Source organism: Chiloscyllium plagiosum, chromosome 20 (assembly GCF_004010195.1).
Source record: "Chiloscyllium plagiosum isolate BGI_BamShark_2017 chromosome 20, ASM401019v2, whole genome shotgun sequence".
In the NCBI taxonomy this organism is placed as follows: domain Eukaryota; kingdom Metazoa; phylum Chordata; class Chondrichthyes; order Orectolobiformes; family Hemiscylliidae; genus Chiloscyllium; species Chiloscyllium plagiosum.
The window spans coordinates 19679280-19751368 of NC_057729.1; the positions used below are offsets into that span (position 1 = coordinate 19679280).

At 38.9% G+C, this 72089-nt stretch overlaps 1 protein-coding gene across 5 annotated transcripts; it reads left to right on the forward strand.

Moving 5' to 3' along the window:
• Positions 1 to 31069: 31069 nt before the first annotated feature.
• On the forward strand, positions 31070 to 48990 carry kcng1 (potassium voltage-gated channel, subfamily G, member 1). 5 transcript variants are annotated; one of them, XM_043710251.1, is made up of 3 exons: positions 31070 to 31448; positions 33308 to 34143; positions 46553 to 48990. In XM_043710251.1, exons 2-3 carry the CDS (start codon positions 33385 to 33387, stop codon positions 47315 to 47317), a joined length of 1524 nt encoding a protein of 507 aa, XP_043566186.1. In that variant the 5' UTR covers positions 31070 to 31448; positions 33308 to 33384; the 3' UTR covers positions 47318 to 48990. The 5 variants fall into 5 exon arrangements, with proteins under 5 accessions (XP_043566186.1, XP_043566184.1, XP_043566187.1 ...); XM_043710249.1 differs by having other exon boundaries at positions 33329 to 34143; XM_043710252.1 differs by lacking the exon at positions 31070 to 31448 and adding an exon at positions 31456 to 31753 and having other exon boundaries at positions 33329 to 34143.
• Positions 48991 to 72089: the final 23099 nt, after the last annotated feature.

Here is a 72089-nt window from a genome sequence, read left to right on the forward strand (position 1 = left end):
TTTCCAAACGTTTCGTCACCCCACTAGGTAACATCTTCAGTGGGCTCCGGGTGAAGCACTGTTGATAATTCCTACTTTCTATTTATATCTTTGTGTTTTTTTGGGTTGGTGATGTCATTTCCCATGGTGACCTTATTTCCTGTGGTGATGTCATTTCCGGTTCTTTTTCTCAGGAGGTGGTAGATGGGGTCTAACTCGATGTGTTTGTTGATAGAGTTCCGGTTAGAAAGCCATGCTTCTAGGAATTCTCGTGCTTGTCTCTGTTTGGCTTGCCCTAGGATGGATGTGTTGTCCCATTCCTAGATGTCACAGTTGTGCGAACAGCCAATGGGGAACTTCAAACCAGCGTCTACAGGAAAACAACAGATATCGTCCAAATAATGAACTACAGAAGCAATCACCCACAAACAAAGCTACATCTGAACATTATTCAAACAAGGCACCACACACTGCAGCACAGAAGAACTACACAGAGCAGAGAAAAATCACCAATACCGTGTATTCAAAAAGATCAAGCACCCAATGAACACAGTCCGCAGATTTCTCAGCAACAAATCCAAACAAGCAGACAAAACACATACACTCTCCCCTACATCAAAGACATCTTGGAAATGACTGCCAGACTACTCAGACCCCTTGACATCATGATAGTCCACAAACCCACCAGCACACTAAAACTGCAGATAATGAACTTGAATGACCCTATACAGACAATAAACAAAACTAATGTTATTCACAAAGTACTATGCAAGAGTGTAACAAACACTACATTGAACTAACAGGCAGAAAATTAGCGACCAGGATACATGAACATCAACTAGCCACAAAACGAATTAACCCTCTCTCACTAGTATCCTTACATACAGAGGAGGAAGGATACCTCTTCGACTGGGACAACACATCCTTTCTAGAACAAGCCAAACAGAGAAACGCACGAGAATTCCTCGAACATGGCATTCTAACCAGAACTCTATCAACAAACACATCGAGTTAGACCCCACCTACCATCCCCTGAGAAAAAGAACAGGAAATGACATCCCCATGGGAAATGACATCCCCACAGGAAACTTAAAGAAACCCAAACATATAAATAGAAAGCAAGAATTATCAACAGTGCTTCGTCTGGAAGCCCACTGAAGATGTTACCTAGTAGGTAGACGAAACGTCTGGAAATGAACCTTCCAGCTCAGTGAGTAAACTTACATCCAGAACCTCCATCTGAGCTACAAATCTTTTCAAAACTCGCTAAAGTTTATCATTGTTGTCACATTGCATCAGGAGGAGCAGGAGATGATGATCCTTGAAATTAGACCTTTTCCTTAGAAAGACAAACGGTATGTGGGCCTTTACGGTAATGGGCTGGAGAATGAAAGTGGTGAAGCCTTGCTATAACTGTATAGGCATTGGTGTGAATGTGCCAAGAATATTGTATACAATTTTGCTCACCTTAACTAAGGTGGGATAAATTTGCATTGAAAACGATTCAGAGAAGGAGCACTGGGCAAATTCCTGGAATGAAGAATTTATTTAATGAGGAAAGGTTAAGCAGGTTGACCTGTATTCAGTGTAATTTAGAGGAAAGTGAGGTGGTCTTATTGAAACATAAGGTTTTGAGGAGACTTGACAGAGTAGATACTGACAGAATATTTCCTCCCAAAGAAGAATCTAAAAGCTGCAGTTTCAAAATAAGGGGAAATGCATTTTGGAGTGAGATGCTGAGAAATTTATTCTCTTGAAATTCTCTTCCCAATGAGCAGTGGAATAATATTCAATGTTGAGTTGGACAAATGTTTGATTGATAAGAGAGCCAAAGGTTATAAAGGGTAGATAGAAAGGGTGAATTAAGTACATAATCAGATCAGCCATGATCTAATTTTTTTTTAATCATTCATGGGATGAGGATGTCGTTTGGCTAAACCAGCATTTATTACCCAGCCCTAATTGCACAGAGCACAGTTAAGAGTCAACGACATTGTGGGTCTCAAATCACATGTACTTCATACCAGGTAAGGGTGGCAGTTTTCTTGTCTAAAGGATATTAGTGAACTGGATGGGTTTTTCCAACAATGGACAATGGCTTCATGGTCATCATTAGACACTTAATTCCAGATTTCATTTATAGCGTTTAAATTCCATTAGATGTGGTGGAATTTAAACCCAGGTCCCTAGAACATTATTTGGGTCTCTGGATAATACCACTCGGCTATCACCTCCCTAACTGATAGACGAAGCAGGCTAAGTGGAGGAATGAAGAAGGGCTCCTGCCCGAAACGTCGATTCTCCTGCTCCTTGGATGCTGCCTGACCTGCTGCGCTTTTCCAGAAACACATTTTCAGCTCTGATCTCCAGCATCTGCAGCCCTCACTTTCTCCTAAGTGGAGGAATGGCCCCTGCCTGCTCACATTTTTATTCTCTTATGTAAATTTGAGTCTGTACATGACTCGAACATGAGCAATCATTTAATTCGACCACAATGACTGATTTAAAATCAGTCACCCAGAGACGTAATTCTTTCCCTAAAAATAAACAAACCAGAATTATAATTTTTATTTGCTAGAACAAATTCAAATAATCAGTCTGGAGAAGTCCTTCTAAATCTGATAAAAGGTAATGCATTTTTTCATTAAATGTAAAATTATATTAACTCGCTTTTATCTCTGGAATAGAGGAGTTGTATTAATAATAGCCTGATGCATAAACTGGACACTGATGGAATTACCTTAAATATTTTTTGGCTCTTTGATAATATTGTTTTTCTAAAAAATTTAAACTTTATTTATTGCCTTAAGATGTTCAACTCTGTTCCCTTTGAGGCAGCTTCTTTAGCAGTTCAAACGTTACAGTGATCCTGTTAGAATGCAGAGGCAGAGCAAGTTAAGCTGCCATGCTGTCTTGCAACTCCACAAAGAATTCAAAACTTCATCTTCCAATTTAACCAAAAGTTCAAACATTCAGGAGCCACTAGATAACACTTCTGAGCACAATATCTGATGGATTTTCATCCTCTTTCTCAATTGTCACATATCATCCTGGCAAAGATCATATCTGGAAGATTCAGATACCACAGGGTAAATTAGTTGAACGATTAAGTATGCAACCTGAACAACTACCATTAATACCATTCCCCAACCAAAAGGCATCAATTTCAGTTTTGTGATTTTCAATCAACCTACTCTTCACACTCTTTACAGAAGAAAGTTTCTATTTTCTTTTTTCTATGATGAAGTAATTTTCTGATATTATGTGCAAACAATTTCGATTTAAATTTTTAGGTTACATTCCCTTGTCCTACATTCATCCCACCTAAGGAAACAGTTTTTCTGTATCTACCCGCTCGATTCCTTCAATTATTTTAAAAACCTCAATTAGAATATTAATGTATTATATTAGAAAGATACAAGGCTGGACTCTAGAACTTACCTTATTATTAAATCCTTGTAGACTCAGTGTCAGTCTGGTGAATATGTGCTTCATCATCTCCAAAGGCAATATACATTATTCTTGTGTTGTAGTGTCCAGAACTAAATGCATTACTCCAGATGAGATCAAACCAGAGCTCTATCAACCTATTACATAAATTTCACGCCACTATATTTGCCTTGTAACCCCTATATAAAAGGCTATTCATTTTGATTGTCTTTTGTATATGTCATTCACTTGCACAGAATTTTTAATTTGGACTCCTAAAACTTTTCATTCATTCACTTCTTGCCATTCAGAAAATATCCAATGTGCCATTTCAACTTCCTGCACCCATATGGTGTACTTATTGTAGCACTTAGACATATAGCTCAATATTACTTTGTCAAATAATTTCTGGAGAATGTGAAAAGCTGACTAGTATACTATAGTTAGAGCACACCAGTAATCATACCCTGGCAATTTGAGTACATGCTTATTATCACCACTTTCTGCCTTCTACATTCTAACCAATGCCCTTTCTAGGACAATAAGTTGCCTCCCATTCCTTTCTCTCTTTTTTATAAAGAGTACCTTATGTGGAACCATGTTGAATGCTTTCTGCAGTTTGATGTGCAAAACATAACTTTCAATACTTTTAATAGTTGGGCAAAAGGAATAAAGCTGCATTTGCAGAGATAGGGGGCCGCCTTGATCGGTATTGGGAGAGAAATGGTGTCCTTTGGAATAGATTGAGGACATATTAGCCAAGATTAAGTGTTGTTATAATAACTACCCAATGCGATTGATGAATATGCATAAAAATTGGATTAACTTATTGGAGCTAATACACTGTCCAGATATTTGAATCTCAAAGTACTTTACTTTTAGAAAAAACAGCCTGCTGTGATTGCTTCCAATTTGGACAGATGTTTATCCATATAACTCTGAGGATTATCATTACAGGATTAGAGTTGCATGACAGCTTCCTCAGTCTTTCATTTTGACAGTGGGAGGTCTGTAAATTCCTCAGTTTGATTGACCATAACATCTTTGATGTGGGACTGTGGATATAATTGATTGCTTTCATAATCGATTAAGTTCTGTAAGATTTTTCGTTTTAAGTTATCATTGAGAATGTTTATTTAAAAATAGTGAAGTCATCAATAGACACAAAAAGATTTATTTTATTTCATCTCCACGTGGCTTCTGAGGTTTGCCAATGATGGATTAAAGCAGAAAATGCATGGCAGTGGAAGTGCAAAGGATGGTGGGTGAAGGGAGGTGGGGTTTATGGATTGGAATGAGTTGGCACTAAATTGGGAGAGGGCTCCAAGATTTTGACCCAGTGACACTGAAGTTTCAGCAATATATTTTAAATAAACACTCAATCGTGATGATCAAAATCTTGAGACACCCTCATCATCATCATTGGTAATCAAGTGTGATTGCAATCAAGTATGACCTAGGAAATTCTGTGTCAGATCCTATGAACTGCATCTCCAACCACACATTGGACAGGTGGTTCTGGGAGATGGAAGTGATTCCTGGCCTTGAGATTTTGGGCATTCCTTTCACCGGTTCTTTTTCTATACTTCCTCTTGCCGTCGGTTGTTCTCAAATAATTATGTCTCTTCATGCAGGAGTTTCCTCGAAGTCAGTTTCTTCTGAATGAGAATCTCCAATGCATTGACATCTATGGTGAACTTCTTGAGGTGAAAATGTGTTGCTGGAAAAGCGCAGCAGGTCAGGCAGCATCCAAGGACCAGGAGAATCGACGTTTCGGGCATAAGCCGAAATGCATCTCCTGTCATTCATGTGCTTTCCTTGAGCTGGGCAAAGATGATTTGCTTTGGAAGTTGGAACTCAGGAATCCTAAGCATGTGGCCGCCCACCGGAGTTGGTTTCAGACGATCATGACCTTGATGCTGGTGCTGTTGGCTGCTTCAAGGATGCACATGTTAATACATCTGCCCTCCCAGCTGATGCAGAGAATCCATCGCAAAAAACATTGATGGTAGTTCTCAAGAGTTTTCAGTTGACATCTATATGTAGTCCAGGTTTCGGAGTCTCATGCAAGAATTGGAAGGATGACCGCCTTATAAAGAAAGATCTTAGTATCAGCATGGTTTTTGAAGACTCTCATCCTTAAACATCTGAAGACAGGCTTAACAGGTCAGATGTGATATGGACAGCACGGTGGCTCAGTGGTTAACACTACTGCCTCACAGTGCCAGGGACCCAGGTTCGATTCCACTCTCTGTGTGGAATTTTGACATTCTTCCCATATCTGCGTGGGTTTCCTCTAGGTGCTCTGGTTTCTTCCTACAGTCTAAAGATTAGGTGGATTGGCCATGCCAAATTGCTCATAGTGTCCAGGGCGTGCAGGTTAGCTGGATTAGCCAGGGAAATGTCAAGTTACAGGGACTGGGTGGGATGCTCTTCGGAGGATTGGTGTGGATTCAATGGGCTGAATGACCTGCTTTCACATTGTAGGGAGTCTATTATATTGAATCTCTGCATTGATATCAGCCTTAGACAAGAGGTAGCTTCCCTGGTAGAGGATATGTTCATATGTTTGTGAGGATTTCTTCGTTGATCTTAATGGAAGGATGGACTAGAACTTGGCCTGGGAAAGGGTGGTAAAGGATTGGAGTCTTCTTGAGGTTGAGGCTGAGACCAATTCTTCAGTATGCTTCTGCCAAGGCATTATGTAAGGTTTGAAGATTCTGTTCCAAGAAAGCAGTGATGACATGTCAGCCAGATATTGAAGGTATCCACAGGTGAGGTCTGTGTTGTTTTCTTCTTGGATTTCAAATGGTTGAGATTGCAAGTTTTATCATCTATATGCATTGTCCACACCACTGTGAAGCTTGTTCTTGACAGGATGAAGAATGGTAGTGATGAAGATGGAGAAAAGAGTGGGGGTAATGACAGATCCCTGCTTTACTCCTCCCTTGACCTCAAACAATTCTGTCATATAACTGTTGGTCAAGAAGACCACTGACATCTTGTTATGGTAGAGATGGAGAATGTTGATAAATTTCACTGGAAGCCGGCCTTTGACAGGGTCTTCCATAGCATTTCCCCATTGACTGAGTCAAAATCCTTGGTCAGATGAAAGCTATGTAGAGTTATTGGTGTTCCCAACAATCCTCTTGGAGTTGTCAAGTAGTAAAAAACATGTCCATAGATCCACAGTTTGGTCAGAGGCCGCATTGGACTTCAGAAAGGATTCCTCAGAAGTTGGGAGAAGGCGCTTGGTGAGAATTCGGGCAATGATCTTCCCAGTGATGAAGAGTAGGGAGATTTCTCAGTAACCCCCACACAGTCTACTTTATCACTTTTTTTGAAAACAATAACAATGACAGCAACCCTGAGATCGGAAGAGATTTCTACACTGTTCCAGATTTTCAGGAACAGATGATGGAGATGACAGGTAAGCTCTGCTCCTCCAAGTTTGAATATCTTCACTGGAATCCCATCTATTCCTGCAGCTTTCCCATTCTTGTGTCTAATGATGGCTTCAACTTCTGGAACACTGGGTGGGAGTCTAAGATCATCACAGATGAGCAGTTTGGGCACTTACTCAAAACACCTTCATTGGTGATTGAATTGAAGTTTAAGAGTTCTTTGAAGTATTATTCTTCTATTGGAGGCTAATGTTTTGCCTGTCTCTCAAAAGTGTTCTACCCTCACTCTGCACTGGTTTGAGGCCAAGTATGTTGGATCCACATATTGCCTTAGAGGTACTGAAGAAACCCCAGATGGTGTGCTTGGTTGCAAGGAGTTGCAGCTCAGCTTTCTCAGTCCACTATTGATATTCCTAATTTCCTTTGTAACTCTGCCTTTGCTGTTTAATGAGTTCTAATCTTTGACTTGCTGGTGATGTCATTTTGCCAGGCACGCAGAGCTTTCTTTTTCTGATCGATGGAATGATGTGGTCATCCTTGTCGACATAGTCGTGTTGTTTCCCAGTCTTGTAGCCTATGGTTCTTCACAGCATGCGATGATGGCAGTCCTCAGCTCTTTCCAGATTTCCACCACTGAAGTGAACTCTTTAGGGATTTTGGTGAAGACATTGTTAAAAATTTGCTAGCTTGCTTGAGTCTTGAAACTTCTCAGCATTGAATTTTTTTCTGAATGGTTTCTTCATCTTCAGCTGCTTCTGGTGGCATTTGATGGACATTGAGGAGTGGATGAGCTGGTAGTTTGCATTGGTCTGCACTGGACATTGCTTTGCTAATGAGAACATCCTTTAGGTCTCGGGATCAAACAATAAAGTAGTCAATCATGTGCCAGTGCTTTAATCATGGATGCCTTCAAGAGGTCTTGAACTTCCCTTTTTGGCAGGACAGTGTATTGGTGATGTACAGTTGGTGTTCCACACATTTGGTGAGCAAGAGCATTTTGTTGAAGTTGCAAATCCAACTCCTTCATTTCGGAAGGTTCCTTTCTAGAGTTGAGCATCCTTTCCAACCCTGGCACTCAAGTCCCTAACGATGATAATTTTATTCCCTTCCTAATGGCATTCTAAATGTACCACCAAATGTTTGCAGCAGTTCAAGAAGGCAGCTCTCCATCACCTTCTCAAGGCAACTAGGGATGAGCAATAAATGCTGACACAGCAGTGACACCCACTTCCCATGAGTGAATAAAGGAAACAAAAAAGGACCTTTATGGTTGGGTGAGGGTAAAAGTTGGCATGAGGTGCATAGGAGTCATGGGAAATTGGTGAAATGTATGAACTAGCATGAGGTGGCATGGATTGGGCACAGGTGGTGTGAGAGGGCTAGAGAGCTGCTTTTTGCTTTTTTGTTAAGCTGTAAGAAAGCCCTGGACCACCTAGACAGATATTTCACACAGTCTGCCTCTGCACCCAGAACACTCAGTGGCTACGTCTTTCAGTTTTGCTGAAATGTTATTGTAAACATGTTATAAAACTTGATCTATTCGGGAGGGAAGAAGGGAAGACTAAGGCAGCAGATAGTAAACTAAAAAAAACCTTTGTAAGGACAGTGTCTTTTTAAAACTTGTGTAAGGAAATTAGAAAGAGCTGTTTTTAAAATCAGTGTTTGAAAGGTTGGTTGCCATTTTGAAAGGAAGTAACCTGACACTGATCCAGGTATCTTCAGTAATTGTTTGAATGGCATGGAAATGAAGTTGGGTTGCAGATAATTTGGCATTGAGAGGGGTAGGATTCAGTTTTTGCTGGCAATAAGAGGTCAATTAATCTATGGACGAGTGACAGTTATCAATGACAGAGACCTTTCTTGCCTACCATGTGATTAGTTCTCAGCAAAAGTTGGGAGGGAGGGGTGGTAGGAAGAAAGAGGGAGAGAGAGAAAGAGAGAGAGAATGTAAGAATTAGGAACAGAAGTAGCCCCTCGAGCCTGCTCTACCATTTAAAAATATCATGGCTGATCTCATTTTGGCCTCAACTCTATTTTTCTGCCTGGTCTCCATAATCCTTTAATACAAAACTAATTAAAATCTCTCTTCATAAGGCAAACCCCTCATCTCGGGAATCAATCTAGTGAATCTTCTCCGATTGCCTCCAATGCAACTTCATTCCCCCTCAAGAGGACCAAAGTTGTAACCAAAATTGTATGCAATACTCTAGATGCAGTCCCACCAATGCCTTCTAATAAAAAGCAACTTCTTTTTGTTCATTTGTGGGATAAGGGCATCGGTAGCTAGGCCAACATTTATTATCCAGTCCAGAGGATAGTTAAGAGTCATCCACTTTACTGTGGGTCTGGAGTCACCTGTAGTTCAGATCAGGTAAGGTTGACAGTTTCCTTTCCTAAAGAATATTAGGGAACCAGATTTTTTTTTCCGACAATCAATATTGGTTTCATTTTCTTACCTTCAGACTTTATTCCTTTAGTAATAAATGACAAAATTCCATTTGCCTTCCTTATTACCTGTGGTACCTGTGTATTAGTCTCCTATGATTCATGCATGAAGACATGCAGATCCCTCTGCACTGAAACATTCTGAAATTTCTCTCCATTTAGATATTCCTCTGCCCAAAATGGATAACCTCTTACTTATCCATGTTAAGTTTAATCTGCCAAGTTTTGGCCTATTCACCTTACTTATCCTTAACTGTTTATAATTTTTTTTTTTCTTCATTGCAACTGGCTTTCCTACCTATTTTAGTGTCATCTTCAAATTTGGTTTCGTAGAGAGAAGTGTTCAGTTCTTTCCCAGCTTGGAAGCTGTTAAAAAAAATGTAAATTTGAAGAAAACCAGTTTATTTTTCCTGTGCCAATTGCTATAACCTATGATTTTAACTGAACAGTGAGAGACTTTTTAGTGAGTGTACCAGCCACATTGTGTCGCTTACCAACATGTGGAAGCATCTGGAGAAAGACAATTTAAGCAGTGGGCCAGCAAAAGAGTCATTATCATCATCCCAACAACAAAGGAACAAAGACTGTTTTATCCGGCCTCAGCCCTCTGTCCGTAACTTATTTTACACTGTCTATTTGTCTGTGTGAATGCATGCATGTGTGTAAGGGGGAGTTAATAAAGGGATTAGAGCTTAGTTAATACGATTACAAGCCAATGAATTATAACTGTTTACCATTGCTAGAGTTTACTTACTATCAATAAATACCGATTCCTGTTCAATTCGGAGAGCAAGTCTGTGCTTCCAATCAATATGGGTCCAAAAGACAAATAAATTGGGGAACTTTGCACATTTAAAAAATCTTTACATCCATTGGTGTCAGGAGGTTTTTGATCTCGTTCTAGGAATAGACAACCAAAAAAAAGAGAGACACTGAGATGAACATGTAAGCAACTTGACCTTAGACAGTAGGATGTTCCACAAATAAACAGAAAGTAAAAACTGTGAGAAGAATGGGATATTAAATAGATGATTTTAAAAATCAGTGTTGTTAAGCAAGCTGTTCCACATGATGCTCATTAGTTTTACAGTATTAACAAGAACAAGTTGCACAATGGACACGAGTAAAACGTCTGTAATTATGTTCTGGATTTTCAACTTACTGAGAATAAAGCAGGTGATGATTCATATCAAGCCTTGCCCCACCCAAAAGTAACTGATCTGAATCTTTGATGAAGTACATGTACAGAAGACATGATTTTCTGCTCTGGATGACAAAGGATCTTGTTACATCTCTCTGGCTTCAATATTATAGAAGTCAGGACAGAGAAATGTAAATCAACTCCCTAGCTAAAAGTAAGATACTAAGAAGGCTTCGGGGAGTTACTGAGGCCACTGAGTCGGAGAACGTTCCTATGGCAGTTTCAAATTTGTAGCATTAGTATTTTTCTCAAGTCCCTACTTGGAAGATTTATCTGAATTTTAGTGGAGAAGCAAATCCTAAAAATGCTAATACAAATGTTTTGCTTATGCAAGCTTTGAGGCACCCGGAGATCTAAAGAATTAGAAGAAAGCATTATCACATTGATTTTCAGTGCATTGCTCAAACTGATAACGTAATGCAGCATGAAGGTCAGTTGAATATGTGCAAGTTCAGAATCCACACATTTTCAATCCGTTCTAATTCTAAATTATGAAGGACACAGCAAATCGCACCAGTATCCCAATTATTTCCCTCAGGCAAAATTATTAGAGATGTGTCATGTGGACTCTTACAGATAAGCAGAACAGAAAGTCATGTTGAATAGTCTACACTCTTCAAGGATTCAATTTCAACTCTGTTGGAGGTGGGAATGCTTTTGTATTGTGTAAGTGGCTATCAGAAATCAATCAACTGTACTCCACTTTGAAATAATAATACATGCATATAATTAACTGAATTAAAAATATAGAATTTAACTATCAAAATGCTTGTATTTTTAAAGAATGATCCTCTCACTTGTATGAAATTCAGAATTCTATTAATTTAAAAAATGTCATAATATGTATTCCACATTTATTCTTTCATAAGCCTTAAATAATTTACTGTATTTCTAGGAATTATATCATTAACTAGTTCAATGAGTATATTAAATATGTGCACTTACTTCTCAGAATTAAAAGAATTTCAATATTTTTTAATGGAAAATGTCTATGGAAATGGAAAATTCTATTCATTCTGAATCACACAAGAAAGAATTCATTTTAATTCCCAATTTAGCCATTCACGCAATTCTGACTTTAATGGCATAAGATTTACCTTTGACAATTATTTTCTGCTTTGCATTTTTTGCTGTTGCACAAAACTAAAGGAATTCATCAGAGAAGTCTAGAGAGCTCTGGAAACAATTCTTTACATATATATTAACTGATCCCACATCTGCATCTCAATCACAGCCTGAGGCGCAAACTAGAGTTTATATATGCAGACAGAAATTTACCAAAGATTTAATTTCAAACTTAGCTGTAGTAATAGAGAGACCAAAAGGCTCCTGGATCCACCCCTATTCTGGACATAGCAAGTTAATCTGATTGTTATGATATAGTGGCCCTCAATTCTACCATGCTAAGGGCAAGAAAGTAAGCTCTGATTGATAAGCAATAATCTCTACTGGAAAACAGCGTGACATTGGTGTAGACTGGATTGGACTTGTTTGTAATGCCTCGGTAATTAAATAACCTACAGCAATTATTAACTAGCCTTCCACATGAAAAATAGCCATGTCAGCAAGGGACTGGTGAGTACCTGTAGAGCATTTTCCAGAAGAGGTCAGCCTTCAGGTTGGATTCCAGCCCTGGATGACTGTTTGTGAGGAGTTTGTATATTCTCCCTGAGTTTGCATGGTTTCCTCCAGGTGCTTCGGTTTCCTCCCACAGTTCAAAAATGTGCTAAATTACCCACAGTGTCCAGGGATGTGTAGACTGGGTGGATTTCCCAAGGGGAATTGCAGGGTTACGCAATAGGGTAGGCATATGAGTCTGGGTGGAATGCTCTTTAGAGGTTCAGTGTGGCCTTGATGAGCCAAAGGGCCTGCTTCCATTGCTGTGGGGATTGTATGATTCCATGATTTAGGTCAGGTGAAAACTAGGAAAACATCTCACTGATGGTTGATCTTTTTTATAGAAATTATGGAACAATTTGAAATAATCTGATCCATATATTTATCCACTCATTCACAATGTTTCGTTCCCCCAAAATACAACACTTGATTCATTGTTATGCTATTTCATAAATAATTTTATCTGTAGCTATAGTGGCATAGCTTCAAAAAAGCATCCAGTACAAAATTATGTTTTTAAGAGTTTACATAAATCAGCTGATAGATTTGATAATTCTATGGCAAGTCAAATAATTGCTTAAACTGATCTCTGCTATTGCTGAATGAGCCTTTCTGAGAACTTAACAAATGAATATCGATCAGAATGCATTACATTTCAGGCTCCCTCTGTGGTCCTGAGAATTATGGTACTCATGCTCAAATAATTGACGAAAGCACATGAACATGAAATTTTGTTGTGTAATGTCCCATAATCAGTATACCTTTAAGAGACAGGTGTAGAATCAGGTAGAGGGCTAAATGACATGGGCTATGGCAAAACATGTGACAGAATTGCATGAGAAGTCAGACAAATCTTAATCATTACGTTGGGAGTGACTCACTGCATCTTTTAACTTGCAGGCATCACAGTGAATTTCTCACTAGACAATGGCGAGTTGCTTATTAAGATAGATTATTGCTAATTAAATGCCTGATGAACTGCACATCTTCCCTTTTTTAATATGTAGGTTCCTATCTTGCCAATTTGCAAAACAAACTAGGCATCAAGAATTTTTGACATAGAAATCAGAACAGGTACCTGGCAACTCCAACTCACTGCTGGCTGCAAAGAGCCTTCATGTTGCTCAGCATGAAACAGTTTCTCGGGATACAATCCATTGGCTTGGCAACTGATATTTGCCAACCTTTCACAATCCTAATTTCTTCTAATCTCCAGTGAGTGGCGATTGTTTAAAGTTGTTTGGTAAGCTTTGTACTGGCTTTTAAGTTTGGGAGACAGAGGGAGAGAAGAGTTTTCAGTAAATTGGATATTGTTAATCTATGTTATTTTCCTCTCTGTGCTGCCCAAACGCAAGCATGCTGAAATATGAGTTTTATATATTCCAAAGTCTAGCTCCATTGTCATTTTCAAACTGAATACTTCACAGGTGACTTTTCAGATCCTAATGTGAATTTGTCTTGCAAGAGTGATTAAAATGGTAATTCTAATGTAGCTGATTTGTATTCCAAGAGGGTTGCCTGGACTCATCAGATGATCATAGCATTCAATTTATGTCAGTAGTGTCCTTTTCCAAATCACCTTTCATCCATGAATATCTCAGGCATTAAAGTCAAATGATGAATGTTAAATATTGTTAGTCCATTTCACTATGATCATTACAACCCCAAAACAGAAACTAGATCACACACTGCACTCTACTGAAAATAAGATGATACCAGGTTCATGAAAAGAATGTACAGACTAGTCCAAGTTCCTCGCTCTGAAGAGACTGTTGGACACTGGAGACTCTGTACCTATGATTTAAGTAAGAAGTCATTAATTCATCATTGGTTTTGAAGTGGCTTGAGAGATCCTGAGGCACAAAATGGAATAAATAAACACAAATTATTTCACTTTTCCTCTTTTTGTCAGCTTCTGGTCCAATTTGAAGGAGAATTTTAGTTAGATTCAAATTACCTACAGCAGAATTTGGATGACTGACACAGACCAAAGTCTACCTCAAGGCAATGCCCCTTTAAAGCAGCAATTCAAAATGTCTGTATAGACTGTTAACCATTTAGTGTGGCAGGCAGCCAGTGATCTATCTCTTTGTTGAAAGAATGAAGCAATCAAAGTTATTACCCCAGACTGGGGCCTGCCCTTTGAACTGTGAGTAGACAAGACACCTCTCATAATTGAATTAAATCAGAACAGCTTTTCATGAATATGGAATGTAAATAATCTGTACCAATGGCCTAACATATTTTCATTCCAGTTGACTGGTTTCAGAATTCCTGCATTTCACAGTCCCACCAATTGACATAAATAAAGAACAATGATGCCAGCATATTGATATATTTAAACTGTTCAGACCACAACTCTTCCCCATTTCCTTCATTAGAAAGTTAATGGGTGACACAATTATAAAATTTAAAATGGCATCTCAATTAGTATATGAATAGGGAGGGATATGGGCCAAATGCTGGCAAATGGGAATAGATTAATTTAGGATATCTGATCGGCATGGACAAGTTGGACCGAAGGGTCTGTTTCCGTGTTATACTTCTCTATGAATCTATGTCATAATGGTAGATTTTAACTCAGGGTGGGTTTCTGGCAAGAAATCACTTTGATTGTTCAACTCCATGCCCAGAACGGTAACCAGACTTGAAGAGATAATTAGCCTACTCTTATTCTTATGTTCCAAAAGTTACCTATCAGGTACCAAGCAAGGGGAAAGGAGGATCTTGCAGAAGGGAAGTGAGTCCTGTGGCTTTGCTTGTGCTGCCTTAAGGGAAAATTAACGGGCTCTTGTGATACAGTGATACTTTAATATCCCTACTTCTGGGCCAAAAGGCCCGGATTCAAATCCATCCTGTTCCAGAGATGCGTAATAACATTTCTGAACAGGTTCATTAGGAAATCATTTTTATGACTCATCTTCATCCTTACAAATTTCCAATGATGATCTGCTTTGGCCTAACAGAGAAGTTGTGATGGTTTTGTCATTCAGGTCAGGCTAAAATATAATGGCATCCTAGTTGTGTTGTCTTTAAATAATAGACATAGTCCTACATTGTTTCAATAAATCAACAAGCTCATGGAAAGCAGTTTCAAGGGTTGTACAAATCTGTTGCTTTGCTGGACAACACACAAATGGGTTAGAGCCAAAAACAAAGGATTTGTCCTCTGATAATAACTCAAACATCACAAATGTTTGAGGCTAAGGAAATTTGGCATATCCATAAGGACTATCACCAACCTTTACAGATGCACCATAGAAAGCATTCTATCGGAGTGCATCATGGCTTAGTATAGCAACTGCTCCACCTAGGACTGCAAGTAACTACAGAACATTGTCTGCACAGCCCAGACAATCATGCAACCAAACTCCCATCCACTGACACCATTTACACTTCTTGCTGCTGCAGAAAGGCAGTCAACATCATCAAAGACCCCTCCCTCCCTAGTTCTAATATCTTCCAACCTCTTCAGTTAGGCAGGAGATACAAAAGTTTAAACACCTGTACCAACAGGTTCAAGAACAGTTTCATCCCAGCTGTTATTAGTCTGCTGAATTGACCTCACTAATTTCAAATCTAGTGTTGATCTTATTTTTGGACACCTTCTGTGCAGCCATAACTTTGTATTCCTCGCTCTGTCTAAATACCCTATGATCTATATGTTCTTTAATGTTATGATCTGCTTGTACTGCATACAAAACAAAACTTCACTGTACTGAGGTACATGTGACAATAATAAATTAAATGAAACCAATATAAAATCAAATGTATTACAAAAGGGGACCCTACATTGAATCTTTCCCCTTAGAAAACAATTATGGACTATCTAACAATTTCAGAGTGCAAAGAACAACTCAGAAATGTAACCAAATCAATTACACAATAGAAAATAGACAATAGGTGCAGGAGTAGGCCATTCGGCCCTTCAAGCCAGCACCACCATTCATTATGATCATGGCTGATCATCCACAATCAGTATCCTGTTCCTGCCTTATCACCATAACCCTTGATTCCATGATCTTTAAGAGCACTATCCATCTCTTTGTTGCAAGCCTCCAGAGACTTGGCCTCCACTGTCTTCTGGGGCAGAGCATTCCATATATCCACCGCTCTCTGGGTGAAGAAGTTTCTCCTCAACTCTGCTCTAAATGGCCTACACCTTATTTTTAAACTGTGTCCCCTGGTTCATAATCATAGGTAAACTATAAAAAAATCAAATAAGTTCTTAAAATGGACGCTGACACTATCTTCCAGATCTAAGATCAGTGATTGGTGTCAGATTACCTGATGTTATCGTTGGTGTTACTTATTTTGGAAAATGTGGTCAGGTCAGAAATTTGCTGAGGGCCAGTGTTACATGAAAGGCTTTAAACTCCTACCATCTGCTTGCAAGTCTCATCATTATAGATGAAATGAAATTAATTTCTGCATTAAGATCAATCTCTAAACTGCAGCACCCCACCATATTTGCAAATGAATCACTCCTCCAATTACACCAGCCAAACATGGTCAGCTGTATCAAATCATAATGATGTATTTCTTGAATCTTTATCGATCTCTCATATTATTGTCATTGCTTCATGCCAATATATGCATGTGTCTCTTCCTCTGTTGGACATCCAGGTCACAGAAGTGTCTAGCAATCAGGAGTTCTATCATCCTGGGATGATACATAAGTTTCCGTGTGAGTTGCTCCTACAACTTCACTCATGGTGAATTGGCAATCTAATCATGCTTGAAACTCTGAATGATTGGATTTATTGTATCTTGTGCTTAACAGTGTGATGAATTATTCTTTTTATAAAGTATTTTTTCTGCTAAAAGCCAGCATTCTGTGAAAATGGCAAAATTGTAACATTCAGGACTATAAAGTTGTTAGGTTGCAAAAGTGAAATCTGTCCGGTGATAGGGGTGGCACTTGTGCAAGTGTTTCAATTCATCATGTAGGACAGTTTGGGATCACTGAGAAGCAGTTCCAGAGTCTCAGATGGTTGGAGAAAGGGGTTGTTAGAATGTGCTGTTAGAATTCACTCAGGAAGAGGTGGAGAAATAGAAGGCAGCTAATGGTCACAGAGTATTAGAGCATGGAAACAGACTCTTTGGTCCAACCAGTCCATGTGACCATAATCCCAAACTAAACTAGTCCCAACTGCCTATTCCTGGCTCATATCCCTCCAAACCTTTCCCATTTGTGTACTTATCCAAAGTTTTAAAAAAACTTTCTAATTGTGCCCAAATCTACCACTTCCTCAGGAAGTTCATTCCATACATGAACCACCACCTGCATAAAAAATTTGTACCTCATGTCTTTTTGAATTTCTCTCCTCTTGCCTTAAAAATATGACCCATAGTCTTGAAATCCCCCATCCTAGAGGAAAGACCCCTACCATTAACTCTATCTACACCTCTCATTATTTTATAAACTTCTACAAGGTCACCTCTCAACCCCTTATGCTCCAGTGAAAAATGTCCAGCTTATCCAGCTTTCCTGGATTGAATCAAGATTCAGAAATCAGCCAGGGGATCTGGAACGTTTGCTAGCTATGTGACCAGGAAAGTCATGAGGGGCTCAGAAGAAACTTGCAAGAATGTGAGTTGAAAAGCCAAATACACTGTCTGCCTGATGCAGCCAAGAAAGATGAGAACTCAGGGAAAACCTGGAATGGGCAGGGGAGGGTGCAGTTTTTATCATGGTGGCCGACTAGCGGGATGAGTGAAAAGCTGGAATTGTGCCTGTGAAAACTGGACTGTAGTTTTCAAAGTCCAGAGGAGCATGAGTCCAGGAAAGGAGGGTGATAAAACAGAACCGGAACAGTTGATGAGGCAGTCCATGATGAAGCAATTCTTGAGAGGGAGTTTAAAGGTCAGATGACCAAAATTGAAAAATTGTAATCTTTTGTAAAGTTCAATGAGATTTGTTGACTTCTAATGTCATTATCATCTGGGGAAAATTATTGGGGATCCATGGAATCTGTATTGATTATATTTTATATTTTTCTGTATGTTATGGTGTGTTCAACCATATTATCTTGCCCATACTTACTACACGTTTATGTTTAAAAGTAAGTTGTATAAATAACATAGGTTGCGTTATTATTGTTGTAACTTATATAGTACAGTCTGGTTGTTTGTTCAAAACTATGGAATTTTGTGGCTTCTTTCTCTTGGTAAGCTCCCTAAAACTTACATTTTGTCAATTTTAAAACTAAAAGTCCCTAATACAATACATGTCCATAAGATAATTTGGTAATCTCATCTGCGATCACAACATAAAGTTGGTGGCCTGGTCTGGGATCATAAAAACAACCTCAATATTAAATCTCAGCTGGGTCATTGCACTGCAGTTGTGAGATGATAATATCACCTGCCTAAATCCCTATGTCTTGGCAAATACTGAAAAACCTGGGGATACAAATTGTTGATGGTTGTATGTTACCAAGATGTCTGCTTTCAAACATTCTTACATTTCTCTCAGAACATTGGGCATAGTACTATAAGTGAGGTGACATACTTCAATAAAGTTTTCACAATAGCCATACACAGTGAATTGGGTAAAGCAATTCAGCAACATTCAACCAAGGCCTAATCAGAATTTTTAATCACAATAATCCACATATCATCACACTTTTGTTTAGCAAAATCTCAACAATTTGTTAGCATACTGGACCAATTGATGCTGTGGTATTCTGAACAGGCCAGGCTGGGAAGCCTAGCTACAAGGCAGAGTGCCAAGGTTAGAGAAGGTCAGTGGAGGAGAATTAAAGGGGTACCTGCTCTCCAGTGGGCACAGGGGAGCTTCTAAAGAGGCACTTTGTTCTATACTTCTTGCTGGATGCTGGTCCATACTGTGCTGGAGGCAGAAAAGACCCTTTTAGCAGTCCAAAACTTAACAGGCCTAAAGGTGGGTGGAATGTCAGACTCCTTACCTGCCCACTACAATGTGGGAGATAGGTCGGGCTGGGTGGGAAGATAGTGCTTAGACCACTAGGTTTATTTTATTAGCTACTCCTGCCTTCTAATATACCAATTGGAGATTGTAAAACATAGCCCACAGTGATTAACTTCTTCTATCTCACATGCAAAATCACAGTCAAGGAGAATCAGTGCTGGTGGCAGTGTTGAATTGTGGAGTGGGTTCATGGGGCTTGTGGGGAGTACAAGAGGAATCCAAAGAAAGACAGAGGGTAGGTTTGGGGTCTTGGCGGAGTGATGTAGGTTGGATCTGGCTTCATGGATATATCATTGTTTTTACTTCATGGGTATGGTTGGAGATGGTGAGGACAATCAGATTGTACTTAATCAAGGTACAACATGAGGGCCCTAAAGGGGGTTATTGGTACTATTCAAATGTTGATTCATCTTAGGGTGTTTGCTGACAGAGTCCTTATTGAGCTTTGGGTACATTCATAACATTACACACATCCTGTTGCAATTGATGTCCTGCCTTAGAATGGTGAACGCAACATTGGATACTAACTTCAACATTCAATAGCAGTCATTCAAACAAGATTGTTTCTCCACATTAAAGGAAATGTGCCTAACTATGCTATATGCGTCAATCATTTTCTTTTTCTTTATTCATTCATGCGATGTATCAGCAAGGTCAATAAGTGTTGCCCATCCCTAATTGCCCTTGAACTGAACACTTAGAGGCATTTATGAATTAGCCACACTGTTGTGAGGATTCACAAGTTGGCCAGACCAGATTAGGTAAGAAAATCTGCCATCTTTAAGGGCACTACTGACTCAGATAGGTTTTTCCAACAATTGGTGATAGTTATCATTTCTATCATTAGTGCAACTAGTTTTATAATCCACTTTTTTCTTGTTTGAATTCAAATTTCACTTGCTGTCCAAGATTGCTAGTCAAGCAACATTTTCACCATGCCATTTTCTTTCTTGTGCCAACCATTTAGACTTAGATCCCCAACTAAGCTAGTCTCAACAAATAAAAATGATGCGGATATGAATAATATGAAACTAATATAGGATGAACTATTTACAAGTGAAATTCAAAATTGAATAAACACCTGTGCCACCTTTATACTCTCAGCAGGTCTTGTGCAAATAGCAATGGAGTTAGACAGGAACGTTTTAGTTGTGATGGAGTGTCTCCTTGATTGATCAGGAGGCTGTTGTAATGCATTGGGTTTCCTGCATACTCACACAATACCAAGACATCCAGCAAAATAGTAATTGTCAACTTAAATAAATTGCCACCTTCCTGCAACCGTGTATTGATATCATTTTAAATAGAGCAATGGATTGCTAGAAAGAGTTGCAATGGTTTAAGCATATAAAATAACAAATTAACTTGTAGTCATTTCAGAAGCTGTACAAGTCTTCTACTTTGCTTGACCACATACAGAGAGAAAACAAGAGATTCACCTTACTCATCAGGGGTCAAATCGCATGAGAATAACTCATTCACCATGCACGTATTGCAAACGTATCCTACATCACATTGTGAAAGAACAGAACTCTGCTTCATATATTTCTATGAAGTCCCTGTCTGTTTCAGGCAGAGCCTTAACCAACTGCAGATGCTAGCTCTAAGTTGAAAAGACAGAAAAATGTCAAGTACATAAGATACATATCCTGCTTATTTTAACTGCCCAGCCAATAGTGTACCATTGTGAGAGTATGTTCAAATCAACCACATGGATTTAACCCCTTCATTACTGAAATGCATGTTTAACTGATCCAGAACAAACAACTCGGGCAAAAATCGATTTTGCAAATACCAGTACAAAGTGAAAACTTTCAAGAAAGGAGCAGAGGAAAATTGGCAAAGAAAATAATCCAAACAAAATAAAAGCGACAATTCAGTAGTGATAAAGGAATAAACTCAGTGATAAGTCTAGTCACAACTTAGTATATTTATATAACATACAATAAAAGTATTGATATCATATTTCTGGGCCACAGGAGAGTAGAACAGCCTGTACAAGTCTTGTTTTGTTTACTGCTTGGGGAATCTAAAGACTTTGAAAAATAGTGTTGCGGTATAAATTGAGCCTGAATTGATTCAATAAAAAAAGACATTCTTTGTAATCAAATATTTGGTTCAGATTTCTTCTAAATCTCTGTCCTCATCTAATTTAAACTGTCAAATTTTTGGAAACAATCTGATTTTGACAGCTACATCTGTACAGTAAATTACACATGATTCTAGCACAAACTTAAACCAGCTTTTTCAATTTATTGTCTAGGAAACTTCCTATTGGTTTATTTTAAGACTAAATGGATTAAGGTTAGATTTAATGTTAGTGCAGCATGGATAAAAACATAAATTCTGCAGGTTGTAATTTATAAAATTCCACTAAATCCATTTTAACTACGGAGTACATAGCTGTCAAGCCCTGCTTTCTAACCCTCACCTGATCTCCACACCTTTCAGCAGGGGTCCCTGAATAGCAATTAGAAGTGGGAACTCTTGCTGATTCCATATCTCTCTGCTGGAGAGTAATTGTAATATTTTCACTGGTAGTTCAACTTGAGAGCTGATAAATCATCACAGAATATGGACTGAATTCTGATTATTGCTAGTCTTTTTGATTCTATACATTGAAAAGTGTACCCATCTACTATCTGTCAAAGAAGCTTAATATGATATTTAACCAAAAGAAGAGTTACTTTCTCCATAAAGAAGTCATGATCTGCCAGCACAGAAATAATCTTTTGAGGTTCAAGCTTTCTTTTCAAATTTCTGTGGAAATTGCACTACGTTCGATCGCATGAAACAAACCGTTAATTGCATATGTATGAGGTACAAAGTTATAAATTAGGTCATGTCAACACAACACAACCATGAAAAGCACAATTAAATGTGATTTATTTAAACTGGTAGTGAGTGACAATCATTATTGAAAAGTATGATCATCGTAGGTGTGATCAATCTTCCTGAAAACAAATAAAATTCAATTAATCTACTTTGAAAAAACAAAAACATTGAAGTTGCAATATGTCAGCCATTAACATTCAAACAACTAACATATTTGTGTGATTCTCTAGTATATAATATCTTGTCATTTTTCCACATGGTGGTCATCATGGACAGTACACATGTAGCATGAGTACTACATTGCTACATGATATGGAGATTATAGGAGCTGATTTTTTTAATATGCAACAACAGTTTATAAATTGATTAATGCTTTCTTTGAAATGGCGGATAAATGAATCTCAGGGAATTATATTATTTTGCTCTAATCCCAACATTATAGAACAATAATATTTGAAAAAGTATCATTTCCAATTGCGACCGATAATGCACGACAAAATTATTCTTCCTAATGCATTCTGAACAGCTGTCAGTGCAATCAATCTTCATTTCGGCTGACAAATAAAATTCATGAAAATTTTACAGCATGAATTAACATTACTCAGATAGAAAGAACTCATCATTATTCATTCCCACAGTGAAGTGCAGAAACGACAAAATTATCCTGCTTCCCCCTCTTTAGGTTTCAATTAAGAGATTTACTTCCACTAATAACAACATAGAATACTTAATGAATGCATTTAAAAATCAAATAGGTCCTAACAGGGAGATCGAGTTGAGGCATGGAAAGTCAAAGAAAAGGAAAGAATATTACTTTTACAATAGGTTCAGCCCTTGTCCGCAGAGGATCTGAGTGCACCATAACATCCAGAAGGTGTTGCTTGAACTATGCCCCAACATTGAGCCAGCACAAGATTTTCTAAGTGTGTGAGGTAGGCAGGCAAAATTCAACAATATTTTCTTCAGAAGAAGCATTGCCAGTCAGGATAGTCAAATATCAGGATAGTACTCCATGGAAGTCTGGGGCCAGAAATTCTTTACTTAAATAACTTAGAATTACATAGAGCTTCTAACATTGCAAAACACCCCAAGGCACTTCACAAGAGAGATACAAAAAAGAACATCAGTCATAAATATGTTATGCACAGGGTTAAAGTGTTCCTCTTATCAAAGAGTGCATTTTAGCCAATGCTGAAGAAAAGAGGCGACGATAAGAATTATGCAGCCAAGTTGAGTCTCTGGATCCCAGAAATGTGTCCTCTCATCTCCTTTTCTAATTTAAATCTGACATTTTTAGATTTGTTTGAACATCCCCTAAGGCTTCATTTATATTCTGTGAAGTGCTAGGTTCCTAAATTTCCATTCAACTTGGATTATCAATCTGAAGTATTTATTCTAAAAGGTAGAACAATGATAGTAGCAGAAGATGTGTTAAAATTAGACATGTTCTAATCAACATGTTCAGCAATGTTACTACATACCTCTGCAGGAGGTGGGACTTGAACACAAGCCTCCTGGCTCAAAGTTAGGGACTATGCTATTGCATCACAAGAGTCACTTGAGTTTAAAGTTAAGCAACTCTCCTTTCCCAATACTAGCTGTGGCCATTTTAATGCTGGGCAGTTAATATAATCTACTTGAGTCAGATCACTTTATCAATATATATTAATTAGGATTAAGACTCAGGATAGGATTACAGGACACAGATCTACCCTCCGGGCATCCAATCGCTGCACAAGTGCATGTGTACAATGGCTACAAACTTATGACTTGCCAATATAATTAATTCTGAGGACTGCAATTGTAAATACAACACTGAATTGCTTAAGTAATATTTACTGGCAATAACTATATTAATAACAAACATATGCGGTATAATTAATAACAGTAATAATTTAAAAGCAATGTACTCATGATTGGAACAATTAGTGTTTATACTTTTGTCCATTCGTGATAGCATGCAGAGGTGTATTATTCCCCAAGCATATGTTTTGCCATTCCTCTGAAAATTTCACACTGTCCATTTCTTGACTGTGCTTTTCCTTTCTCTAAATCGTAATTATCATGGAGCAAACATGTATGAACATTGCTGCATGGTATGAAGAATATGTCAGAGCAATTTTCTTTATGTTTGTCAATATTTTGCCCCAGGCTCTGCTGAAAACAAAATCACTGCACTGGCAATACTTCATCTCAAACAAAGAAAAATGTTTTCCACAAAGCCAAATACTTCACATGACAGAGTCATGTTAATCTTTTTAAGACTGTGTGCTTGAACAAATGCAAAATTGAACATTATGCTGTGAAAGTTCGTTTTCAGATAAGTCATATCAATCAAACAAGTACCTCTTGATTCTTTTGAAACAAATTTCTAAAGTCTCTCACATTTTCCTACCATATCTTCATATTTCATCGTGAACCTTGTCCAGAATTCTTCCTCCAGGTTCCTCTGAGACTGAGAGGTTACTGAATAATTTGCCCTCTAGAGCTTCAACACAGTCTGTGGATACTTTCAGAACATTACTGTGAAAATGAAAGTAAACTCAGCCTCTTCATTGATAAACCATCATCCAAAAAATCTTTTCCATAGCATTTCAAGGCAAGGTTGCTCACCTACACTCTGAACATCATTTGTATCTAGTTTTCAGCATATCAACACCTGGCAATAGCTGGCATTAGAGAAGGACCACTGATAACCCACAGCATCAGTGCATTCCTCCACCTCAGCAAGGTCACTGAAATCCCTCATTTGTTTGTTTGTTCTACTCCGAGAAATACTTCAAATTAAATCACACCTTGAATATAATGTTTTCTGCATCAACATCAAGGTTTCTAACAGTGAACCATTTTGCATTATAAAATATAAGAACCAAACAGTTGGCTGCAACAATGGCTTTTTGAGTTCGATTTTAGGTAGCCTTGTGTTTTCTGAAATTAAAATTCATTGTGAGCTGACTGGAAAGTTTCCCTCAGGTCCAGATCAAAGATACCAGCTTTGGATATTCCTATTGCAATTGCTTCCAAGGTTTCCTGGGTTTCTATTAGATCCAAAACTAAGTGCGAGACACTCTTCTTAAAATTGAAATGCTATACTTCAAAATTTAGGCAAACACTTATGAATCATGGAATCCCCACAGTGTGGAAGCAATCCCTCCAAAGGGCACTCCACTTATACACCCACCTAGCCCATCCCAGTAACCCTGCATTTCTCATGGCTAATCCACCTAACCTGCACAACTCTAGACTGTGGGGGGAAACCTGGAGGAAACCCACAGAGAGCATGTGCAAACTCCACACTGAGGGTGGAATCGAACCCCGGTTGCTGGCAGGTATCAGAGCTAACCACTAGGCCATATGCTGCCTTCTGTCACTGTGCTGTATCACCACCGCACCCATCCCACCCCCCCAACCATCACTGTTGGTTGCAAAGGAAGGAAGAGTTTATTGGCTTTAATGGCATGCATAGCTCTATAGAAAATATGGCATTCAAGACTCGCTTAATATTTTTGTGGTTTTCACCCTGACATATTAGGTCTCTCACCACAGAGGAGTCACTGTTGATTTCTTCATCAACTTTTACATTGCGGTTGATATACTCCTATAAGACAGGTGGTTACAAGGTTTCACACCATGGTAAATGTTACAGCTCATCTGCAGTCACTTTTCAGAGAACACAGTTGATTTGAAAAAGGAGCTCAACGATGGTGTCTCTGCATTTTGAGTGGTAAGTTTGTGCTTTTTTGATAAAACCTGCTGATTCAAATCTCCCTTTCCTCAGTGGTTGATCTTGATATCACATTGGCACAAGGTAGAGAATGTATAATGCTCTCCCTTTCTGCTTTTTAAATATGAAAACATATTCTCCTGACCATTCTGAATTGAGCAACATCTTTCTCATATGCATTATGAATTGGTGAATGGTCGTGATGGGAATAACATGAAAGGATCTTTTCTCATGGAAATTTCCTGACTTCAAAATGACTTTACATAACTGACATTGACATGAGCTAATGAATCTCCTAAAACAACAGCTCAATATTCAGCATGATTGTTGAGGGCAACATCTTAAGAATCCATCCTAAGCAGTTGAAAAGAAAGAGAGTGAGCAATGAACTGTTGATCTTTACGAAAGTCAAAAACCCTCTCTTTGAGTTCAAAATGCAATAGTCTTCCTCCACCACAAATCAGATCATGTGGTTTCTCTCTGAAAGCTCTCCAGTCTGTATGACTCCATCTGAGCTCCCTGCTCCTTACTCATGCAAGACTGTTGCTGTTGTACCCAGTGCCTTTTCCTTAGCAAAGTATCCTTTGTTTAAAAATTCAAGATATACTTAATGAATGCATCATCCTTTGAAAATTTTTTGTAGAATTTTATAACAAATCTCACCAGTCAACAATTGACAATGAATTGGAGAAATGATAGTCCAGTGGTATTATCGCTGAACTATTACTCCAGAGACCCAAGGTTCAAATTCTGCCACAGTCGATGGTGGAATTTGAAGTCAATAAAAATCTGGAATTAAGAATCTAATGATGACCAACCTAGTCTGGCCTAAATGTGATTCCAGCAATAATGGTTGACTCGCAACTGTCCAGTGAGCAATTAAGGACAGACAATAAATGCTGACCTAGCCAGCAATGCTGTCATCCTGTCATTCATTTTTTTTGTAAAAAGTGCCAGTGAATGATAAACCTTTCCCTCAGACCACCATGTTTTGAACTTAAAAGTACCATACCTAATTGATGGGGGTCAGACGCACTAAAAGTTGACTGTCTGGCACAATTCAGCCACCTTAACTGGGATTTCATTGGAGTGGGATCTTAAAGCAATTTAGCCAGCTTGCTGATTAGAGTGACACCATGGTTACTCTGACCAACGAAAACTTACAGACTTTTTTTTAAGGCTTCATGCAGATGTAAAGATTTATTTTGTGGGGTTCTGGAGTACTTCTCCAAATTCCATGTGCAAAGTCTCCTGTCGCACCGAGATATCTTTCCCTGACTCCTCTCCCACACTCCACAATGTCCAAGGACAAAACCCTTTGAAACCCCTTTGCCCTTTCTCCCACAACCAATGGTCTGTGGACAGCCTCTGAGCCATGAAGTTTTTGCTGCATTGAACTTGGACTGACATTAAAATTTAAGGCTGGATTTTCATTTCTAAAGAGAAAGGAATGCTGAGAAAAATATGATCAGAGATATTATTTGTTAGCAATAGTAACACATATTTATCCTGCACCATTAATGCCATTCTCTGAGCGCTCCTAAAGTGCTTTCCAGGGGCACTTGCATTTAGCACTGCACCATTTTCTGTGTTTTGCTAAACTTATCAGTAAAGAAAAAAATATGGTCCAAGATGTGTGTGAAGGGCCCAAAGTAATTTCTGTTTTATACTGTTACCTGGTCTCAAGTGAGGCAATATTAGGGGCATTTTGTATTCTGTGTTTCTGATAGAAGAATATGAAAAGGGGGTTGTTGCTCCTGGTCACTACTGGATTCTGAGGAAAATGTAATCCCAGCCAACAGCCTCAGTTGCTTGTTAACAGCCACCATTGATTCTCACTCAACAGTAATGGTCACTTTGCCAATGTACCAAGGGACAAGCAATAATCAGTAAACTCCTTCAGGAAAGGAAAATGAATGTGTGCAAAGTAAAAGCAAAAATAGGCGAAAACATGAAGTATGATCATCTAGGTCAATGTTTCTCAATCAATGGGGCGTGTCCCACCAGTTCATCTCGGTAGGAGCCCAAGAATTGACATGCAACCACATGCTTCTCACTAATGATGAAATCAATATCTTAGTTTGTTTTTAACAATTTAGCAATAAAACTTACTCTCAGAAAAATCATTGCAATTTTAAATATTCTTCCAAATTTTCATCAATGTTTAGTCTAATGGTAAATGCATGTAAACATTAAAAATACATTTCTTGGAAAAAGTGAGGGTTTGTTTGTTATGGTGAGACCAGTGTTTTTTGTCAAAATGTTTAGTGGTACATATGATGCAAAAATGTTTGAGAATTGCTGAAATAGCCAATTGAGTCCATATCTTTCAAAATAATATCTGCATGTTACATGAGTTATCTCCAAATTTTCAATGCTTTGAAAGAAATGAATAACTACAGGGCAAACTACCAAGAAGAGAAATTTTAGTGAAATTTCTCCCTGACTGATAAAGGGGAAGTTCCAAAATATTGATCAGGCACTGCAATTGGCATTACTGTTAATTTACTTTTGCTAAACCATCCTTAATTCCCTCTCCTGAAATTAGAATATTCAACAAAATAATTCACCATTCATATAGACACATACCTTTAGAACTTTCAATCATGTTTGTAATCAGATATTTGCACAGTTTACTTTTTAAGAGATCTTCATCGTCATATCATGACTTTTAACTGTTCTTTGAAAAGGCCTAACAGGCCACCTCCACAATAAAATAGGAAAAACCCCATATGGACAACCAAAACCTAATTAAACATTAGACATACCAAAGGCAAACCCAGTTCAATCAACCCTGTACAGTCTTTCTCACTAACAACTGATAGCTTGTGCAAAAACTAATAGATCTTCTCTACATAATAGTCAAGTAACAACCTGACACTGTTATATCACAGAATCATACATTTCGATCAACATTCCAGACTCCTCTCACCATCTCTGGAGTATGCTTTGTCCCACCAACAGGCCAGACTCACCAGGAGTATCAGCACAGCAATGTATATTTGGGAGGCAGTCTCTTTTTATTCAGTCAAGTGGACACTGCTGGCTGGATCAATATTTATTGGCCACTCTTAGCTGACCTTGAGAAGCTGGTGGTGAGCTGCCTTCTTGAACCGCTGCAGAGTATGCATTATACCCTGACCTACAATGATGTCAGTGAGGCAGTTCCCGGATTTTGATCCAGTGACTCTGAAAGGGACCAGAGAGTCCTCAACAGTACATTCAAGCAACATGAAGACACATTGTATCAGGACAAATACAGGCAAGGAAATCAGTAATCATTTTTTTTCCCCTAGCTCATGAATCAAAACTCCTCTCCATCATTAAAACAATTTACTTCTAGTTCCACAATTTCAGCCAGCTTCCCCTTTTGCACCGCAAGATATTACGATCTGTATTTTGATTTGTTCAGGCCATTCACTCATCACTTAAATGTTCACTGACCTACAGTTGCTCTTTTTCTGGAAACATTTCAATTTTAACATACTTATCCTCAGTTTCAAACCCTCCATTGCTTCAACCCCACCATATCCCTGTGACTTGGTCTATCAATACTTTGGAATAACAGTATTCCTCCAGTTCTAGCCTCCGTTGTAGCTTTCATTTTCATCATTCCATTGTCACTCATGTGATAAGTTGCCTACTTATTAAGTTCCATATTTGCCTTCCTCGACCTCTTTCTGTCCTTCTTTAAGATGCTCCTTAATACTTACCTCTTTGATAAAAATATTTCACCTGCTCCAGTACCTTCTTATGTGGTTTGGTATCAAATTTTGTTTGACAGTACTTCAATGAATTTTCTATTGTGTTAAAGGTGCTACATAAATGCAACTTCCTATTGTAAGTAACCCACAAATTTGCATATCTCAAGTTCCCACAAAATTGAATAATGGTGTTATATATATTGATTAAATAGTCTCTCTTTTGATGATTTTTACTGTGGAAGAAAACTTATCTATGATACAAAGAATATTTTCCACTTTATTTCAAATGGTACTCTAGAGCCGTTAGGACCACATGAAAAGGCAGATGGGTCTGAGTTAAACATCTGCTGACAATGACTTCTCTGACAATGCAGTCTCTTGTAACTTGACTAGGTGCTAGCAAAGATTATGCACTCAAGTTTTGGAGTGTAACATAAGGCTAAAGGCTTCTAACCCAGAGAAAAAAAAGTGCCACCAACTGAGTAAAGCTGACATGGCCCTCAGTGGAAATGAAAAGAAAACCTAAAAATGGTAGAAACTGAAATGGAAAGAAAATACAGGATATCCTGCTAAAATATTGACCATTTGACTTTAGAGATATTTACGGCGGCACGGTGGCACAGTGGTTAGCACTGCTGCCTCACAGCGCCAGAGACCCGGGTTCAATTTTAAACGAGGAACGATGTGCTTCCAGTATTTTCTATTTTGCTAAAGACTTTTAATGATATAATTATATATTATTTTATTAATAGCTAAGAGCTTTCAATGAATGACCATTCCAAATCATTGTTAAATAATAATTCTGACATCAACTTATATGGGAAATAACAAATTGCTGAAGATTTCCTAAAGTTAATTAAAATGAATGTTATTACAGCTCACAACTGTAAATTTTATTTTGCTGTATGTTCTAGCATATTCCAAGCTGCTAACTATGGGTTGTTAACACTTTCCAGTTTTTCTCCATAAGATTAGGTCAAATAAGCAAATGCAAAAGGCAAATAACAGATTTTCTATCCCAGGCTGTCAACTCATTGAGGGGTGTTAGCTGTTGGCTGATCCAGAGCTACATCCATGCTCTGCAAATTACAAGTGACTAAAAGTACAGCAGCACCTTAAGGAGAACGATATATAAACGACATTTGACGCACTTAGTTCAAGTCTTCGGTAAATAAACAGCAATTTGATGCAATAAATTCATGTTTACTTGTAAATCAATCTGCTGTAAACATCATTTAGGATGATTTTAGGTCGAATGAATCAAGGTATCAAAAAGTGTCAAAAGCATGATAACTGTAAGTGGAACTGAACTAAAATGAATAAACATATTTAAAACTAAATATATTAATACACAGAGCGAAGAAAATTGAATATCGCATTTCAAAATAACTAGGGTAAATCTGTGATCTATTTATTATTATGTCCCTTTATTTGATGCTCCTTTGTAATTCTCTGTTTTCCATTCTCCATCAAACTACTAACAATCCTATATTTTACTTAAGCATAAAAACAGTTTATTTTCAAAATAAAAAGTATGTACTTGAATGAGATGTTGCTCATCCAGGGTCACACTCCTGCGAAATGTCATGGGTTTAACTGAAAATAATAAACCGTAGCGGTCATGTTTTGCAACACAACTCCGTGCCGAATCTGACATAAATCATATTCATTAATCATAGCGCTCACGTTTTACATCTTTTGAGAACCAAACAACCCAATTGATGTGTATTAACAGACAGAGCGTTTACCTTGTATTGGCATTAACGTGTGTCTCAGAAAATGCAGGGAAGAGCTGCCCCTTTTAATAATGCAGTGTGAACTATTGTTTCCCCCTCAGCTTGATAATTTCCATTTGGGGGGAATCCTTCATTCTGAAAGTACCGGTTGCCATGGATTTTACACAAACCTTCTGAAAGAGCGAGCACGTCCTCCTGGTGGTGGCGTCAGCGAAGTCTTGCTAGAGACGATTTGCCTGCAGCCTGTTGGCTCTGATCCTCTTCCACTTTACATACCATTTCCACTCTCAATACTTTATATGGGCAGGCGCTGGGCGCAAAGTGTACTAGCTGCGAGTTTTTTAAGTAAGAAAACCGCTGTGTAAAGTAACTTTACCTAGCAGAAACCCAAGGAACTTTCGGCGCGTGAAATTATTTTCCTGGTAAGGCGTAAGTGTTCAATATGAATTACATGTTACAATTGTTTTTACTTTTTCTCTGGATGACGGGGGTGGTATTCGAAATAAACTATTCCCGGTTTAAGAAGGAAACAGGGAACCTGTTTCAAACTTTAAAGCTGCTTAACATGAGGAGGCGAGTGGGCTAAGCACCTACACGTTCAGTGTTAACCGTTACGTACAACCAATTAATTCCAGTTAAATAAAGCTTCCTAATATCTAACATGGATTCTTTAATCTTGTACAGACTTGTCATTCTGTTGATCAACTATCATTTCGTTCAGTTTCTAGTAAGTGACATACTTCACATCGTGAAGTTAACTGAACAACTGTCCTGCCGCTTGTCTTTACTGTAGTTCGTATTAACCTGTTTCTTGAGGATGTTCGATCTTGTTTTTATCCCCAATCGCGGAAGCAGCACCATCACAGTTAGTTTTGGATTATGGTGGCGATGCTCGTTTCGCATGTTACTGCGTACCAGCTTGTGGTGACAGAATATAATGAATTGTGTTTATTACTGAGCGCAGTGTTTAAAAAGCAGACATCTCGCTCAACAATGTGTAGGTACAACAGGTGGGGAGATAAAATAAATGTGTATTAGTGCTTTGACAATTAAAACAAATCTCTGGAAGTAAAACCATCGCGTTAAAAATAAACTGGTTTGATTTGAAATTTAATTGAGTCAACAAACGAGGATCTCGCTGGATTTGATTTTATTTATTTTTCTTTTCAATTGTTATCGTCGTGAATTCAGTTTGACTTAAGTCAGTAATTGACAAAATGATGCGTTTGAAAAGCTTAAAGGTACACTGCTGCTTTTTGGCTTTGTTGCATGTGACAATGTTTGTTTAACTAGAGGCCCTACAGAGAGCTGCAAGCTGTCGCTTGTATTCCTTTTAGAATTAGAAATTTACATAAAGAGACCAAGTTCGAGATTTTTAGTTGAACCGTAAAAAACGCTCTGTGATTTATTAATCTTTCAGAAGTTGTTTCAAACTGAATGTCCACACCAGCTGAATGTTGCATCCAGTTCTTAGTGTAAGAAATTTTCTGTTAAATTACTTTGAGCTACAAGTTGTAAACGGCTTCAGTGGGTACTGTGTAACATCTTCAAAAAAAAGTTTTAAATTAAACAAAACTTGGATTTTATTTTTGTATAGTGCTTCTTTCAAAATTGCATTGAGTCTTTTGGAAAGCATCCATACAGATTACAAAATAATTCATTGGTGTTGACTTCATTTAGACAAATTTATTGCAATTGACGCCAGATATCCTGAAAAAAATTCATTAATCTTTTGGACCTCATGTGAATTATTATAACTAAAACTGCTGAAGCCTCTTAATGGAACATTCCAGAAAATTCTGCTTTAAGTATTTTATTAAACATAAATGAATATTCATTGAATGGGCCCTGAGAAATATAGAACAGTAACTTCCTTTTACGTTAATAGTTTTACAAATCAATGGAAAAAGAATGCCCTAAATGGATATAAGATTTTTACTTGCATAACACTTGGAATAAAAATGTTTTAATTTCATAAGGATCTGTGTGGAATGATTTGTATCTCATGATTTATCTGGCATGGTAATTCAGATTGGATTAACAATTGAATGTTTCCAAAACTGCATAAGTTTGAAAGGAACTTGGTTTTGTGGACAGAGACCTTTGGAAAACGATTTAGATTCTCCACTGCTGACGACCATTTCTCGTGGGTTTTCACATACAATTGATTACAATGTATCGTATGACTCTTTAAGACACAAGGGTAACTAGCCATGCATGATCTATAGTGGCCTCACATGCTAAATATAAATATTCACGAGTGATTACCTGGCATTGTCAGTGTCTATCTAATTTCTTCTAGTTTGCTGCACTTTCCAAATGCACTGGGCTCGAGTGATGTGAGGAGCTGTATTCAGGATGACGCTGCTGGCAGGAGACAGTTCAGATTATGATTACAGCGCCCTCAGCTGTGCCTCTGACAACTCCTTTAATCAAACAATCTACAATGAAACACAGACTCTGAAAGGTGTGTTTTACAATAGAGCTCACCTCATACACTCTCAAGACTACTTGTATAACAGTGCATTCCCAGAAGACCGCAAGCACCATGTTATAATAAATGTTGGGGGAATAAAATACTTATTACCATGGACCACACTGGATGACTTTCCTTTAACACGACTGGGGCAGCTGCGATTTTGCCACAATTTTGATGAAATAATGAAAATCTGTGATGATTACGATGTGACGTGCAATGAGTTTTTCTTTGATCGGAACCCAGGCACATTTAGGACAATTTTGACTTTCCTTAGGGCTGGGAAATTGAGACTTTTGAGAGAAATGTGTGCCCTTTCTTTCCAAGAGGAATTGTTGTACTGGGGCATTGAAGGTGATAATCTAGAGTGGTGTTGTCGTCGCCGATATCTGCAGAAACTTGAAGAATTTGCAGAAATGAATGCTATTGAGGAAGATCTGGCAGATGGTGAAAGGATGGGCGATTTTGTTCAACCATCGGGATGTAATCACTTCATGACAAAACTTAGGGATATGGTGGAAAATCCTCAGTCGGGGCTCCCAGGAAAAATCTTTGCCTGCCTTTCTGTTATTTTTGTGACTATTACTGTAGTTAATCTATCCATCAGTACCATGCCTGACCTCAGGGCTGAAGAGGATAAAGTAAGTTTGTTTCTACACTTTAATTGCAATGATTCATAATATTGTAAATTTATAGTTAAATAGTACATTTTCAAATATTACCTTCTAAATATAATTTATGATTTGGTCTCAACACTTCACAGAATTATGCAATCCCACCATTTAGGAATTTACAAATAAAATCTTAACTCACTTAAATATTTGATTAAATTTATTATTTATTACTATATTCAGCTGAAGTCAAATGTTTAGATATAAATCATGTTCCATTGCATAAAGATTCTGCATTCATTTATTAATTGATGTTATAGAACCTTAGAATCCTACAGCACAAAAATAAGCCATTCAGCACCCCATGCTTATGCTAGTTATTTGTAGAGCTACTCAATTAATCTCACTCCAATATCCCCAATCTATTTTACTGTTTCAAGTATTTATCCAATTTTCTTTTGAATGTGCTTCCACGACCTCCCTGGTGTTACATTCTAGATCACGAGAACTTGCCGTGTAAAAATATTCTTTGTCACGTTGCTTTTGTTTCTTTTGCCAAATGCCTGAACTCCATGTCCTCTGGTTATGAATCCTTCTACCACTTATCAATTACTCTTTATTTACCCCATTAAATCCATCGATGCTTTTGACTACTCTTTATCAATCCTTCTCTTTAACTTTCTCTGCTGTAAGGTCCATTTTGCTTTCATATAGACATAAAAGATTCCATGGCACTTATTTTAAAGAAGTTTAGAGGAGTTACATCCTATGTCTCATGCAATAGTTATCCCTGAATCATATAATTTATAAGTCATTACTGCAAGTCATTATTACATTGTTTTGGAAGCCTGATGTGAGAAAATTGTCTACATCCCTTCCTATTTTTCAGCTGTGAATTCAAAAGGAATACATTGACTGACTGTAAAGTGTTTTCAGATATGCTGAGGCTGTGAGAGGAGCTTTTTAAATGCAAGACTTCCTTATTCTTTAAGGAGAACAACTCTGACCTCTCCAGTCTCAACACATGTGCATATGTGGAAAAGAAAAAGCACTGAAGTATGTTATAGGATGATAAACATGTTCCTTCATTCATATAATCGTATGAGCAGTATCTCTGACAGACAAGGCCAGTCTGTCGTTCTTTCTTTATCCGAGGGAAATGGACTTTGTTGGACCAATATCATTGCCTATCCTGAGTTGCCCTTGAGAAGGTAGTTGTGATCCGTCTTCTTGAACTGCTATAGTTAATTTGGTGCAGGTAAATCCACAATACTGTTGGGGAGAGAAAAATTCAGGATTTTGACCCAGCTCCAATGAAGAAATGGTGATCTATTCCCAAGTCAGGATGGTAAGTGGTTTTGAGAGTTGGTCTTTCTTCTTCCTCTCTTCTTGTCTTTTTGGATGGTGGTGGTCAAGCATTTTGAAGGTACAGTCTAAGGAGTCTTTGTCAATTTCTGCAGTACATCTTGTCGGTAGTACACACTGCTGCCACTGTGTATTGATGTGGAGGGATTCATTGTTTGAGGATATATTTCCACTAGTTTCATAGTTTTGGAAGGTTTAAATCATCAAGGTGCGCATGCTCTACAGAGAATGAGTGTGCCTATTCATTACTAAATTGGCAACAATATGAGGGATAGCAAAGACAAGGGTTTGGAAACTTGACAAGATTAAATACCAGTATCAGGCATAAATGCCATCATTTGATCATTTGGAATAAAGTATTACCCAGATCTCTCATGCTCATACGTACCCTTTCAGTCACTGAATGTTCTGTACTACCTTTTCATTAAGGCCATAACTATACCTCAGAATCCAAAGTGCTTCAAATTTAGAAATTTGCATTGAAATGTACAATAATCCAATTAAGATTGTAAACTTATTAAATTTCTCATGCCATGATTAAAATTTAATACCTTTGTTCATAATTCAGTAGGAAATAATTTTGTAAAAGTGTTTCTTTTCTATTTTCTGAAGACAATTTTCCTTAAGATCCAATTCGAAAATAACTTTTAAAATTTAAAGATGCTAGTCATTTTACATTCCAAAATTTCTCCAAATATTTGATGTTTGATTTTAAGTATCAATTGAATTAGTCAAGGAAGCACCTTGCCTTGGGTATCCTACAAGCTAAGCTGCTCGAATGATGTCGTTAGTAAAGCATACACATGAGCAGGCCTGTTGGAAATGGCAGATCTGTAACTGCAGTCCAGCTTCAGACAAATCAAGAGGTGAATGAGATTCTGTGAAATGTCACTGTCGGTTGAGAAAAATAGTCTGAAGTAACTCAGGTTTTTGTAGTGTCATGGACCTCAGTTTATTTTGTCACCACATTGACTTTTTTTTAATAACTGACTTCTTGGATTCAGCTAACAAGATTGAGATTGAAGACTTGGGAACTTTTTATGAAAACACAGAAAAGCTTATTGCATATGCATGTCAACATATGCAATCCTTTGCTTTTACATTAATGAGTTAACTCTTTCTTTATTAAATAGGGCATATTTTAAACATAGTAAAACATTCAGCCCCTCAAGCCAATTCTGATATATATATGGTCATGAAAACTTTGAAGAACCCAGCAGCCACAGATCTTGGAAGCTGGGAAAGAGACCTCCAGATTCTCACAATCCTTTGTGTGAAAAGGTGTGTTGCCATTTCCATTCCAAAATGAGCAGGATCTAATTTTAAAGTTAGTCCCCTTTGTTTTGGGTACCTCCACCAGAGGGAAAAGTTTCTTGGTATTTATTCTAGTGAAACCGTAATGATTTTATATATTTTGATTCAATCAGCCCCATACCTCCTACCTTAGTTGACTACAAATCAATTTTATAGAACCTATCCTCATAACAACTCTTTAAGCATCACTCTGGGCAATTTATGATGTGTCCCCTGCTCTGTACAAATACAGCGTAGCTTCCCAACTTCTGTCTTTCTTTCCTTTCATTAAATGGCAACTTTCCATTACACTTAAAGTTGTACACTCACTTGTAGTGCTTTTCTATATGCCCTCCCAAATGCCTTGATTTTTCACGATTGAAAAGTGATTTGGTTTGTTTTCCCTGATGTTAAGTAAATGGACTCTCATTTTCCTCTGTTGAGCTTCATCCACTCACTTAGTCAATTGGTAATGTCATTGCAAATTGTACCCTATATTGCAATCTTCTGTGTTTTGGATAAAATAAATTAGGCATAAGAGTCAGCCCTGTTTTCAGAATGGGGGTGTAGATTGGACTTGTGAGACATCAACATTTAATTCTCCAAATTAAAGCCAACTTCTTGAAGAGAACCATTTCGAGTCTCATTTTCCTTCATAGAAATTAGCACAAACTCACTATCATAACTGCTACCTATAGCCACAAGCTGACAAAGTCATAACATACACAATTAACCTAAATACCCAGAAGAGCACTGTCACAATTATGACTTCCATATTTCTTCACGGATGTGGGCACCACTGCTTAGATTAACTTGTGTGTTACTCATCATAAATTGAACTGAATAACCTGAGGTGAGGGGGCGCTCATACTGCCAGAGGTGTGTGAATACATCCCTAAACAGGTTGATTAGGAAAATAGGTTCAATGTTAAAAAAAGGGTGTGAGCTGCTTCCTTAAACCCCTGCAGTTATTTGCAGCCAGTTCTGTTAAGAAGGGTGTTCCTGGTTTTGAACCCAGTGATAGTGAAAGAATGTGGATACTTGTATCTGTTTCCCTTGTCCATTTAGGTGCTAGGGTCTATGGATTTGGGAGCTACTGTCATAGGATGTTTGATAAATTGCTGCAGTGCATGTTACAGATGATGCACGTTGTTGCCATTGTGTGCCAGAGGCAATGTTCCCATTGTTTCAGCTGCATGCATCTCCAGGATCCATGCACAGCAGGGCCTTTCAACAGCAGAAGTCAATGCATCAGCCACTGATCAGCATGCACAACCTCCCAGCAACTGAGAGGAAGCACTGGTCTAAGACACAGAGAATGAATTTTTAAGATAGGGGGTGGAGAGCTGATAAAGAAGGTGCTTTGTCCCAGATAGTGACGAGCTTCTTTGTGTGCTGTCAGAGCCGCACTCATCTAAGCAACTGGAGACTATTCCATCGCGCTCCTGACTTGTGCCTTGTAGATGGTGGACAGGCTTTTGGGAGACAGGAAGTGAGTTGCTCATCACAGAATTCCCAGCCTCCAAACTTCTCTTGTAGTCATAGTGTTTATTTATATTGGTTTTAGTATAATTAAAGTAATTGACTGACAGTCCATAAGTCAAACAAGCACATGTCCATTACATATGCAATTCGAAAACTTCGTATCCATTCAATGCAAATTTAACCAAATTCATTTGCCTTGGAAGCATGTGGGCTTGGGGTGGCAGGGGAGGGGGCGGCGTGGAGGGGCGGGGGAGGTGGTAGTGATGTGGGTACCATTTTCAACAGATGCAAGGGAAACCCCTCAGATTATTTAGACACAGGAGCTCTCATCTCTTACATTCCCCAGAACATCTAGAGTAGGGCCTGAATCCATAACCTGGGCAGACCAATGGCATCAATCTACTGTGATTCTGCTTGACATGGTCTTTCTTCTGTGTGGCAGGTGCCAGATGGGGCAGTGAGGAGGCAAAAGTAGGAGACTGTGACTGGGGAATAGGCAGTGACCAAAAATGACCATTGGGTTTTGTGTAAAGCCAGGAGGAACAGTCCTTTCATTTTTTTTTAAAAGACTTACTCTTTTGGGGGCCAGGCTTCAGCTTTATGACTCCTGGTTAGGCCACAAGTTAACTTTGACTTTCAGTAAGCAGCTGGGAGATGGACCAGACCTACCTCCCACTGTGATTACTGGGTAGAACATTCATGTGCCAGATGGCTGTACAAAGTCCACAGCAGAAGAATCTCAACACCAGTGAGGGTACTTTTCATTTTCAATGAGTGCCTAAAGCAGCACTAGCCAATCCATTGGATTTTTTGTACCATTGAGATCAATGAAAAGGAAACTTGGAGAAGATGTACAACAGATGACTGATCCTGTCTCTGCCAAAGTTGGAAGTTCAACATTAATGATGCAAACAGAGATCGTTATCAGCTTAATATTGGCAGGGGTTCCATTTCTGTCCTCCATCATTAAGTCATATGTTAAAGACAAAATAAAAGCTGTTTTAATGATTGCACTGATAATCATGTGCATAACTCAGGATAAACAAACAACTACAGATTTAACTAATAGCAGTTGTTCGATAACATGGACTGAAACCCTTGAATTGCATAAAAGTTAATGAATGGCTGAAACCTAACCCCACTGAGCTACGTTATTGTTCCACTGGCATGGATCCTAAGATGTTACGTACTTTTTCATTAGCAATTTTTAAAATAGAGTTGTTATACTGAAATTTTTAGGTGTTGTAGATAGTGTTGGGCCCATTATCATAACATAAATTAGTTTGTGCTTGAAATTCAGCACTTTGAAATGTTCGACTCAGTTTGTACTGTTTTTTCGTACAAAACATTTTGAATTCATGGGCATGTATTTCAAGCTTCAGATATTGGTGCAAAGCTTTATCTCATAGTACAGATGCTTTGGCAACTTTCCACTGATGCCAACATAATATTAATCAACCCAGAGGCTGAATCAGCAGGCAGACAGTACATTGGGACTGAAGATGGCATAATGACGGAGACTTGATCTGTTGTAGATGAAGACCGTTAGGGGATCAAGAGATATCTGTGGCCACACACTGTTCCAGTAGAGCCTAGAAGAAAATTTATGCTTCTCCTGTTCCTGTACTTTTTTGGCATATCTTATCCTTCGCCACTCGATTCAAGAGGATTGCACATTGTTACGAGGATCTGGGTGAGTTTAGGGTGTAGGTTTGCTCGCTGAGCTGTAGGTTTGATATCCAGACGTTTCATTACCTGGCTAGGTAACATCATCAGTGGCGACCTCCAAGTGAAGCGAAGCTGTTGTCTCCTGCTTTCTATTTATATCTTTCTCTTGGATGGGGTTCCTGGGGTTTGTGCTGATGTCATTTCCTGTTTGTTTTCTGAGGGGTTGATAGATGGCATCTAGATCTTTGCGTTTGTTTATGGCGTTGTGATTGGAGTGCCAGGCCTCTAGGAATTCTCTGGCATGTTTTTGCCTAGCCTGTCCCGGGATAGATGTGTTGTCCCATTGAAATAGTGGTTTTTTTCATCCGTGTGTAGGGCTACGAGGGAGAGAGGGTCGTGCCTTTTTGTGGCTAGCTGGTGTTTGTGTATCCTGGTGGCTAATTTTCTTCCTGTTTATCCTACGTAGTGCTTGTGGCAGTCCTTGCATGGAACTATGTAGATGACATTAGTTTTGTCCATGGGTTGTACTGGGTCTTTTAAGTTTGTTAGTTTTTGTTTGAGAGTGTTGGTGGGTTTGTGTGCTACTAGGATTCCGAGGGGTCTTAGTGGTCTGGCTGTCATTTCTGGGTGAGTCTTAATGGAAAACCTCAGAAATATGGCAGAGAAGTGGTGCACAAGAATAAGTTTGCTTTCATCAGGTTGCCCTCATTCTAAGAGAATATTTAAAAACACAAACTACTCTGAACATCTTGCAATTAAGGAGAGCTACCTTATTAAGGCACTGGTGCTTGTATTTTGCCTGGGATGTTGAAAAGTTAAATACTTTAACTTTTTTTGTTTGTCTGATTTGCAGACAACTCCTACTAATATCTTGAATCCTTTATGTTGTTTAACTCCTAGGGTTTCATTTACCTGTTCACTCTTCCTGAAATCCCTCAATTCTACTGTGATAATTGTGTTTTTTGTCAATGCTACTGTCGATCTTTGCCAAAATTTCCTGATCTTTTTAACAGGCCTATTGCCCAGAATATTTAGCTTCCAGCCATGGTTCTGATTCAAATATTTATCTGATAGGATTGAGTATTGAGGTTTTTAAAATAAAAAAATCAGCAATTTTATAGCATGCACAAGGTTTAACAAATTGAAAGTCAACAGAAAGGTTGATCCTGCTCTGGGTTGAATCTCAGATACCAGTTTGCTGAAGAAGCTTTTGGTGTTCCAGAGTGTGAGCTTCACCAAAGCAGAACATTCATGCTAAACAGTCTTTTTTTTAAAAAAAAAAGGAATAGCAAGACATCCACAAAGTACATTCCTCCACTGACACCCATCCCCTCCCCTGGCCACCCCCCATACCTTATATATAGACTCTTGGAAGCAGGATTTTGATCTCCAGCCCTAGTCGGGAATGGAATTAGATGAGAGATAAAAGCTCCCCCAATTATGGCATACTGGTTTCTTTGCTCTAATCCTTCAGCTCATTATTGTAGATTATATAATGGATGGGTGGTGGGGTTACTCATCTATATCTGTTACTCGTCATCAAATTGGCACATGAAGAGGTCAAAACATAGAGTATAGGCGTTGAGGTGTCATGTTGCAGCTGTGGAGGACAGTGGTGAGGCCACCTTTACAATTCTGGTCTCCCTTCTATAGGAAGAATGTTAGAGGGTGCAGAAAAGATTTACAATGATGTTGCCGGGATTGGAAGGTTTGAAGCTGCAGCTTTTCTCCCTGGAGTGTCAGAGACTCAGAGGTGACCTCAAAGAGGTATATAAAATCATGAGGGAACATGGATAGGATGAATAGCCAAAGTCTTTTTCCAAAGATGTGCGAGTCCAAAACTAGAGAACATGGGTTTAAGGTGCAGGGAAAAGATTTAAAAAGGATGCGAGGGGTAACTTTTTCACGCAGAGTGTGGTATGTGTATGGATCAAGCTGCCATAAGAAATGGTGGAGATGGGTACAATTACAGCATTTAAAATGCATCTCGATGGGTAATATGAATAGGAAGGATTTTGAGGCATATGGACCAAATGCTGGCAAACGGAACTAGGTCAGTTAAGGATGTCTGGTCAGCAGAGATAAGTTGGACCAAAGGATCTACTTCTGAGCTATATGACTCAATGCATGGTCCTCTCCATTTTATCCTTTCCACTCAATTTTAGCTCCCACCTCATTTGTTTTATTTCACATGTGTATAGAACCCTGAGCCATGTAATTGCTCGTACAACTCTCATATACAGTGGCTTTTTTCTCGCACATATTGACTTGTACGGATTTCTCTTTCCCATCTATACCTAAGAATTATTGGTAGTTAACTGTGACTTGCTGAACTGACTTGTACCTACCTGTTTGGATTCGAATAGCATTTTCAAAAGATGCTCCTTTAAGGATCCGCAGAATTTGCTGCATAATTAAGTAACACATTAAAAAGGAAACTAGACCATCCCATAAACTAATAATTGTTTATTAATTAGAATTCAATAGCAAATAATTAGCAGAAAGGTTAATTATTTAAATAAGAAGATCAAAAGGCCAGTCAGTAATGTCACATTATCTACTTGCTGATTATCAATTTAGCGTTGATATCAGTGTTTGTAGTTTTTAAACCAACGTGCTCAGACATGTTATGACATATCTGCATGGCTGATGGGACTTGAACTCAGACCTCAGCCCTAGACGAAGGGACTCTTTGACCTTGGAAAAAGCCACTCTAGATGAGGCATAAACTCAGTACTATGTGAAACACAATAACTGATTTTTGTATTTAATTGACTTGGTCGAACATATTATGACATACCTCCTGGAGCAGGTGAGACTTAAATGTGGACGGTGTGAAGCTCAGTATTTGAGATTGGTAGAAGTTCTTAAGATTAAGCCTTTTTGCACGTTGATGGACTTGCACTCCTTAGTACTGCAAAATAGATATGATTCAAAGGAGTTGTGGTAAGCTGGAATGGAATTCCTTCTTGGATCTCAGAATAAATTAGGTGAGTTGTGGACAGCCATGTGATTAAATTCTGAGGTGATTGAGTTAGAGATGAGAGTGGGCTTAGAGCTGTCTTCCAACCCTCTAATCCTGCCTGCTTTGAAATATTCCCATAGTTTTAACTTCCCATATGAAATACCACAAGAGGTTAACTAGAATTTTTATATATTCACATGAGGGATCATTTTACATTTTTGTTATAGGTTTTTTAATAACAGAATGTAACATTTTTCTACCTATTGATCAGTCATTACATGTTATAGTTTCTATTCATTCCAGTGCTTGACTTCATGACATCTCAAGCTTTCCTGTCAGTTAGAAGCAGTGCTGGGTTTTGACTCCTCTAATAAATTCTTATGTTTTTTTCCCATTTTCACAATTCTTTGCCATGGTAGTGATTGAATAATTTTTCTGTAACATTAGTAAAACTTGACTCCTGCTTTAATCAATAACATAGCTTTTACAATGATAGCTCGCAACAAGTTAAGGCCAGCAATATATATCTTGTCCATAGATATCATGTTCATAGGATGGCTGTTTTAATCACAACCCTCAATCTGTCTCAAACTTTCAGCAGATAGATGAAAAATAATAGTAACACCACCTGAGTAGCAAAGATGGAAGTTTGCCCCATAAGAAACCTAAAAGTACAATTTTTGAATTTCTGTACAGTTTCACTACCATACATTGACATTTTGCTGGAATGTGTTGATCTTGACAGACCAAGGTACTTAAATGCTGCTCAAAGGTTTTCACTTAAACTCTGTGACCATAAGCTTCAGCATATCCAAAAAATATGTTTTTGGCATTTCATTTCAAATAAACTACGTTTTTTAATGTTCGTTAATCTGACAGAAATACTTTGATAGATTGTGAAACGTGTTTCAGAATCTGTCAATCTCTTTAATTTTTACAACTGTCAATAATATTCAAAATTTGGTTGAAAAAAACACTATGTATTGCAAAAGCCATAAGGACTTAAATGGAGCACTCAGCCAAATAGAATTTTACATTGGAGGAGAAGTTGAGAGTGAATTCTCTACCCCATTTAGAGATTTATGGTTATAAATGAAGGAAATTTTGATTTATTAAGGACTGGATTAGGATAGAAAAAATGTTTGTGTGAGAAGAAAGGGGCTTTATTGTACTGTGTTTTCTCAAAGCATCAAGATCAGATATTCAAATAAGGCCTAAAGTACATGAAACATCAGGTAGCAATGTGTGTATACAGTGTTGAGAATTTTAAAATTAATAAATAAATATTTTATTGCTTATCAGGCAAAATATAAAGTGAAAGCTAAGCACAACAAAAGAACACATTGAATGTGAAATTCCAACATTAAGAGGAACATGAGGAAAAATGAATAAAAAGTACACATAAAAGGTGATATAGATTCCTTCTTAAAGGCTCATTAATATACGATATCAAGAATAAATCCTTCCACTTTTAAAAGACCTTTTCTAAAATATATCTATTCAACTATTTAACAAACTTCAGGTTATGTTTCCTGACTCTCATATTCGTTTGTTTTATTGCTTATCTTTTTTTTCTCCTCATAGGGGTGAAGCTTTGGAATTCGGTACCTCAACTGGGACATGGGGTAAATAGAAAGAGGAGAGAGGCGGATTTTTAATTAGTAGTGGACTGGGGAGTCGGTAGAAAAGTGGAATTGAGGCTGAGGTGGGATCAGCCATGATCGTATTGAATGGCCGAGCAGGCCCAAAGGGCTGAATCGAGCTGAAAATGTGTTGCTGGAAAAGCGCAGCAGGTCAGGCAGCATCCAGGGAACAGGAGAATCGACGTTTCGGGCATAAGCCCTTCTTCAGGAATGAGGAAAGTTTGTCCAGCAGGCTAAGATAAAAGGTAGGGAGGAGGGACATGGGGGAAGGGCGTCGGAAATGTGATAGGTGGAAAGAGGTCAAGGTGAGGGTGATAGGTCGGAGTAGGATGGAGGCGGAGAGGTCAAGAAGAAGACTGCAGGTCAGGAAGGCGGTGCCGGGCTGGAGGGATCCGGCTGAGACAAGGTGGGGGGAGGGGGGATGAAGAAACTGGTGACGTCCAAGTTCATCCCCTGCGGTTGGAGGGTTCCCAGTCGGAAGATAAGATGCTCCTCCTCCGACCGTCGGGTTGTTGTGGTTTGGCGGTGGATGAGTCCAATGACCTGCATATCCTCGGTGGAGTGGGAGGGGGAGTTGAGATGCTGTGCTACAGGTTGGTTGGGTTGGTTCGTCCGGGTGGCCCAGAGGTGCTCTCTGAATCGCTCCGCAAGTAGGCGGCCTGTCTCCCCAATATAGAGGAGGGCACACCGGCTGCAGCGGATGCAGTAGATGATGTGGGTGGAGGTGCAGGTGAATCTGTGGCGGATATGGAAGTTTCCTTTGGGGCCTTGGAGAGAAGTGAGGGGGGAGGTGTGGGCGCAAGTGTTGCACCTCCTGCGGTTGCAAGGGAAGGTGCCGGGAGTGGTGGTTGGGTCGGTGGGGGGTGTGGATCTGACAAGGGGGTCGCGGAGGGAGTGGTCTCTACGGACAGCTGATAGGGGAGGGGAGGGAAATATATCGTTGGTGCTGGGGTCTGTTTGGAGGTGGCGGAAGTGACGGCGGATGGTGCGCTGTACATGGAGATTGGTGGGGTGGTAGGTGAGGACCAGTGGGGTTCTGTCCTGGTGGCGGTTGGAGGGGCGGGGCTCAAGGGCGGAGGAGCGGGAAGTGGAAGAGATGCGGTGGAGGGCATCGTCGACCACGTTGGGGGGGAAATTGCGGTCCTTGAAGAAGGAGGCCATCTGCGTTGTGCATTTTTGCAACTGAAGCCATCTGGTCCCTCTACAAAGGGCTGAATCACCTACTCCTGCACCTAGTCCTCATGTTCGACATAATATTAGAAAATTCTATATATTTATTTTCATTTAAATGGCACTGTTAGAGTAAAAGAGCATTACAAATAGACCAAAGAGACATCAAAGACACAAGAAAATGACTTGGTTACTAATCAAGTACTTGTTTAAGTATTCAGAAGATGTAGATCTTAACATTATAGAACTACTATCATGAACTATATTATCAAAAAGGAAATGTACCAAAGAGAGAGAGAATATGGTTGGGATTTTTACCTCTTTTCATAAACACTGCTCTTAATGTTCACAAGAACTTTTAGACTAGTTTCACCAATGCTAAGGAGTTTTGCACAATTTTGATTTATCATGTTTGCTTTACAGTACAGTTGTTATATTTTGCTATGACATGATGCTATGATCCATCAGAATGGGATGAAAGTTTAAATAATTTGGCAAGTATAGCAGTCTTAGGTTTTAAGCCATGACAGAATTTGGCTTAGCTATGATGGTTTCTCCTAACTACAACTATATATTCTGTTACCGTTAACACATGAAAAATGACTATAGTAACATACCCCATAACGAATAAGCTTCTTCAAAAAGCAAAAGAACGAAACATTAGAAAATGACCACTAGAAACCACAACTAATGGTGGGATGAAAAATATATTTATCCAATTAAGAAAAACCCATAATTCCCGAAGAATGTGGTAAAAATAGTGTAAAGTGTGACAAGACCTTGAAATGTAAAAAGAACTATTGAAAACAGTCATTTATTTATTGATCTTTACTTGTTCTTTTACCTGCAGGGAGTATGCTCACAGAAGTGCTACAATATTTTCATTGTGGAAACTGTCTGTGTAGGCTGGTTTTCGCTGGAGTTTGTGTTACGATTCATTCAGGCTCGCAGCAAATTTGTTTTCCTGAGGACTCCACTCAATATCATTGACATTATAGCCATCTTACCCTATTACATTACCCTTCTGGTGGACACCACATCAGTGGAAAATGGAAAACCTGGAGGAGGAAGCAGTTACCTTGACAAGGTGGGCCTTGTTTTGCGAGTCCTCCGTGCCTTGAGGATTTTGTATGTCATGCGGCTTGCCAGGCACTCCCTGGGACTACAGACACTGGGGCTAACAGCACGCAGGTGTACCCGTGAATTTGGTCTCCTCCTTTTATTCTTGTGTGTGGCCATCGCACTCTTTGCCCCTTTGCTTTATCTTATTGAAAATGAAATGTCTAGCTCGCATGAGTTCACAAGCATACCGGCATGTTACTGGTGGGCTGTTATCACCATGACGACAGTGGGCTATGGAGATATGGTGCCTCGAAGCATTCCAGGCCAAGTGGTAGCATTAAGCAGCATTTTAAGTGGCATCCTTCTCATGGCCTTCCCTGTAACTTCCATTTTTCACACTTTCTCTCGCTCATATGTGGAGTTAAAGCAAGAACAGCAAAGAGATCAGAGAAGGTTACAGATCATGATTAAACCTAAACCACAAATGAACATTTTTTCACAAGAAAATGAGAACTTATTTTCAAGTCTGTCTTCTGAACCAAGAGAAAACTAAACTACATTGTTTTGAGTTGAAAAGCAGTTACGAGAAACAACTTTCATTTGTGAAACATGGTGCATTTTCTTTTTGCAGGGAAAGAAATTTGAGTAGCAATCTGATATTTATAATTCATACTTATGAATACGGTTTTTTGAGAATGTAGCAATAGGCCAAATACTTAAGTGTGATTTCTAGGCATATTTTCTTCAAATCTAACCTAGAAGGGACTAGTGAGACAAATTTGCATAGTTTTGAATGCTGGGAAGATTTAGCGTGAACAAGCTGAAGAGTTGTTTCAGCATTGAATGTCACTCTAAGCAACCTAAAAATCGTTACCAAATCAAAATCATAACTGTATATTTGTAATAACTCACAACACATCATACCAGTGACTGTCGAAAGTAAAATGTAACCACCTACCATCATTCTACATTAACATGATGTTGATGAGGATTGTCTGAAATATCTGAGGAAGCAGCAGACCTTTTTTTTTAGAAGGTTTAGTCCTAGATTTCAAACTATTTGCCTTCCCAAACATAAACTGCTTCACGTGAACTGCAATCTAATTGGTCAGGAAATCATGGAAATAATCCAAAGGCTGACATGAAACAAAACTCCAGTGCTTCAAAAGATTTGCATGGAATTTACATTCTCAGTAGGCAAGCAACCTACAATGAGTACCTGTAAAATAAACAATTTATACAAGATCAAGCTTTAAACCAGAATCTGAGCTTTGAAAGATATTTCACTCCTGAGCACTAAACAGTCAATTTTCAAAAAAATCATGTGATTTTGTTGGCAAACTTTTGCTAAATAGTTTAAATTATAGATAATTTTACTTGACCATGGGATTTCTTTTGTTGAACTATTTGGCAAATTTTAAGGAATTCTGCAATTCCTGATGAGTGTCTTCAGAATAGGCCATACATTTAACTCTTCATTCGGATGTTTCCTTTTGCTGAACTGCTTAAAAATAAAAATTATGTTGGAGACTTGTGTGCTTGCAAGTCTTGTGTGCCTTGACACAATGTCAGCTTTTAAGTTGATGCTGTGACTAGGTTTCTTGTGAATTTGCTTCATTGTTATTTATGTTAACATTGAATGTGCATTTGCCATTTTAGGCAGAAGTTACAAGAGTTGGAAATGTAGCACTTTGGATTCAACTTCTGCCTGGATGGAGCATTTACATAGTGTCAAAAACAGGTCATTTGGCTCAGTTGGTTTGTGTTGTTATTTATCCTCCACACAAGCCACCTTCGAATCTTTTCCATCTAAACCTATCATTTGTATGAAATTTCTATTCATTCCACCATTATCTGTTAATTCAGTTTCCCCTTAAATACATCAATGCCATTAATAGCAACTACCTTTTTTTGTGATAGATTTTTACATTCTGGGTAAAAATGCTTCTCTAGACTTTTTATTAGGTTGTATCTTGTACTTACACCTGCTAGTTCCACTCTCTCCCTTAAAACCATGCAATTTGGAGTAGAATTACATAGAAACACAAAGGATAAGAAAGGAATCACCATTTGACCCTGCAAGCCTACTCCACCATTCATTATTATCATGCCGGATCATCGAGCTCATTCGACACAATTAGTTTCCCCCGCGATTCAATGAAATCATGGCTAATCTGATAATCCTCAATTCCTACTTTCATATTGTATCTCTATAACCCTTGATTCCTTTAATGATTCAAAATCTGTCTTGAATATACCGAACAACCCAGACTCAACTGCCTTGTGAGATAAAGAATTCCACAGATTCATTACTCTCTTGAGAGAAGAAATTCCTCCTCGAGCTTAAATGGAAAGCCTCCTTTCTCTGAGATTATGTCCTCTGGCCCTAGGCTGTGCCTCAAAGGGAAACAACCTCTACACATCTACTTCGTCAAATCCCAAAAGAATCCTGTATCTTTAAGTAAGGCCTCCTCCCATTCTTCTATATTCCAATGAGTACAAGCCCAACCTACTCAGTCTTTCCTCATAAGGAAATCCTTCTATGGCCTGGACCAGCTTAGTGAAAGTTCTCTGGATTGCCTCCAATGTCAATGTATCTTTCCCTTAGATAACAGACCCAAAACTATTTGCACTATTTCAGCCATGATCTAACTAGTCTTTTATTGTTTTTATACTCCATTCTCTTTGAAATAAGGATCAAAATTACACTTGCTTCCCAATTACTCACTAAACACTAGCGTTTTGTGATTTATACACTAGGAACACCAAATACCTCAGTGCTGCTGCTTTTGCAGTCTTTCCCTGTTTTAAATAATACTTGGCTATTCTACTTGAACGTGTGGGGCACAATTGGGAAATTTGCAGACGCAGGGCTCAGTGTTGGGACCTCGGCTGTTGCTTTTATACATTGATTTGGACTTGAATGTGTGGGGCACAATTGGGAAATTTGCACTTGACACAAAAGTTGGATAGTGTAGAGTATAACTGGAAGTTCCAAAAGGGCAGCACGGTGACACAGTGGTTAGCACTGCTGCCTCACAGCGCCAGAGTCCTGGGTTCAATTCCCTCCTTAGGCACCTGTCTGTGTGGAGTTTGCACATTCTCTGCGTGGGTTTGCCCCGGTTTCCTCCCACAGTCCAAAAACGTGCAGGTTAGGTGAATTGGCCATACAAAATTGCCTGTAGTGTTAGGTGAAGGGGGAATGGGTCTGGGTGGGTTGTGCTTCAGCAGGCCGGTGTGGACTTTTTAGGCTGAAGGGCCTGTTTCCACATTGTAAGTAATCTAATCTAAAAAAAGTATTTAACTCCACACTTTCCACACTATATTTCATCTGCCAAGTGTTTTTCCCCAGACACGTAACCTGTCTATATCCCTTTGTAGCCATCATCTTGTCATCCTCACTACCTGCTTTCCCACCTCTTTCTTTTTTGTCCATAGACTTAACAATAATAGTTTAACGTCTGTCATGCAAGCTTTTAACATATACCATAAATAATTGTGGCTCCAACAGTGATTCCTGTGGCAGTCCACTAGTTCTATCGAAACATAGAAAACAGGCAAAGGAGTAGGCCATTCAGCCATTCGAGCTTGCACTGCCATTCAATCTGATCATCCAACTCAATATCCTGTTCTCACTTTCTTCTTCTACCCTTTGATCCCTTAACTATATCTAACTTTTCCTTGAAAAAATTCAGTATTTAGGCCTCAACTACTTTCTGTGGCAGTTAATTCCACAGACTCCTCAATTTCTGGGTGAGGAAATTCTTCCTCATCTCAGTCTTCTATCCTTAGGCTGTGATCCCTAGTTCTAGACTGTCTGGTCATCAGGAATATCCTTGCTGTATTTACCCTGTCTAGTCCTGTTAGAATTTCACAGGTTTCTGAGAACCTATCCTCATTCTTCTAAAGTCCAATTAATAAAATCCTAATCAATCTAGTCTCTCTCTTCATATGTTTGTTTGACATCCCAGGAATTGGTCTGGTAAACCTTTGTCACACTCCCTTCATAGCCAGATAGTTGTTCCTCAGATAAGACCAAAATTGCACACCCCAATGTGGTCTCTCCAAAGCCCTATATAATTTCAGTAAGATATCTGTGCCCATGTACTTGAATCCTTTCGCTATGAAAGTCAGCATAGCATTGTCGTCTTCACCTTCTGTTGCATCTGCATGCTTATTTTCAGCAATAGGTGTACAAGCACATCCAAGTCTTGTTGCATCTCCCCTTTTTCCAATCTATTGTCATTCAGATAATCTACTTTCATGTTTTTGCTCCCAAAGTGGATAATATTACACTTATCTGCATTATACTTCACCTGCTATGTATTTGCCCACTCATTCAACTTGTCTAAATCACACTGAAGCATCTCCGCATCTTCCTCACAGTTCGTTCTCTGACAGAACTTTGTGTCATCTGCAATGATTGGAAAAGTTCCCTCATCTAAATGATCAGTATATATTGAGTAGCAATTGTCATCCTGAAAATGGTCCCTCTATCCCAATCCTCTGTCTTCTGTTAGTTAACCTATCCTCTATTCATTCTAAGAAACTGTTCTTATTAAGTATCCTTATGGGCAGCACCTTATCCAATGCCTTTTCAAGATCCAAATGTATCAAATCTCCTGCTTCCCCTTGTCTCCATGCTTGTTACCTCTTCAAAGAACATGTAAATTTATCAGGCATGATTTTCCCTTCATGAAACCATGCCAACTGTGCTTGATTATATCAAGTTTTTCTGAATGCTCTGCTATTACATCATTTAATGTTTTCCAATGACAAATATTAAGGTAACTGACCGATTGTTACCTATTTTTGTATCCCTCCCCTGTAAATAAGAGTGTTAGATTGGCAGATTGACTTTTCCAGAATCTAAAGATTTTTGACAGTTTGCGACCAGTACATTCACTACCTCTTACTTTAAAATTCTAAGGGATTTATCAGCCTTTAGTCTCATGAGTTTCCCTGGTGCATTTTCTCAAGTGATACCCATTGTGTGTATATATTTCCTTCCACCACTCCCCAGGCCACCTTTATCCTTTTGATTATTTAGTATTTTTGGAAAGCCATTGGTGTGCTCTATCAAGAAGATTGATGTAAAGTATTTATTAAAGTCTTTCTCCATTTACTGCCTCCAAATTGTTATTTCCTCAGTCTTCTTATCTAAGAAGCCTATGTTTATGGTTGCCTCTTTCATCCTTGATATTAAAATAAAGCTCTTACTGTCAGTTTTTATGTTATTGGTTTATTTGCTCTCAGATTAATTTTTATTTTCTTTATTTTTGCATAATTTTTGTTGGTTTTCAAAACTTTCCCAATCCTCCAATTTACTGCTGTTTACCACACAGTTTTAGTTTTCTTTCAATTTCATATTATCCTTAACTTCCCTGTTGAACCATGAATGGTTTATACCCTTCTTCCTCATTGGGATATATTGTTGCTGTGAGTTATAAACTATTTTGAATATCTGCCATTGTTCTGTCTTTTCTGCTAAACTCCTTCCTCAGCCCACTCCAGTCAACTCTGTCCTCATTCCTGTGTGATTATTCTTAGATAGGTTCAGCATGATTGTTCCTGACCCAAGTTGTTCACTTTTAAACTGAATGCTACCATGTTCCCAAGGCAATACCTTACTCTGAGGTCATTTGTTAAACCTGCATCATTACACGTTAACGTAAACAGGCAGACAGACTGCCTGGTCAAGCCAATCTTAGCCTCTTTCAGATCAATCCTCTGCCTTTTTTCTTTCTATGAAAAAGAACTCCAAATCATTTAGTCTGTCGTGATTGATACTATTCAAATGTTCAGGTGTTGTCTTTAGAAATTAAATTTAATCAAATTTGCTCTAAGTTACTAGGAATCTCACCCATGATACACATGAAAACAATGCCTGATGAGATAAAGCTTCACACTGGGCTGCATAAGGTTGGCAATGGTTTTTAAAATTCCAATATTTTAAAACATACTTAGATATGCATTTGCAGTGCCAAGGCATACAAAGCTATGGACCAAGGGCTGGAAAATGGGGTTAGAATTGTTGGGGTGCTGAAAATGTGTTGCTGGAAAAGCACAGCAGGTCAGGCAGCATCCAAGGAGCAGGAGAATCGACGTTTCGGGCATGAGCCCTGCAGATCTCCAGCATCTGCAGTCCTCACTTTCTCTTAGAATTGTTGAGTGCTTGGTTTTGACCAGTGCGGACTCAATGGGCCAAAGGGCCTTTTTCTGTGTGGTAGACCTCTATGACTCCTGTGTTATCCACTGGAATTATATAATCTGCCCTAGTGTGTTAACATTACTGTCGAAGAAACCCCAATAGCGACACAGTAAGCAACAGGATATTTTAATGCATAGTGTGGAGATTCAATACTAAATCAGAGAAATACTCATCAAACTGTGGGTTATAAATGGTGTGTTGCTAATACAACAGTGATTTTTTTACATTATTGAACTCAGTTGAGAAGGCCTTTGCATAAAATTATCCAATTAATCTTGCTTCCTTAAGAGATCATTATCAAGGGATTTTACAAGATATATTTAGAACCGCAGAAGTTTGCAGCAGAAAAGGAAGTCCTTTTTTCCTTTAGTCTCATTGATGAGGCAATCAAAAACAAATTTCATTCTCCCCATTTCCACACTCTCATATCTTCCAGTACTTCAAATATTTATCCTTTTTGTTTTAAAGAATCTCTTATGCCTCACACTCTTAATGACATTTTTAAGTTGATGACAACTTGTCATCAATTTCCCAACCAAAGGAGATAGGGGGGAAAAACCCACTATGTTCACTCAGTCAAAACTCTTATTAAATCTTCTGTTATATTTCTGTTCAATTGCAGCATCTCATGACTTCAGTCTAATTGTAGTTTCTTATCCATGTCAAGAAACTTTGTACAATTTTTAAGATTTAATATTTTTGTAATAGAATACTTAAAACAGCAGAACATTCCCTATTTACATGAGTTTGATCATGGTTCAGTGCATGAATTGACTTAGTGGAGAAGCTGTCTTTTTAAATAATTAGATAAGAAGATCTACTCTAAAATAAGTCAGGTTTGTTGGAAGTGCTAGGTAAATCCAATGATTTTCATAGAATTGTTACAGTTCAGAAGGAGACCATTCAGTCCATCTTGCTTGCATTAGCCCTCTGAGCATTTTGACTTGGTGTCTTTTGTGTGTAACCCTGCACATTGTTTATATTTAATTAATTCTTCAATTCTCTTTTGAATACCTCATTTGAACCAACCTCCACTATATTATGAGAGAGTGCACTCTAGACCTAACTGCTCGCTATGTGAAAAAGGTTTTTTCTTGCCTCACATTTGATCCATTTACAAAACGCTTTGAAATGTTGCCTTTCTGCTTCCTGACCCACTTACAAGCAGGAACAGTTTTATCCCCTCTATCCATATCCCTCATTATTTTGAAAACTTCTATCAAATCTCTTTGCTTTCTCTTCTCTAAGGAAAACAGTCCCTGCTTTTCCTCTCTTACTTCATATCTAAATTGTCCCTACCCTGAAACCAGTCTCATAGACTTCTTCTGAACTTTTTCCAGTGTGTTCACATCCTTCCTGTAGTGTCACACCCAGAACTGTACACAATATTCCACCTGAAGTCTAACCAGTGTCTTATATAAATTCAGCATAACCTCCCTACTCTTATACTCAGTGTTCCCATTTATGAAGCCTAGAATAATGTATGCATTATTAACATCTCTCTCTCTCTACTTATTCTGCCAACTTTATTGACTTGAGTACATATGCACAAAGGTCTCCTGCACACCTTTTAGCATAGTACTCTTTGTCCCTCCATTTTCTTTGTCTGAAAGTGCATCACCTCACACTCCTCTACATTGAACTTCAACTGCCACTTCTCTCTCCACTCCACTAACATGTCAATTTCCATTTGAAATTTTATAATGTCCTCATAGTTCACAATTCTCTCAAGCTTTGTGTTGGTCACAAATTTTGAAATTGTTTTGTTCATACCAAGATCTAGATAACTTTTCCATCAGGAAGAGCAAAAGACCCAATGCTGACCCCTAGGGAACTTCACTATAAACTTTCTGCCCAAAAAATCCATTATTCTGGTGTTTCCTATCCCATCTGCCATTTTGTATCTGTTATTTCTGTCCCTTTTCTTCTGTGATGTATTGCTTTCCCTGTAATTCCTTTGTGTGGCATTGTAGGAAACCCATGTGCGCCACAACAACATCCTTCCCCTTATCAACACTTTCTTTTATGGTGTCAAAAAGTTCCAGCAAGTTAGTTAGACACAATTTTTCCATTATCATATCCATGCTGACTCTGGAATCAATTCATATTTATCCATTAACTATTAAGTCTATCTCAAATAGTTTCTAGAAGCTTCTTCAACCACTGATATTACATTGACTGGTCTGTAATCTGGGCTGATCTTTACAATATGTTTAACATTTGCAATTCTCCAGCTCCACCCCCAACTACAGGAAAGATTGAAATATAATTGCCAGTGCCTCTGCAATTTCTTCTCTTAATTCCTACATCTCATCTGGTCCAGGTTCCTTATCAACTTTTAAATATCAGCAGCATTTCATCAATTTTTGATCTTTCTAGAAAGTTTCCTGTTCTGTCACCATTCCTGGGCAGCATCTGACTCATAGGTAAAGACAGATGCAAAGTACTCATTTAACACTTCAACTTTCCTCTGAGTATAAACCCCCATTTTTAAGTCCTTAATTTTTCCCTTAATCAGTCTTGTTGATGTGTTTATAGAAGACTTTGCAATTTCCTTTTAAGTTACCAGCTAATCACTTTTTCATAATCCCTCTTTGCTTCTTGTATTTCGTTTTTCACCTCCCTTCTGAACATTTTGCATTCAACTTGGGTTCTCAACTGTATCTACCACTTACCACCTGTCAAAAGGACACAAGTTTTCTTCTTCAACTTAATTTCCATTTCCTTTGCCATCCACGGAGCGCTGAATTTGTTTGCCCTACCTTTTCCCTTTGAGTACCTTCTCTTTGAAGGTACTCCATTGTTCAGCTCCTGTTTTTCTCACTAATCTTTGGTTCCCATCTATCTGGCTTACCTTTATTCTTGCCTTTATTGATATCAGCTCTCCACCAGTTGATTATTCTTACTGTGGACTGACCGATGCCACTTTCTAGTGTTGTCCTGAATCTTACAATATCATGATCACTATTCTATAATGTTCCTCACTATCACTTGTCCACTTGGGCCACCTCATTCTTAGGAACTAGGTCAAGTTTCTAGGTTTATATACTCACAACTTCCCTCTATATTCAATGCTGTCATTTTTTGTTGTTGTGTTTTATTTTCCACATACCCTGATGCAACGTAGTTAAACTTGAAACTTCATTGTACTAATTTTTTCAACTTCTTAACTTAATTGGAAATAAAATATTCCTTAGAAAGAACACATCAGTAAACCTAACATTGATATTGTAAGCTACTAATACTTTTAACAAGATAGTAAGGTTCATACTAACCTGCTGGCAACTTTTAAAGTGCCCCAAAGTTGTTGTTTTTATATCATGTATGTGGTGTAATTTAGTTTTCACACATATAAAGTTTAAAATCACAGACACCTTTTCTTTCCTCTTTATAATGTTTGTTAATAAATGCTATAAAGCCTTCTTTAATTTCAACAAAGGGGAGATTGCACCTCTGGCCAGCTGTATCAGTATTAGGGTAAATATTCTTCAGTGGAATCGTACAATTGCTGAGCAACCACAGCATTTGTACATTCTGTGCTTGATTGTAAACTTGTCATTTAAAGCATAGAAGCTTTGATCTGAATCATCTGTTTATGTATTCTGTAAGTATTTACAGATCTACAGTACTTGTAGTTAGGTAAGCATCAAAATAATCTATCCACAAACGCTAAACTTATTTATTATGTAAACAGTAAATCAAATGGAAATCACAATCATTTAGTAATGACTCATCAACTGTAGAGTCAATATAAAAGAATAAACTGTTTGTTTCTGTTTTCACATTCCTTTCTTTTCCTGTTGATGGATAGTCTCCATAGTTGTAAATGATGCATGCAAAAAGTCAGTTATTTGGATAATCTGTGTACCTATTCTACCAAATTATCAGTTCTTGTAATTGTTGCACCTGAGCTTAAAATAAATCAAATTGTAATGAACACTCCTTTCATTATTGTGTTTCCCATATTTCTTTTAAAGAATGATTTGTATTTCTGTTAAAACAGCAGTAGATTTGATAGTAACCTTTATTAGAAATTATTGACAGTTTTCATAAATTATTTCCTGAATACGCTTGTTCCTAAGGAAAAGGAGTCCAGAGTGGGAGTTGGTTAATTGATGAACACTTTTTTATAAATGTTAAGTTGTAGTTGGTAGGTGAGTGGCTCCATGTGATGTGCCCTTACCCTTTCAATGGAAAGCTGAGAGTTCTAGGACTGCTTTACAGGCTGACTCATGCATCAAGTAGCTGTTTATCTGTAATATGAAAATGAAATGTAGTGTTAAAATAACACCCAATCAGTATCAGAGTAACACCTAATACTGAATTGAATAGCACATTTATTTTGAGTTGCTACAGTTTGCCAGCATTTTAAAGATGAATCTTTTATATGAATACATTCCTGTACATTTCTGAAATTTGCTGTCTGACTAGAGTTAAGCAAATCCATAGAAAGTTTAACAAGTTGACCACTTTCTCACCTATGAGAACTTTACCCATTTTCTAAGAACAGATCAAACAAAACTGGATAACAAGCCCAAGAAGGAGGTATGAGGTGTTGGGTGGCAATCAAAATGATTATTTTAAAAAAGCAGGGTGGAGTTATTGAATTAATATTTATCAAATGGAAGGGATATGTTCAAGAAGCCAGAGTCGTGGGCATGGTGAATTATGTGGTATTGAGGGAGAACGCAAGAGACAAGTTGCATTAGAATGTACAAGAATGATGAATGAGTTGTCTGTACTTGGTGCAGGATAGAATATCAGTAGCAATTCCAGTGAGTTCCAGTTTACAGAGAGTGAAGGTGTAGGGAGTAAGGAGGTAGCAACTGAAAGCATTTTGGACATTATTATGATCCCAGCCGATGACACTACTCAACAATACAGATCCCAGAATGAAATCGAGCCCTATAATCCTCTGTCAGTCTTTCATGGAAACAAAGCCCACGTGGCTGTAGATTTGGTTTTGACAATAAATCAGAGGTTTAATATTGAAATGAAATAAAAAATAAAATCGAAACTATATAATTATCAGAATTTGAAAGACTTCAGAACTACAACAAAACAAAATCTCATTTGTTCCCTAACAGCATGGTCTCACAGTTGGAATACTGTGTGCAGTTCTGGTCTCCTTCCTATCGGAAAGATATTGTGAAACTTGAAAGGGTTCAGAATAGATTCACATGGATGTTGCCAGGGTTGGAGGATTTGAGCTACAGGGAAAGGCTGAACAGGCTGGGGCTGTTTTCCTTGGAGCGTCGGAGGCTGAGGGGTCACCTTATAGATGTTTATAAAATTGAGGGGCATGGATAGGGTAAATAGGCAAAGTCTTTTCCCTGGGGTCGGGGAGTCCAGAACTAGAGGGCCTAGGTTTAGGGTGAGAGGGGAAAGATATAAAAGAGACCTACGGGGCAACTTTTTCACACAGAGGGTGGTACGTGTATGAATGAGCTGCCAGAGGAAGTGGTGGAGGCTGATACAATTGCAACATTTAAGAGGCATTTGGATGGGTATATGAATAGGATGGGTTTGGAGGGATATGGGCTGGGTGCTGGCAGTTGGGACTAGATTGGGTTGGGATATCTGGTCGGCATGGACGGGTGGACCGAAGGGTCTGTTTCCATGCTGTACATCTCTATGACTCTAAATATTCCTCCCTTATCAAATTTGTACGTTTGACCTAACTGCTTTTTCTCATTTCCTGTTGTGTGGGCTGTGAGGCTTTTTTCCTTTGTTATCTCACAAGATAGTAAATCTTAGACTTTCTTAGCTTTCCATGACCAATGCAGTTTCTAACTGAACACTCCTGGTCTGAAAGTTTCACAAACTAAATATTCCTTGAGGTAACTTATTCCTTTAACTGCTCTGAACAATTTTCTGTTCTAGGAGAAACCAAATTTGCATCTGACTCCATTTAGATTAGATTACTTACAGTGTGGAAACGGGCCCTTTGGCACAACAAGTCCACACCGACCCGCCGAAGCGCACCCACCCAGACCCATTCCCCTACATTTACCCCTGCACCTAACACTACAGGCAATTTAGCGTGGCCAATTCACCTAACCTGCACATTTTTGGAGTGTGGGAGGAAACCGGAGCACCCGGAGGAAACCCACGCAGACACGGGGAGAATGTGCAAACTCCACATAGTCGGTCGCCTGAGGCGGGAATTGAACCCGGGTCTCTGGCGCTGTGAGGCAGCAGTGCTAACCACTGTGCCACCGTGCCGTCTGTTTCAAACTGAACCCAAAATCTTTTGAAGTTTTTTTTGAAAACTTTGCTCATCCTCACTTTTGCTTTTGCTAATAGCTGAATATTTTCACTCTTATAAACCCCACAAAGTTCTGTTAACACTCCAGGAAACCTTGCCGTCATCTGGTCTCTCACAGGCACTGGCTCAAAATAATTATTCTGCAAAATCTGACCTGGTTCAGTATTGAACCCATTTAAAAAAAAAAGATCCATTTGCTGCTAGTTTAAAGTCAATACTGCTTTTAAAAAGATATATACATCTTACACCGTTCACCGTAAGATAATTGTCGATGAGAATTTTAGTAACAGGCTGAGGCAGGTGTGGAAGGTATTATAATGGAATGTATAACACCTCAGAATGATGTGATATTCAATCTGTAGCATCAGTTCTTTTTAATACTAGCAAACACATTAGTCTGTTTTCTTCATAGAAACATGGTGAGTGGACTTGAGTCTTCTCCATGTCTAACTAGGGGAAATTTCAACTCATCCAAGATGTTTTGTTGGACAATCAGTCTGGCACCAGAGATGGTAGCGGGTTTGAGAGAGATGATGCAGAGGGGGATATAGGTGTTGTCAGCTATAAATGCTGACTTCATCTCAAAGGATAGTATGCAAAGTCAGGGTCAAGGATAGAACTTTTGGGTTTGAGTATACTGATCTGAATTCTTGGGTCAAATAACACTGTCAGTGTGAGACAGTCCAAGTACTTTGCTACATTGTGCACCACAAAGACTGTATTCTTGTTGAGATAGTTTGTTTGGAAGTTAATTAACATTATTAACTATTTACAGCATTATAATCTCTCAGATAATTCATAGTCCAGCTTCTGTACTTAACTCATTATTACTGTTGAAAATACATAATTCCCTGACTAAATATAATACATTGACTTCATTGCACTAACAAGGGAGTGACTAAAAGTGAAGAGCACATTGTGATGTCATGTAACTTCTTAAAGATACACTGTCTGAAAGAGGGGAAATACAGCAAAGTTCAGAAACAGTTCATATACAAGTTGCTAGAAATGGTTAAGACTAGCATATTATCACTTGCTGGCACAAAGGGTTTAAGAGATACCATACGAATACAGTTATTACTTTAGCTGGAATAAGAAGTGATGTCAGTAAATACCTAAGGTGTATATGGTCAGTACAATGTATTCAAATGAACCCTAGTGAGATTGGTCAGTGATCATGTGTTTACTGCACAAACTGCACGAGGTTGTAACTGTATGGTGCAAAGCAGACCAGTTGTAATGTGATTGATATCAGTGAGGTATAAATCCTTTGTTTACAACTGAATCAATAAGACCACATTCAGTTTGACTGAGACACCCTCCTGAATAAAACTGGTGAACAAAATTACTCAAATCCCTTCTGATCACTGCAGAAATGGAAGGAGGAAAACCTTTCCGTTTAACTGCCTGTCTGCTCTGAGATCTATGCAACAATAGCCCCTTTTCCCTTTAAAGAATGGGAACCCTTTTCTAATACATATGTACATGGATATCATCTACATATAAATAGATACATTATCCCTATGAATTTAAGTAACACCTTAGCAGATGTACAACACAACCAGATCTAGTCTTTTTACAGTTATTATCGATTGGATTTGTGCCTTTGCTCTGCGTAATGCTGGCCTTCACTATGGGTGGATGTGTATCATTTGTCACAGATGTGTGGTCTGGCACTTCGGCGCTGGAGTGGTCATCCAGTCATTGATTACATGCAGTTCAAAACTGTCATTTATTTCTTTGAAGGAGTTGACCATTGCTCATTCTAATATCACATGATCTAAGCCAAACTCAAAAACATGGTATCTTTCATGAATTTATGTTTGTATTAAAATCTCAACCTTTCATCTTGTGACGTAGTTCAAGTTTGGATAATGATTTGCGTGCTCGTTGATCATGCTCTTGTAATATTTTTTCCTCCTTTCCAACAATGTGTCATGCATGGACTTGAATGGTGAGTGTGTGGGAGGAAGAACTATGTGGATTTATCTTCCAAACTTGACAGCTCCAGTATATGAAAACCATCGGCCTTATAGGGTGGCACATAAATTTACTATAGCTATCCAAAATCTTGGCAAGTTGCTTTTCATTTACTGATCATGGATCTTACTGTACGATAAATGCATTCTGCAAAGCCATTTGACTGAGGGTGACGAGGAGATAATATGTTGAACACCTTATTTCCTGTACATATCTTGGCAAGATACACTAGCACGCTTCCAAATACAATTGGTTTTGAAATAGTGACCACCATTTTAAGAATGTTCAATGTGTCAGTAACGTAGCAATGAATTTTGTGTGAATTAGTCAATCATCAGAAAGCAATTGTGACCTTGGACATGGAAAGTATCATTGGCAATCTTGCCTCAGGTAGGTGATGACATAGTGGCATTGTCACTGAATTTGTAATCCAGAGATTCAGGTATGGTTATCAGAACTGGGTTTGAATTCCACTGTGACAGAATTGAATTCAATAAATAACTGGAATTAAAAGTCTAAGGATGACCATTTAAACCATTGTTCATTTCCATTAAAAAAAACATTGGTTCTTTGTCCTTTAGTAAAGGAAAAATTGCTGATAATATCCAGTCTGGCCTACATGTAACTCCAGATCCATGACAATATGGTTCACTCTTAACTGCCCTCTGAAATGATCCAGAAAATCTCTCAGTTGCATCAACAACTAGAAATTCTCAAAAAAAGAAGCAAAACTGGATAGATCAACAGGCATTGACTAAGGCATCAGAAACATTACAGCCCTGTCAACCTTGCACATCTGGGAAATAGTGCTAAAATTGGGAGAGCTGTCTCACAGACTAGACAAGCAACAGCCTGACATACCCTCAAAATCATATCTTATGCACAATCTCCAAAACACAATCGTCATCATCCCAGTCGGACAAGCCCAGCAGAGGTAGCAGCACATGGTATGCAGGAGAACAGATTTGCCCTGCGAGCCTTGAACATTGGCTCTAGGTTCCAGACTCTATTGCAGGTCAAATATGTGCAAGGAAACCTCTTGCATACTTCAAATCACATACTTCAATGACTTCAATGTCCACCACCCAAAAGTGGCTCAGTAGCACCATTACCAACCACATTGGCTGAGTCTTAAATGCCATAACTGCTAGAATGAACTGTAGCAGGTGGTCAGGGAACATGCAAGAGGGTAAAACATACTTGATCTGATCCTAATCAATCTGTCTTCCACAGATGTATCTGTCTAGGACAATATCTACAAGACTGACACCATACAGTCCTTATGGAGTCAAAGTCCCACCTTCATATCGAGAAAACCCTACATCATGTTTTGTGGCACTATCACTGTGCCAAGTGGGATAGACTTTAACAGATCTAGCATCTCAAGACTAAGCTTCCATGAGGTGATGTGGATCATCATCAGCAGCAGTATCATACTCCAAAATAATCTGTAATCTTGTGGCCTCTCATACCCCACTCTACTATTTCCATTAGGACAGGGGATCAACCATGGTTCAATAAAGAATGCAAGAAGGTCTGCCAGGAATAACAACAGTCTTACATAAAAATGACGTGTCAAATTGATTAAATTCAAAGGAGAACTACTTGTGTGCCAAACAGTATTAGCAGCAAGTGATAGAGAGAGCTGACTGATTGTGCAACCAGTGGACCAAGATTGCAGATCAAGAGAAATCAGCTTGTTTGATTGGCATCACATATGCAAATATTCACTTCCTCCATCATCAAGGTGAAGCAATAGCAATGTGCACCATCTACAAGATGCATGACAGAAATTCACAAAGGCTCCTTAGAAAGCACCTTCCAAATACGTGATCAATCATATCTAGAAGGACAAGTGATCAGACACATAGGAACAACACCATCTACATGTTCCCCTCCAAGCCATACACCATTCTGTCTTGGAAATATAGTGCTGTTCCTTCAGTGTTACTGGGTTAAAATCCTAGAACTCTCTTCCTGTCAGTATTGTTGGTCTTTCTAAGAAAATTGAATGTAGTGCTTTGAGAAGACAGTTCATCATACCTTCTCATGGGCAACTAAGCATAGGTAATAGCTATTGGCTCAAACAATGATGCTACAGCCTTGAATTATTTTTTTAAAAATCACACTTGCAAAAGACTCACATGAATTGATCGGTTTTCTCATTCGTTATGGCTGATGGAACTGACATGTTTCACATGTGTTGATTAGTTGATCAATGTCTTTGTTGTTACCTGGCCAATAAATGGATTCATATGCCAACTCTTAATTTTGTTTCTGTGGAAATGTGATCTGTGGCATGGCATGTTTTGATGTGGCGCTTGAGGAGGTAGCACTCATTTGTCTTTGAATATTCCATTCCTGGAATATTCCATTCCAATCTCAGTATGGCCAGAATGAATGTCCTTGTTCAAATATCCTTTGGATGTGTTCAGGCTACCTTTTGACCTTTTTGAGGTGTTTTAGCTGACCATCATGTGACATAGCTTGCTGAATCTACTCTGCTGATCTGTGACCAAAATGATAGATAACCAGTCAGTTCTTCTGTAACACAATGGTTGCATTCTTGTGCAATGCCACTTTATTGAAAAATCGCACTTTAGAAACAGTGCTTAAAGTGTTGGCAATACAATCGCATTACAGCCAGTGCACATGCTAAAATTTTGCGGTTTAGAAACAATGTCCTCAATTTGTCAATCGTGCTGCAGCAAATTCATGTTAACGAAATGCACATTATAACAGAGTGACTTGCTTTGCAATCTGAAATCTTGGGTGTTGCAACCAACATATTTGTTAGCTCATGGATCTCAATAGATCAATTGGTTATTTCAGACAAGTAAATAACAATATAATTGACCTAATACCTGCTGCAGCCTCATTCAATGATCTAAAGGTTGTGGGAATCCATCCCAAGAAGGTATATAAGAGAGAGAGTCATAGTGAGTCCTACAGCACGAGATAGGCATTCGGCCCAAACTGGTCCATGCCCACCAAAATATCCATCCATGCCAACCCCATTTCCCTGCACTTGGCCCATATCCTTCTAAGTCAAGAGTGTGGTGCTGGAAAAGCACAGCAGGTCAGGCAGCATCCGAGGAGCAGGAGAATCGATGTTTTGGGCATAAGCCCTTGATCAGGAATCGTGATGAAGGGCTTATGCCTGAAATGTCGATTCTGCTACTCCTTGGATGCTATTTGACCAGCTGTGCTTTTCCAGCACCACACTCTCTACTCCGATCTCCAGCATCTGCAGTGCTCACTTTCTCCATATCCTTCTAAACCTTTCCTATCCATGTATTTGTCCAAATGCCTTTTAAATGTTGTTAATGTAACCCCTTCAACCACTTCCACTGGCAGCTCATTCCATATGCGTACCACCTCTGTGAAAAAAACTGCCCCCGAGATTCCCTTTTATTCTTTTCCCTCTAACCATAAACTGATGCCCTCCATTCCTTGATTCCCCAACCCTGGGAAAAAGACTGAGTGCATTCACCCTATCCATGCCTCTCATGACCTTTTACATTGGTGTAAGATACCCCTCAGTCTCCTATGCTCAAGAAAAATGTCCCAGCTTGTCCAATCTCTCCCTATAACTCAGACCATTGGGTTCTGGCAACATCCTCGTAAATTTCTTCTGCACTCATTCCAGTTTAATAACATTCCTCCTATAGCAATGTGACCAAAACTGAACACAATATTCCAACTGTGGCCACACAAATGCCCTGTACAATTGCAACATAACTTCCCAACTTCTATACTCAATGCCCAGACTGATGGCCAATATGTCAAAAACCTTCTTCACTGCCCTGTCTACCTGTGACTCCACTTTCAGAAAATTGTGCACCTGAGGTCCAAGGCCCCTCTGTTCCACTACATTTGTTAAGGCCCTACCATTCACCATGAAACTCCTCCTTGATTTGGCTTTCCAAAATCCAAGACCTCACACTTAACTATATTAAACTCCATTTGCCATTTCTTGGCCTACTTCCTCAGTTGATTGAGGTCCTGCTGCAATTTCTGATAACCTGCCTCATTGTACAGACTGCCTATTTTAGTGTCATCTGCAAACTTATTATTCATGTCTTGTACATTCTCATCCAAATCATTGATATCGATAACAAACAGCAATGGGCCCAGCACCGACCCCTGAGGCACACCACTAGTCACAGGCCTCCAGTCCGATAAGCATCTTTCCATTATTACCCTCTGGTTCCCACCATCATGCCAATTGTATATTCAATTTGCCAGATCCTGTTATGAACATTTAAATTATCATGTATGGACTGCACCAAATTGTGCCAGTTCCTGAGTACATCTCATAATGTGTAAAGGGATGATATTTGCACTTGCAGCAGTGTCAATTTTGCCATTATTACAACTGTTATGGGAGGAATGCACTAGTAATAGAGCCCCGCTCCACTGTGAATTGCACCATTCATGTATATCTTTTGATTCCTTCACCAAAATTGTTTCCCTTTTGATACTGCAATATAGAATATAATAGATTTTCACCAGGCATTTTTTAAATGAACTCAAAAATCTGCTCATAATAAATCACAACTAGGTTCTAAAAGCAAATGGCAAAACTTGTTCACAACTTGTTCACACACTGTAATCCATAATGTGAAAGAAGACCATTTTAATCCCAAAACAAAAACACCCAAACAATACAAAAGACCACACAACTGTGCAGAAATGTTATTTAAAAGGACCAAAGAGAAGAAAAGCAGCTTATTTGTCCGGGGTCTGAATAGCAAAAGATGGAATCTGATGAATTCTCATAGTCCGCTGGGTTTCTTGAATTACTGACAAGTGGTAGCTCTTGAAAGAACTTTAATTTGTTGGAAATCAGACCTTGAAAGTGTTAATAGTTCAGCTTTTCACAGTTTACAATGTAGTCAAGAGATTGAGATGTGTTAACGTTGAGGTTCTCATGGATGGAACTTTGGAAACATCCTTGACATTGTTCTTTGCTTGACTCTTTTCACATGGAGTACTGTTGCAGTATGTGACGCAAGTCTGGCCCATTACCCAAGACTGCTATCTTTCACTTCATCTGGAGGTCAAAGATGGAGCTGTAGTCCTTACTTCCTCCATGTCCATGGGGATGCCATATACAAAGCTCCTTATAAGTGAGGCGGGAGAACACACCCAGCGCCACCCTAATTCTGATGGCCATCTTTGTGTGCAGCTGCATCAAGTCATGCGTAGACCTTCACTACTCAAAATCCAAGTGTCTCTACGTACTGAGGGTTTAACTGTCTCCATTGTTGTGAAGGATGGGTCTGGCCACTTTGCCATAGAAGGGCCTGTTTCCACACTTTTGAGGAAGTAACAAAGTGGATTGATGAGGGAAGAGTGATGGATGTATATGGACTTCAGTAAGGCATTCCACAATGTTCCTCATGATGGACTGGTTAGCAGTCAAAACAATGACTGCAGATGCTGGAAACCAGATTCTGGATTGGTGGTGCTGGAAGAGCACAGCAGTTCAGGCAGCATCCGAGGAGCAGTAAAATCGACGTTTCGGGCAAAAGCCCTTCATCAGGAAGGTAAGATCACATGGAATACAGGGAGAACTAGCCATTTGGATACAGAACTGACTCAAAGGTAGAAGACAGAGGATGGTTATGGAAGGTTGCTTTTCAGACTGGAGGCCTGTGACTAGGGGTGTGCGGCAAGGATCGGTGCTGGGTCCACTGCTTTTCGTCATTTATATAAATAGTTTGGATTTGAACATTGGACATATGGTTAGTATGTTTGCAGAAGAGGTGGAGGTGCAAATTGGAGGTGTAGTGGACAACAAAGAAGGTTACCTCAAAGTACAACAGGATCTTCATCAAGGTGGGCCAATGGGCTGAGGAGTGGCAGATGGAGTTTAATTTAGATAAATGTGAAGTCCTGCATTTTGGGAAAGGCAAATCAGGGAGGACTTCTACACTTAATGGTAAGGTCCTAGGGAGTATTGCTAACCAAAGAGACCTTGGAATGCAGGTTCATTGTTCCTCGAAAGTAGAGTCACAGGTAGATAGGTTAGTGAAGAAGGTGTTTTGTATGCTTGCCTTTGCATTGATATAGGAGTATGGAGGTCATATTGTGGCCATACAGGACATTGATTCGGCCACTTTTGGAATATTGCATACAATTCTGGTCTCCTCCTTTAGGAAGGATGTTGGTGACTTGAAAGGGTTCAGAAAAGATTTACAAGGTTGTTGCCAGTGTTGGAGGGTTTGAGCTATAGGGAGAGGTTGAATAGGCTGCGGCTATTTTTCTAAGAGCATCGGTGATTGAGGAGTGTCCTTCTAGACGTTTATAAAATCATAAGAGGCATGGATAGGGTAAATGAGCAAGGTCTTTTCCCCACATTGGAGGAGTCCAAAACTAGAGGGCACAGATTTAAGGTGAGAATGGACAGATTTAAAAGGGACCTAAGGGACAATGTTTTCACATAGAGGGTGGTGCACGTATGGAACGAGCTTCCATAGGAAGTGTTGGAGGCTGATACCCATCCAGATGCCTTTTAAATGTTGTAATTGTATGTGAATAGGAAGATTTAACAGGGGTATGAACCAAATGCTGGGAAATGGAACTTGATTTATGTAGGATATCTGGTCGGCATGGACAAGTTAAACCAAAGGGTTTTTTCTATGCTGGATATCTCTGTGACTCTAAGTACGTAAAATGAAAAACACACTCTTTTTTAACCACTAGAGATATCTCAGTCACTGTCTTTCACTACCCTGATTTCTGTAACGAAACCCACATATTATTACAAGAGTGAGTTGGCACTCACCAGGCTGAAACTCTGTTCGATGTCTTCACAACACCTCCTGATGTAGGATACTTCTTACAGTGTGAACATTCAAAGTGCTGCTGAACAAAGGGATTTTTCAAGCTCTTTATACACGTCTCTGTGTCAAGTGTATGCCTTATTTGGAATTATTTGTCCACATGAGCAATCCCAAATGTTTTGTCCAAATGTATGCCTTATTTAGTAGAGACAGAAGTTACTGATTTTCTGCAGTTTTCATTTTCACCAGATCTGCATGACTTAGCATAATTCCTTTCACATAGCAGCCCATTGTAAAGCCTCTTATCAGTTCCTGTTATCTTCAGACTTGTACAACACATACCATAATGCAGCACATCTCATGGACCAAATGGGAACCTTTTTTTATTAATGTCCATGTTATCTGTGATTATTGCTACCACATCTTGGAGGTCTGTGCCAGATGCTGTTTATATTCTTGATAACTATCAAGTCCTGCTTCATTTCAAGGGCCAAGTGCCTTATAGGGGTGACTACTCTGGGAGACAAGGGCTATCCTATCCAACCATGACTGAGGACTATGTTATTGCAACCCTCAAATGAATCAAAGTGTGAGTACAAAGCAGCTCTTTCTTCCATCTGGGCCACTGTGGAGCAAATGATAGGTCTCCTCAAGATGAGGTTCCAGTGTTTGGATCAGTTTTGGGGAGACTTGAAGTACACTGTAGAGAGAGTATGCCACATAATCTAGCATGCTGTTCTCTTCACAACTGAAGCAGGCAAAGAGCAGATCTGATGGAGGCTGAGGAGAGCAACTGTGGTTTTCAAAGAGGGGAAGATGAGGATGTTGAGTAGGAGGACCATCCCTTTCAACATGTTTTGGGCATAAGCCTGTGATGACTTAATTGAAGACCACTTCCAATAGACTGATTTGGGTGAAATCCTCATTCATTGACTGTAAACTTTGTGACAATGCTGCTCCTTTAACAAGGCCATGTTGTCCTTGACTTTTATCAGAGCAGTCATGAAGTCAAGGGTTCTGAGATGTCTGGGTACATCCACTTGAAGAAGCTGTTAAGTTTAAAAAAAACTTGTACAATGAAAGTGAAGTGGCCTATTCTCCCAGCTCAGCTTTTGCCTTGTTTGGTTTGGTTTTAGCAATCTGACTGTTCAGGAGCTGCTGGTCAGTTTAAGCTGGGGAATCCAAAGAAACAGCTATAGTGGATGGAAGTTCCATGTTAAATCTCTCTGCCATTTCTCTCTCTCCTGTTAGAACATTTGTCTGATTTTACCTTTTTAGCAAGGGGGTATTTATAGCGACTGTTGCAGGCATTTGGAACAGGATCATTAAGTTGGGATAGTCTGTTGGGTTTTCAGATAGTTTAAGTTACTCTGTTTCTGTTCTCTTTTCTTGTGTTTCTTTCGGTACTCTGTAAATAAATTCTGCTTTACTTAAAACCGAGGGGTTTTGACCAGCTGCATCATTCCTGGAATATTCATTTTATGCCTAGTTAAAACAACTAGAAAAGTTAGGGTCTGGGCTATCTTCTTGAAATGTTTTGAATGGGTCTGGCCTGGTCCATAACAACTTGTTGCTTGAAATGAAGCAGCCCTGTTTGGTTCCAAAAATAAATGCAGTGTTGATGTTTGTTCTTTCCTTGCTTTTCCTGTTGTTTAATAAATGTTAATGTAAACAACAGTCTGAAGACTTTACAACATCTAATGTTCCCACATTCAACAATGACAAAATGTTGTTTCAAAATGGGTGACAGAGAAAGAGTAGCACTCCTTCAGATAAGGCTCTAATAACTACATAAGAATATTCTTTGTAACTTTATTCTTGTATGTGGAGCTAAATTGAAAATTGATCAGATAGATGACAAGTTAAAGTGCCAATATGTTTATAAATATGACCTTCTATTTGCAATGTAATTATCACCAATGCCATCTGTATGCCCTCAGAAAATTCTTTTTGCCCTCTCATTATGTTTAGTCTCCTGGGGTTTACAACCCGTTTGGAGGGAGCCTGCCCTATAGTAGGCCATGTTGGCCTTGAAGTTTTGGGCTGATAAGCCTTGTGATGTTTTAGTGAGAAGGGCCAGATATGTTGATTGTCTGAAACAGATATAAGTTCACTCTCCTCAGCTGAACCTTTCCAGGGTTAGGAGTCACAGGTAGGGTGAAGTGGAGGGGCTGGGCACTCTTGAGAGAAGAGTTCTAGTGGTGAGAACCTGGAATGAAGTTGAAGTTTCTCATTCTCCTGTCACTTTGCTGTTGATGCTTACTACCAATGGCTACAGTGATGGAGGTGCTGGCCTGCATACATCTTTGGCAGCCATTGTCCATTCTGTTGGACATATTTCTCCATGGGCAGCTGCATCCAGAGCCAGCATGGTACTGGTAGTGTTCGTGGACTCCTCCAACTTTCGATCCAGTTTAGAAAGAGTTTTCCTCAAGGCTATTTTCTACTTTTGTATCTGTTTGCACATGTGTAAGAAGTTACTAATGGCCAACATCACTGGGTCCTCTCCTGCATGGGCTTGAGCAGGAGGTTGGTCTCCAGCAAGCCTCTGAATTGCTTCAACGTGAGGCTTTTTATTCCTCAGCTGGCCATTGAAACATGCCACTGTTGTGTTGACCAGAATGTCTTCCAGTGTCTAATCTAGGTAATTATCCATCTAGGTGTCAGTATCTGAGTGGCAGAAAGTTCAGGAGACAGTCTTTCTGGTGCATTTTGAGGGACCTGTGGCTCCTTCCTCAAAGTAAATGGAGGGGCTGGTCTCTTGCAGGTGGAGACTTATGTCACTGGTGCTTGCAGTAGTTAAGAGAGGGAATGAATTGTGTAATAGAGAAGCTTGAGCATGTTAAGAGTGCATTCACAATGGTGGTAATGGGGGACTAGTGTGGCACATCACATTGCTGGGACATGAAGGACCTGGCATACTCAAGTAAACAGTCACTGTCCTCTCCCATGGACTCAAAGATTCTCTAAATCCTTAAGAGAAATTAGGCTTATTTTCCTTAAAGCAGAGAGGATTAAGAGGTGAATTCATTGAAGTGTTCAAAATTATGAACCATTTTGACAGGGTATAAAAGGATATTCTGTTTCTAATAGCTGGTATGTCAGTAACCAGGGGGTTACAGTTTTAAGATTATCAGCACGAGAGCTAGGAGTGAGATGTGGAGAAATGTCTTTACTCGGGGAGTTGTTAGGATTTGGAATGTGCTGTTTGGGAGAGTGGTGGAGGCAGATTCCATAGGAGGTTTCATAAGAGAGTTGGATATGTATTTGAACATGATGAACTAAGAGGGCTATAGAGCTCGGGCAGGAGAATGGAACTAGCTGGGTAGGTCTAGTGGGAGCTGATACAGACATGATGGGTCAAATAGCTTCTTTCTAGAGTGTAAAATTCTATAATTCTGTGATTCATCAGATGGGGTCGAGCAATCATGACACCCACTTCGCAAACCAGCTTTTTGTGTACCCTTTAGGGCCATTTTTCCTTGTGGTGAAAGGGAGGGATTAAATGAAATGAAAGTGGCTGGCACAGCTGATAGTGCTAGTGCAGGTGGAGGAAAGGTGGTGAGACATCCCCCAAGGGAGAGAGTAAAAGGCACAGTGGACAGGAAGGGTTAATTGCTTAGGAGTGGGTGAGAGCCACTGAGCCAAGATGCTGCAAGCAATAGTGGGAGTGGTAGACCATGAGCTTTTTTGGGAAGTGGATGCAGTACTGGAGTTACAATGAGTACGAGGCAGCATGGAGAAAATGGTGACACTTACCCTGGCAAAGTATAGCAAATCAGTGAACATCTTGCAGTACTGCTATGTGTTCGTTCAGAACACTGACCCAGGTAGCACCTTCAGACCAGACTGATGGTTGAGAAGACTGAGACTGGGAGGGGTGGATGCCTTGCGCTCTTTGGCAATCCAAAGCAAAGGTGAAAGCCCTTCTCTGCAATACTCCATCCAACTGCACTTCCAGATCCTGATCAGCAAAGCAGGTTGCTAATTTCCTCTCAGACGTCTTCTTTGTACAGTGGTAACTATTGTGAAGGGCAATTGATGACTTGCATGACTTGCTGTGTTTGAAATGATG

What these genes read in the sequence shown, in the direction of transcription:
- kcng1 (XM_043710251.1), top strand. Translation starts at nt 33,385, where the DNA reads ATGACGCTGCTGGCAGGAGACAGTTCAGATTATGATTACAGCGCCCTC. An exon ending in TCAGGGCTGAAGAGGATAAA is followed by an intron (nt 34,144 to 46,552) that starts GTAAGTTTGTTT and finishes TTTTACCTGCAG; the next exon opens with GGAGTATGCTCACAGAAGTG.